Here is a 72,089-nt window from a genome sequence, read left to right as displayed (position 1 = left end):
ACATGCCAAGTTATCTCTCACTACAAAGTTTTTGCACCTGCATTCTGTCTGCTTGGAATGTTTTTATTTCCTCTTCCCATTTTAGCCAAGTACTCTCTTTCTCATCTTCATATCTCAATTTAAGCATCACTTTCTCAGGAGAGATTTACCTGGGCCCTTCCTCACTACCACCACCAGAGAAAGCTAGATTGCCTTGCTAACCATTCTCACAGAACTGTGTTCCTTTTCTTCAGAGCAAAATTTATCTTTGTGTGTTATTACACCTGTGAGGTTAATAAATATCTTTCTCCATCACTAGATCAAACCTCATGCTGGCAAGAGCTGTTTCTGCTCACTCTTGAATCTCCAGCAGCTACAGATTACCTGACCCAAATAGATACTAAAACAATCATTAAATTGGATGAATAAGTAAATTAATAGATAAGATGGATGAATAGACAGATAGGTAGATGGACGGGTAGTTGGATGCCTACATGGATATATGAAGTTTTCCAAATAGATAAAGGAAAAGAAGAGACATCCAGGCAGTGTATGAACAAAGGCATAAGAAAATAGCAGCCTGTGGCTTTGCTTTGAATGAGCATAGAGTAGATAGGATGTGAAACTGGAAAAGATGAGGATGGGGGAGTGGGTTGAAGCCAGACTGCAAATTTGTTGTTTGCCAAGTTAAGAAGCTTAGATTTTTCATCCTGTGGCATTTGACAGTCAGAGGAGGCTATTAGGAGGACAAACAGTATAATTATATTTGTTTTTTTATTAAGATAACCCGGGCAGGAGGCGGGGGGAGACAGTACTAAATATAGAGAGACTATTTACAGGGAAACTAGTTGCAAGGCAGCTCTGATTATGCAGAATTGACATTCAAGCAGGAGCAATGGAGGGAAGCAAAAGCATGGAATATACAGTACATGGGCTCCATACAGGAGGGAGCTCAGACGGGCTGACATGTGGGATGAGTGAAGATCCGAAGGATGGGATGCAACTGAAGGCTGGGGTGTGGTTGCGAAGGACTGGGAATAGCAGGTTAAGACATTCTGTGATTGTTCTTTATCCCTGCCTAATTTGATTATTGTTTACCAGCAGCATTAGAGATTCCAGTAACTAAATTATAGATATGGAAATATTTTTAAAGATGATCAATGAAATGGAAGTTGCAAGGTATTAGTTTTCAAAAAGATACAGAAATAACAAAAAGTTTCCGTGCACATATTTTAATAGGAGAATTAGTTTTAAGAATTAGTCATAGGGTTATATTTCAAAATTATTTGTACAGTTAAACATATTTTTAGAAATAAAAGAATAAATTTCTAGAAACAGTTTAACACTGAAGAAAATATGTCATATAATATATATCCAGTTCACTTATAGGAGGAAATAAAAAATACTCTGTCTACTGGGAAGAACACATATGAAAAAATTTATTTTATTTCTTATTTGGTTTGTCAGATGTTCTTTGTGGACATTACCTTTTCTTTGCAAGGTGGATCCCTTCCAGGAAATGGACCCTGGCAGACACAGGCTGAGCTGTCACTTGAAAGTTGGCATATCCTTGCAGGTAAACAATTGGTTAGTGTGCCTGCTTGTTTGTCGCCCTTGCCATCTGTCCCCATCCATTATTTTATGCCCTCTTTGCCCTGCTTTGAGATCTGAAATGCTGACCACTAAAGACTGTATCACCCAGGCTCCCTCGTTGGCTGGCTTCTAGTACGGTGCAGCTAACATGGAGCACAGGCATGAGATCAGAGGATGAAGACATAGAGAGGTCTTGGTACCATACCTCTGTCCCTGGTGTGGACCTTTCTTGATGTCTCTCCTCTTAGCTCTAAATATGCTCCAGTAACTATGTTCTTTGATCCACTTGCCCAGTCAGCCTCATGAATGCCAAGTGCCCACATTCTTGAGAATATCTGGGTCCCTCCCTATCTTTGTGGTTCCTCCAAATATGGCCACATATATATGTAGGTTTTCCCTTTATTAAAGTATCTTTCTGAGATGAATTCTGTTTCCTAATGGGATCAGCATGTTCCAAAGTCAGACAGACTTGGTTCCAATAGTTGCTTTACTCTTGTTACTGTGAAGCTAAAGCAAATTATGAATTCAAGTATCCTCACCTATAAAATGTACATAATAATAAGATGGACTTTACTGAGACCTTATGAAGACTAGATGAGCAAATGTATATAAAGTGCCTTGTACAGAGCTTAGTACTTATTAATCATTACAATAAATGCTGGGAAGAAAATTAAAATAAGAATAAGGTATATTTCCATGAAGTCTGCCAAGGAAAATTCTTACATTCTCTTTGGGAAGTCTTGAGGAAGTAGAGATCCAGCGGTCATACTATTCTCCACCTCTAAACTCATGCATTTCTTAATTGGAGAAATGAATGTTCGGCCAGGGTAGTTTAAGTCTCTAGCACTCCAGACAGGGTGTAGCCATCTCTTCCTATCACAGAAGGGCATACAGAATTCATTATTTCCACGAGGACTTTTGTAAATCAGGTTTTAAAAAATTACATTATTTAATACCTGTATTGGGTTATTTGCATATTTTAAATTACTATTTTAAGTAATAGCTTAAATTCTTAATTTTTACTGCCCTATTAGCATCTTGTATTTGAGAGGAATACTGTACATCCTTTCTTCTAAAATCACTAGGAACACACATTGGAAACATCACTAAACCTCAGTGCCTAGATTTTCCAGCAAGTTGTGAAAAGGAACAAGAATAACCAACTCCTAAGTTAATGGACAATTCATCTGAAATGAAATGGAGCAATACTACATGAGGACAAAGCTTACAGTGAAAAAAATGGTATAAAAATGGAGTATATTCCAGAGGCCAGAATCAAAGTTTGTAGATGACAACAAATTCCCCAAGAAAGATGACCTTATATAGTGGCCAGGAAAGCAAGAGAAAAAGAAAGAGCTGTAAGGAATGTATCCGTTCCTCTTGAGCCGTCCATCTACGTCGGATCAATAGCTCTTCCAACCATGGGACATGCAAGCTTTCAGCTTGAGAAATTGAAGTTCTCAAAATAAGTCAGGGTTGCAACACAAGTCCATCATGGTGTGTCACAGAAATGAAACGAGTTGTCTCCTGCTCGATTGATGACTGACATCAAACCAGGAGGAAAAAAGAAGGAAATAAACGAGTTGAGGGTTTTGAAAAGTTGTTGCAGAGACTTCTGTGGAAAAGTTTACACTAAGGCGACCGTTCTCTGCTCGAAGCACGTGCGTAACTCCCATCACAGTAATGAGAGTTCTGCAGCGTGCCCAAGAAGCAGTGAGGGGAGAATGCCCAGGAGAATCATTTACTGCGATGATATTTTTATACAAGCTCAAATAAGAAACTCAGAACTTCTCAGACTGGGGTGGGGAACAACCATGGAATGCCCAAGGATTGGTAGAAAATGAGAAAGGCAAGGTGGGGAACAGGGGATTTTTCAATACAAAGTGATGATATGGATCTTATATAATGACTGGAGCAACACATGCTGGCAATGGCCTATCCTGTAAAACAAACTTGTAAGAAAGAAATCAAAGGCTGTTCAGCATATGTCTGTGTTGCTCAGCTAAAAAGACCCCTGTAGAGCCTACAAACAGACCAGTGAAATCAATGTTTGGTGCAATTTCTAACTGAACTTCATGAAGATAAAAGGAAAAAAAAAGCAACTTTGTTATCCATGCTACAAGTCCTCCTGCTCCTCTATTATTTATCCAGGCTTTCAAAGTGATTGACCTGAAAATACTATCCATCAGTGTCTACAGATGCCCCAGACACGTTAGAGAACTGTGAACTGACTGCCTTACATGTATCAGCTCTTCTTTCCTTAGCCATTGCCTGGAGCAAAAAAAAAAAAAACAGCGTGGGAAGCAAGGGCATTCCTGGCACCAAAGGTGAAGAATGTTACGCTTAGTTGTGAGATGTTTGCATTGCCTCATGTAATCTCAGTCAACGGCTTCCAGTTAGCAGCCATTTGCTCTAGAAGACTCTGTACCTTCGCCACCTACTGGGAAGCCAGGGTTGAAGCTAGTTAAATCAATAGGCCATCATCTGTCCTCTCTTCCTCTTCATGCTCTTCATTTGATATTATCTGGAAAATGCTTTTCATTTATCATTACCTCAGTCAATTCATCTCTAAAATGGACCTTTCTCCTCCTCCACAAGACGATATGGGATTCTGAGCTTCTCCAATCAGTATGTGAAATGATAGGCAAGGAATTCAAGGATTTGACTTAAAAATATGAATGTATACAAATTCCCCTCCTTTGTATGCCTGCTGTGCAGAAATCGTGTGGCACCGTGGTGAATACAATGCAGTTATGCAACGTTTACTGAATCAGCAGTCACTCCATTATCAAATGTATAATTTTGTACAGAATTCCTGAAATATATACAGTATTTTCTTCAGTGTAGCAGGAGGAAGTTTGAAGTACAGCTCTAAATTAGTGTTCAGAAAATTGCAGTTAGAATATAATGGAACACACTTGGAAATATACACTAGTAATTCTATCCCCCATAATGTGTTCACAGATGTGATTACATACATGAAAACATGATTTTTTAAAAAGCATACAGTATAACAAACTCTTCTGGTATTTTGCTCGGTAGCGGAAATTACAGCCAGGTGCCTTCTGATATACCTTTGATTGACATAAATGAGTTGCTGTATTTTCATTATCAGTGACATTTCTCTCTATGTCTTGCTGTCTCTGTCTGTCTCTCTTCTTGTCTCTCCTCTCTCTCTCTTCCTCCTAAGAAACAGAAGCAGATTTTATTACCCCCACTTTTCTCCACAAATCAGTACGATGTTAACGTTATAGAGAAATTGAAGTAGTATTTCAGCTACTAAATTCATATCTATAAGTTTATAAATTTGAAAATTCTACTTAAAAAGTAATCTTTGCTGATATTTAAGCCTCTTCTATCTACACTCTTTTTATTGGTTTACACTATTTATTTACTTACATACTTCTGTGCAGTTGAAAATATTAGCTTATGATATACAAAATGTTTAAGGCTCTTAATCGCTTGATTGGTTGAAATACTGAACGTGAACTTTCCACCAAGGAAACAGTTCCAAATTGTCTTTCGGCTTTGGTTAATTGCAAAGTATATATTCTGTCTTTCAGGTCAGAAATGAAATTCAAGATTGTGTTCTAACCTAAATCATTCTCTTCATTTTTTCTCCATTTGAGCACTGCTGAGCAGTCCCTAGGACAGAGTACAATAAGAATAAATGAAGATGCTTTTCAGTCATGGAGTTGAGAGGGGGCAGCCAGTTTCAGGACTGAGCTCACCCGCTGTGAGTGTCAGATCAGACTTGTGCCCTATTGGCCAAGAAACAAGGGTAATTCCTAAAACTGAGGAGAGAAACCAGTTTTAGGCAAATGAGTAAATTCTTGCTATTTTAGTCGATTTCACCAAAGTAGTTACTCTCTTGTAAGTGTAGCCTATGATATATTAGAAGTTTGTCATCACACTCAGCAAATAACATATCTTTAACTGTCTGTACTGCCCGAAGAAAAAAATCTGCACCTTCTTGGATGTTATTTGGACTCAGAATCTGGGTTTGCAAAACTTAAGAGGATTCTTTGATCTTTTCTCCCAGTTCCTTTGGCAGATGTAATTATATACAGGGAACCCTCCAATACCCAATGATAATTGGTACCTGAAAAAAAAATCACTTAGAATGAATCCATCTAAAATGGGAAACAATGTTTCACAAGTAAAATTCACAATTATAATTTAGAATGGTCTGAAAAGTTGTATTTCTCAGAACGAATCTATTTAAACATTACTGATAAGAATATTTTGTTCTTTTGAGATGCAATGGAACTTTTACATTTCTAAAATTTTGAAGAAAACTACCTGAAAGTTGTCTCACTCAAGTTTATTTCTCCCTTTAATCATATAAATTATCATAATTTGATGCTAGATCTTAATCTTCCTTAAGACAGATAATCACCTCATTAACTTGTTATTATTAATTTTCTATAACTTCTACCCTGCCAGCATCCAATAGGACTTTCAATTTGTTATACTACTCCTTCATGGGCTCCCCCAAACCACCTTCAGTAACTGGTGTTTACTTTTGGTTGTATGAAGGCATACCAAACATTTACTATGTCCCTGAATGTGGCCTGTCCATGCATTATATGTGCTACTCCACTTCTGAATGCTGTCTATCCTTATCCCATCCTCCATCCTCTCTTCTCCCTTCTTAACCCTGCCAAATCCTACTTTTGCTTTTTATAACCTTTTCCAGAAAACCTGTTTTGATCTTTTCCCACCTACCATCTTGGATAAATTGGCAACTCACCTCCTTTCTGAGATCTTTCTTGTATCATTTACCATACTCTGTTTGTACTTTTTAATCACTTACCTCCCCTACATAAACTGTGAGCTCCTTGAGGAATGGAACTAAGTGGTTGAGGCTGATAAGCCATCATCTGCCAATGAACCTTGCTTGGAGTATTTGTTCAATAAATGTTTGCTAACTAAATAAATGAAGGCATTACCCACCCACCCCCACTCCTTCCACACTGAGATCTAGTCAGTTTTAATAAAGTGAACTAATCAGATTGAAAGAGATCTTTTGAAGACAGCAATTTTCTAAATAAACATATAAGAGCAGCCAAGCTCATAGTAAAGGCTCAGAAATATTTGCTGAATTCAAAACGGTGCTTGTGAATTAAGCTGATTTTCTACCCATGTATAGGTTTTCTAGATGTGATAATCACAACAATTGCTTAATAGTGCTTGCTATGCTCTTCAGACCTAGAAATGGTAATTAATGTGGTGATTGTATAGAATCATAAGTTAAATGAGGACGAATTAATTTGTCTTTCAAAATTGCTCATGCTAAAGTTGGAATTTTGAGTTTTGTATAGGTGTTTATTTGTTCAATAGATTCTTTTATACTGAAATGATGTGAAGTAGAAAGTGACAGAGAGATAGGATGGTTATGAGATAAAGGGTTAAAAAATTGGTCAGTGTGAATTACTTAATTTTTTTGCACTTGTCTTTTTTTCTGAAAGATCCTTGTCCAGTGGATCAATTTGTCATCAAGAAGGTAATCTATATTTACTTTGCGGCAGGTACTGTAGCTCTTAACTCTGCATTTAGCTGATTCAGCTCCTACCCAGACTACTCTGACCTCAGAAATATTCCCTGCTAAATGTCCTCCTGTTCACTCCAATTTGTACTGCCTAAATGCTTACTGGTGAGTGTCCCTCTGGCCATTTTGAAAGGTGTTTCATCAAACTACAATAAATGTGAAATACTGATGCACTCAAAATGGCACACACACACACACAAAAGGCAGCTGGATATCGACATGGGACTGGACAGGGGCATTTATTACACTTTACTCTTATACCTTTGTCTACCTTTGGCAAAGGAAGATTTTAAGTGTCCCTGGTGGTCTGTGTCAATCAATACTACATGGGAGTTAAATTAGACCTCAAGTCAAGCACACATCTATGTTGGCTGAGATACCTTCAACCTAAAATCCCTGGAAAATTTACATTTTTCCACTAAGTTAACCAGTAATAGAATGAAATGAGTGAGAAAAAAGCAGCTGTCTAGTTTGTACCTTGTACCCCTCCAAACAAACGTGGTCCAGTTTTTAGCCCCTGTATGTGTATTGCAGTAATTAGCTTAACAGTCTTGCAACCTTTCAGCTTAGAAACACTGTTGATTTCATGGCAAACCTTCACTAAGGCAGATAAAACATTATGACATAAAATCCTGAGAATGAGGGAAATTCTGGCTTTCCTATATAGCCTAGTTCAAAAATGTCTTCTAAATCCTGAAAGTGAATTGGGAAACAGATGTACTTTCTGAAGACAGAAATACGATCATATTAGTTAGTTCTTAACTGAGTTGCTGAGTCAAAGGTAAATTTAGGTGAAGCAGTCAATTCAGAACCCTCAAATTAGTATTTCTTCAATTATTTTGGTTCTTTGCAGGATTCATACAAAGAACCAAAATATTCACACAAATAACCAATCTGGAAAATATTTAATCCTGTCTACAGATAACACTATTTATCTTTCAATTTGTCCCACTTTTATTCTTTGTGATTTTTGATCAGAATATTTTTATGTTTCAAGGTATCACTTTTACCTCCTTTTAGTATTAGAATTATTTTCCGCAGAGGACAGAAGAATTCCAAACTATAGATCAAGACTCCATTTAAAATGAACATCACAAGAAGTATTTTGCCCTAACTTTAGATAATCAGAGACAGTTTCTGCTTCTGATCATCTGACTAGGAGTAAAACAGATAACTAATTGGGCCAAGTTTCTTAGAGTGGAAAAAAAATGTATTCAAATAATCCTGGTAGCTGATCTAAAGGGACCATTTATGAAGAATTCTTGAGAATACTGGCACATTTTTTAAGATCAAAACAACAAGTTGAACCTATTGAAAATTGTCTCAGTAGGTTGTTTTCATTGGTATTCTGGTAAGTGTTCAACAACCAATTCTTGGGGTATGGAGAGGCAGATTTGCAGTGTTTTCAATTTCTATGGTATAAGTATACCCACTCACAGCTGATTTCAATCTGCCGAAGTGACGTAGCTAATGGAGAATCAGGAAGAGATGCCCACAAATGGCTGTCATGAGCTGGTTCAAGCCAGCTCTAGCACAGTACTAGTTATCTTGCCAACGTAACTTCTCAATCCCAGCTTTAAGACTGAGAAAGGGGAAAAGAGCACTATGAAATGCATGGAAGCCATTAATTAAAAGTATTATGAAATGATAGCTTGCAGTACACGGGCCCCTCATTGCTGTGGCCTCTCCCATTGAGGAGCACAGGCTCTGGATGCGCAGGCTCAGCAGCCATGGCTCACGGGCCTAGCCGCTCCGCGGCATGTGGGATCTTCCCGAACCGGGGCACGAACCCGTGTCCCCTGCATCGGCAGGTGGACTCTCAACCACTGCGTCACCAGGGAAGCCCTTGCTTTCTCTTTTAACCCATACTACCTAACAAAACAACAGCAACAACATTTTATTTTGGTGTAAACTTCCAGTATTTTTACATTTACCTTAATTGCCTTTCTTTATATTAGAGGTTGGGGACCTTGGCTTTTCTCACTGAATCATGATCCAGAAGTATTTGGCTAAATTAAGGATAAGCATAATCTATACAATTTAGTGTTTGCTATAAATAAAGTATGTGTGTATTATTATGTATGCATTATTCCCCAGAAATCCACATGGCTATCATCTTCCTCTCATTGACCTCTCTGTTCATATATTACTTTCTGAAATAGGCTTACCCTAACTACCCCATTTTAAATTGTCACTAACTTATACTTCTTCTATTATTTTCCTTGGTACTTTTATCTTCTAGTATTACTGAAAATTTTACTTATTTTGCTAATTGAAGATTCTCTGTCTCTGAAAGTATGGTATATTTTGTCTGTTTTGTTCACTTATGCCTCTCCAGTTCCCAGAACAGTGCCTGGTATATAGTAGATGCTCAATGAATATTTGTAGAATGAAGGAGATGATCCCAATGTCAGATCAGAAATAAAATCTACAATGCTCAAGAAGAGTTCTTTGGTAGTGTTTGTTACTTAATTGATTAACAAGAAATTATGGGATGTCACTCAGCAATAGGTTTCAAAAATAGCCTAGATTCTCATTCTTCTGAAATCATTTAGATATAGTCCCATTTAAAGACTGAATATCACCCAGTCTAGTGATTTTTAGGATTCCTTAGAGACCCCTCAAAGACCTCACTGAGAGGAGAGGAGAAGGAGCCAAATGGATGGAGCTCAGGTCTCCACTCTGGCTCTATTCAAGGACCCTGCTTTTGTCAGCTCTGGTTATGTGTAGGGAGGGGACCTGGCCGGTGTGTGTATGGGGGGTGGGAGGCTGTGTTATAACAATTTATTGGAATGAAAATTTCTACTGCTGAAGTTTGGAATACTATTTTGGATTGCTTGCAGCTTAAGATCCTATATTTTCTTCTGTATATCTAATAATTTAAGGTCTTATAATTAGCTAATAAACAGAAACAAATCCATCTTTCCTTTAAAGTAAAATACAAAATGTCCTTTTATAAAATCTCACCTAACAGGCAGGGGACATAATCTTTCAGTAAACTCTTCCCTATTTTTCTAAAATGTAAAATGTGTCTAAAATATATTTATCCATAGCATTTGCAAAATGGTTTTGAAGAAAATCATATACAAGATTTAAGAGGATGGATTTGAAAAGAAACACAGTTTTTTAAAAAAGACTAAACAATCTATTACCAAAGGAGTATTGAAGAAAATTATTTTGAAATATGAATCAGGTAGAGCCAGATGCCTTCCCCTTGTAAGCAATTTGAATTCAATTTGTGGCAGAAAGTGCAGGCTCTCCTGGATCAATAGGGTGCATTCAGCACAACTGACATACTACACCTGATCCAGAGCCAACCTGGCTGGGGACCTATTTGTCATACTTGAGGGACTTTCCCTAGCTTTTATCTCGAGGTACATCTCCTAGGATTACAGGTACTTGAGGCTAATTAGTCTGCTCTATTACCTGCCAGGGAGCGCCTCTGTTTCTACAACATCCCGTTTACCTTACAATTTCAATGAGATAATCAGGATACCATGGTGCACTAAAGGTAAAACGATAGCCTTGCATACACCCCGACTGCCTTTATCTGTTAATGCCACGCGCCAGTTTGTGGGCACACACACTCCAAAGCTAAAGAGATAATAGCCAGACTGACCTGTTACAATTTTACCTTGTTTGCTTTGTTGCTTTTCCGCAGAAGTCAGTCCCTTTTCCAATCTAATTACGTAATTAGAGCTAAAGACTATAAACACATAGAGACTGTCCCCTCCCGCCAGCTCTGCAGTCAAGTCTTTTGGATGCTGAGCTTTTGGCAGGGCCACCTGTACCTGGCTGACCAAGGGAGGCTGACCCGAGGCTCTGAAAGCCTGTCTCACTCCCGACTCAGACTCACCTGTTCTCCCTCCTGGACTCCGTATACAAAGGGAGCACAGATAGGAGTAGTGTCCGGGCTTTCGTGTTGCATTTGTTCAAGTTTTAGAATACAATCAAAGTGGTTTTTTCCCCTTTAAATTAGCATTTTATTTCCTTCTATGGCATATTCATAGAATCATAACAAATTAAGACCATGAATCAAAGTAGATCCTTTGACCATATTTACCTCTTGTATAACTACCCATCATTGTTTGGACAACCTCCTGGCTTATTACATTTGTTCACTATGGAGGAATTATATTTGAATAGGTGGTCGGGTACCTAAGATACCTAAGAAGTATATTCTATCATGATTCAGTTCTGTGAGGTCGAACCCGACGTCACCCTGAAAGTTATTCTGCCAGCTCACACGGGAGACAAGAAGCAGCAGAGAACGTGTGGGCACAACGTACTGTTTGGGCAGAAATGCACTTGCAGCGATAACAAGAACAGTTAGCAATAGTATCGTGTGCTCTGGCTTTGCTAATCCTTTGTCACTAGAAAACATCAAAGATGTTTCTCTCTAGAGAAATTTCGAGGTCCCCTTTTGCGTGTTGAATTTTGCCTACTGTCTTGTGCTCCTTTGATTCTGTTCTGTCTCCAGCTTCAAACCCCACAGCGTTGCCTTTGAAGGGATCCATTCTGGGCTGCAGAAGTGACAGTGTAAGTCAGTGTAAGTCCCTCAAAATCCTACAAGGACCAGGCAGGTGACAAGGGTAGGTAAAGAGGGCATGTAATGGGCTAATTGTGTAACCCTCTACAGACTGTTTCTTTTTTTCACTTTTTTTAAAACAAATTTCTGAGATATTTGTTGATTCACATGCAGATGCATGAAATAATCTTGAGAGATCCCATGTATATATTATTCATTTTTCCCCAATGGTAATATCTTGCAAAACTATAGTATAATATCACAACCAGGAAACCGTCATTGAAACAATCTATTATTCATATTTCCCCAGTTTACATGTACTGTGTGTGTGTGTGTGTGTGTGTTGGTGTATTTATTTCTATGCAGTTTTATCACGTGTTTGTGTATCACCACCACAGTCAGGTCAAGAACCAAAACTGTCCCATCACCATAGAACCCCTAATGTTGCATTTTTATACCCACACCCACCTCAGTCCTGCACCCACCTTCCCCTTCTCATCCCTAACTCCAGGCAACCACGAGTCTGCTTTCTATCTCTATAATTTTGTGATTTCAAGACTGTTATACAGGGAATTCCCTGGCTGTCCAGTGGTTAGGACTCCATGCTTCCACTGCAGAGAACACGGGTTCGATCCCTGGTTAGGGAACTAAGATCCCACATGCCGTGTGGCGTGGCCAAAAAAAAAAAAAAAAAGACTGTTATACAAATGGAATCATGTAGTATATAACCTTGTGGTCGCCTGCATTGGCATTTTTTCAATTTGTATAAATCCTTTGAAATTCATACAAGTTGTATGCATCAAAAGTTCATTCCTGGGCTTCCCTGCTGGTGCAGTGGTTGAGAGTCCGCCTGCCAATGCAGGGGACACGGGTTCGTGCCCTGGTCCGGGAAGATCCCACATGCCGCGGAGCGGCTGGGCCCATGAACCATGGCCAATGAGCCTGCGCATCCGGAGCCTGTGCTCCGCAGTGGGAGAGGCCACAGCAGTGAGAGGCCCGCGTACAGCAAAAAAAAAAAAAAAAAAAAGTTCATTCCTGTTCATTGCTGAGCAGTATTCCATAGTGTGAGCATACCACAGTTTGTCTAACCACTCAATCATTGAAGAACATTTGTGTTGTTTTCACTTTAGGCTATTACAAATTAAGCTGCTATGGACATTTGTTTACAGATGTTTGTATGAAACTAAATTTTCATTTCTTCCTCTCTTTTGGCAGAGACATAGATATTTCGCTACTATAAGAAAAATGACCACATGCATGCCACAGAAACTAGCAAGTGTCACTCAGCCTCAGTATGTTGGAACAATACATAGTTGTAGGTACTATGCAGAACTGAAAAGCTTGTCCTGGGCTGAAGTAATTCCCAAGATCCAGCAAACAGTGCCAAGTGGGAATATGAGTCCCATGTCAAATCTGTCAATTTTGAAGAAAATCCTGAAACCTAGAAATGTATATGAAACATTCTGGTTTATATATTTTATATACAGGCCTTCATGTTTGGAGACAGTATGACAGCCAAATGAAATAAGATGGCAGACTAGATTTTTTAACCATAGGCAACCTTTTTTTTTTTTTTTTTTAACTTACAAAAGCAAAGAACTCTGATATTAAGCTCATGGAGCCCTATGTACTGCTACTTTTCCCCTTGTGTTTGTATTATTTTTGAATTCATGTTACTCATAAGATAAGGAGAAATGGAATGCACTTAATCAGTTCCTGAAACTATTCCCTCATTCAATAACTAGAACGGGCCTCCCATGGGTCATTTGATTTGCAATGTGGATACACAGTGAACTGGAGGTAAAGCCCCAGGCTCTCTGTTCTCGTAGAGTGTGTAGCCTTGTGGGATGTTTACAGACTGGTAGCTGAGAGTGAGTCTGGCCCTGATGGTATGATTTTTCTGACCACAGTCTCTATCAATAATTATTAATTAACTTCCTACATTTATATATAGGATGATATCTAAGTTTTTTAAAAAATACAGACTTCCAGCTTTTGTTGAAAAACTGGAAACTCAGATGACTGAGCTTACTTTCCAACATGGGCAGGTCAGTTGGAGATGAAGAATAGCCACCCCACTAGGCAGGACAGGCACCCTCCTCTCCCCCAGAATCCCCTCAGCCAGCCTCTCTCATTATGCGAACTGCATGGCCTCTATGAACATGTGAGTTTGTTACCTCTGGTTTCGTGAGAGAGAAAACACTAAGAAAACAGTAAATGTGCTAAATCCTAGCTTCTCCTAACAGCTCCTTGCTCCTTCCAGGGAAATTACTACTGAACGTGAGTTGTTACAACCATCATGGATAGATGCGTAGAAACCAAGGCTGTTAAGCATATTTTGTACGATTGGGTCATTGCATATACCTACTCCAATATTTAACTCCTCATTCTTCAGTAAAACATCAGTCTTAAGATCCACAATGAGTAAAATCTGAACATACGGAAAACAAACAGAAATGCATAATTTTAATTTTTATCTATTCATCTTATAATGTCAATGAAAAGTCCCAGACTGCTAGATTAGAACTTAGAGAAGGCTTCTTGGATAAAGATTGTAAGTCCAAGTTCTATATTCCAGACATGCACATGATCAAGAGACTGTGTAACAGCTATCTCTTTTTTATCAGGAACATACCCATTGTTATAGGTTAGTATTTGGGGACAAAGTGGCTGTGACTATAGAAGAGAATCATATAACTTCTTCCAAAGAGAGGAAATATTAAAACATCATTGGCTCTGTAAAGTGATGCATTTGGAAGAGGTGTCATAATGCCAATATTAGCACACTCTTATTTTTGAATTGGTGCACTGCCTTCTCAGACAATCATAAAAGAGCAACAAATGATCACGTCCCAGGGCATCATCAATGAACTTTGCTTCAGATTCTGTGGTGAATTTCTCATGTTTCATAACATTCTGAAGTTTATAAACCTCAAGAGAGTATACTAAGGGTCTTGATTTTTCTTTAAGATAAGATACCTAGAAACAAAAAATGGGTTTTTTTTTTCCAACAAAAAAGGTTGATTCACACATGAACTAATCTTGGAAGGAATATTTGTTCTTTTTTGTTCATAACCTGGCCTTATGACAAGGGTAAGGAAGAAGAAAAAGTTGCCTAAGGCATTTACAAGCCCTACAAAGACTTTATTAAAAAGAAAAATACCCACAAATTTACTACCAATCCATCTAGATCTTTCACCGTATTGTGTCAGCTCTCATGAGGGACCTGTAACTTGAGAGATTTAACAGCAAAAAGGCACAGAAGCAAACTTTACAACACAAACAGTAAACCATTTAAAGATATATTTTTTTCTCATACATACTTGAGAGAACAATCAGAGAACAATTTACGAAAAATTGAATTTGCATGTACCAAGGTCAATGAGTGCTTAGTCTAGCTGGTCCATTAAATGTTTACTAAAATCACAACTTGTGCTTTAATTATTATTATTATTTTACATATTATATTTATGATGTCAGCAAGGCTTCCAAACAAAGGGAAGGATTTGCCAATCCCACTCTAAGTCATTTTTGGTGACTTTAGATAGAGTGGACAAAGTGTCTCAAGATTGTTAAGCTCACTGGGTGCTGGGTCCTTTCACTCCCTCATTTAAAATGCTGCACTAAGTACATAAAACCAACCAAATTGGATTAAGAACCTGAGGCATTTATTGTTTCTTTTTTCCAAATTTACAGGTCTAAAATTACTTCACCATTGATTAGTGCAGTCAGGCTGATCTGCTGTCTTCCAAACACACCGTGTAAGTACCATCTCATGCCATGTTGTTGCTATTACTGCAGTGGGTAGAATGTTGAGATAGTTAGGAGAGTTTTGCCTCCTTGTGTATCCACCCTGTGCAATCTTGCCCCGTTGAATGTGGGTAGGATTTGTGAATATGATTGGATTTTACTCTGATACTAATCAGGTTGAGTAATCTGCTAAATTTGAGTTAATTTTAGAAAGGGAGATTAACCTGGATGGACCTGGTTTAGTTGGGTGAGCCTTTTAAAGAGAGACTAGTTTCTTCCTGAAGAGGAAAATTTTTTTTTTTTTTCGGTACGCAGGCCTCTCACTGTTGTGGCCTCTCCCGTTGTGGAGCTCAGGCTCCGGACGCGCAGGTTCAGCGGCCATGGCTCACGGGCCCAGCCGCTCCGCGGCATGTGGGATCCTCCCAGACTGGGGTACAAACCCCTGTCCCCTGCATCAGCAGGTGGACTCTCAACCACTGCGCCACCAGGGAAGCCCTGAAGAGGAAAATCTGAAGCAGCAGACATTCTCCTGATGGCCTTCAGGAAGGACTCTGCCTGTTGTGAGAGGGCCTCTGGACGGTCCACGTGGTGAGGACCTGTGCATGACCTCCAGGAGATGAGTGTGGCCCTTGGACAACAGCTGGCAAAAGAAAATTGGAACCTCAGTCCCATAGCTGCAGGGCACTGAATTCTGCCGACACACACAGGAGTTTGGAAGAGGACTCTGAGCTACAAATATCAAAGCCTCCTGGATAATACCTTATTTGCAGCCATAGAAGACAGGGAGCAGAGACCCCAGTCAAGCCTTGCTGGACACCTGACCTACAGAACTGGGATATAATAAATAGATGCTTTTAAGTGGTTAAGTTCGTGGTGATTTGTTACGCAGAGATAGAAAACTAAAACAATCGCTACACCCAAATGCCCTTGACTTTTCTTTTTTTTTTTTACTTAATTCCTATCCATGTTTCCAGTCCTACCTTCTTCATGAAGCTTTAAATGTAACCAATCTCTTTGCACAGTAATCTCTCATGTTTTACCAGCTTTAGCAAATATGCCAGGGACAGAGCATTTGATATAAACAGTTTTTTTTTCTAATCTTTTTATCATAACTTATATCCTCAGTTAAGAAGGAAGCGACTTCAGTACAGGGACCATCACCTATATGTCTCATCCCCCTCCCCAGACCCTAACACAGTCACTAGCTATAAGAGATACTCAATAAATATTTTTTATTTACTAATTACTAAAAGATTCACTTTCGTAATATGCCATTGCCACTATAGCACTATTCAAATTATTCCTATGCATTCTGAATTAAATAAAGAACAAGTGAAGCCTCTATAGACACAGAGTCAACAGGTAGCATGACATTTTGGATTTCAAAATATTGTATTAGCAAACCCCAATCTATATCAATTCATCAGGAAAAAACACAGCAAAACTTCTGAACCCAAAACCCATAGTATCTCATGTAAAATTTTCTGGGCATTATATTTTCAAATAGAGAATGAGATTTGTAGAGCCCAGCTTTCACATGTGCAGATTTAGAAGACAGTGCAGAAAGGCATAGGGCAGATCACATATGTGCCACTGATAGGCAGGCACATGCCACACCAACCACTGCCCAGGTGGCCGTGTCTCCTCTAAAGCTGTAATGGTGAGTGAAGTAACCTGCTTAAAACCCCAGGATCTCCTAACCACAGCCACCTGGCTTATAATTATAGACCTTATTATAAATAGATATAAGCTTTGAGTGATTAGTTATTGTGTACAAAGTATTCAACCGTGGACCACCTGATTTTCACTCACTGCTGTACCTTCTCCTTCCTTTGATACATCCTAACTATTAATAGAAAAACACCTGTTTCCTGATAGTCTTCCCAGCTATAAGACATCCATTTATATAGAAACAGCTGGGAGAAATGTCCTTGTGAAGGACAACCAAATCCAATTCTTACCATCACAAAGCCTTCTCCTGCAGCTGCTGATGGAAGCAGTTAAGCCTGCCTTGCATCACTCCTGCACAAGCTACAACAAACAAAGTGAAGCTAGAGATAGCCTTTAACTACTGTAGGAGAATTAAGAAAATCCTGCAGCAATAAGGCAAGGATTTCCATTTGATCCTAGAAACAAACAAACAAACAAACAAACAAAAAAATGTTTCTAATTCCACAGGTGAATGACATAAACTGAAAACCAGGAACTAAGTTGCAAGCATTCACTGCCTCTCAGGTCTCTTTCCAGCACCTGCACACACCTACAGCCTGCCCTTCCTGATACACAGATGGAGGTGGCATCCAACTCCAGTGATAAACTGGGAGCAGCTAAAGAAGGTGAATGGTGACAGGAAATGAAAGTGACAGTGACAGTTTGTGGTTGTTTGATTACTTCAATGCAATGAATGGTGGCCACAGAGTTTCCTGTCAACAAGTGTCTGTATAGAAAAATAAGAAAGCAATCAAAACAGTAACTGACATTTCAGGGCATTTCAGAGAAACCCAGGACTTCATGCTCAACAAAACCATCTGTTTAGTATTCTTGATGGGAACTACCACTCACCCTGAAAAGAATGATCAGGATAAAGGTGAGGTGGGTGGATTTTAACCTCCACAGGAAGGTGGGGCAGATGATGGAAAACTAGACTAAGTGACCTCAATGGTCACATTCAATGTAACAATTCTAGAAATGATACAGGATGTGGGGTTAGGACACTGGCCCTAATGCAAATCCCATTAGTAATTTAATTATGTGACCTTAAACCAGTTCATTTACTTCTCTATGCCTTAATTCCTCCTCATGTAAAAATGCTACTTTCCCTTTTTGCCCTTAAACCAGAACTCTGATAGATGTATGAGGTACAGCAAAATGATCCACAGTGTTAGAGGCGTCGGGATCAACATATCATCATATACAAGCATGTGTCTGGAAACAGAGAACACAATGCAATATTGAGCAGATTTTCTTGGCGAAATGAACATATTCACATTTCACCATAATTTCTTCTCATCTTTCTCCTGAGAATTCCCTCACTTTCAAGCCAGAGTTCTTGACATATTCTCCTTTGAATCTGGGTTTAGCCCTGCCTCTTGACTTGTCCCATTCTGAATTCCTGACTTCTACTTTCAGCTACTCTAGCTAAATGCCCAGCTCCCTCTTCTCTGGTAGGCAGCCCGGCCAATTCCTTCATCCCAATAAGTTCCTCTCCATTCAGAAAAACATGAACCTGGACTGCACGGTTTAGACTTTCTCCTTGAAATGCTTCTCTTCCTTTTTTTTCCCTTAAAAAAAAGAAAATGCTTTAGAGAAATATGACTGTAATTAACAACTGACAAAAATATCCAGGCTTGAGCTGAAGTGGGAAATCACAGAGGTTAGTTACTTATTTTCTCATGCATTTACGATTTGTTCTCTTAGGAAAGTTGAAAGACCTGAGGTTCAAACATAATAAGGCCCCATACTGTTTCTAAGAGTATTTACAACATGCAACGTATAAGGCAGTACATTGCTTATATTTAAATTTGTTTTCACTCATCTGAGCTATTACACAGTATGCCATCCCTAAACCTGTTATAAGGAACACACGTTTCTCAGCCACAAAAGGGAATAAAATGTTCAGCATTTGAGCTCTCTGGTACTGTGGAGGTGACAAAACACATATACGTATCCAATCCATTCTGCTGATCTGGCGCCAGCATTAGGAGGGACTGCCTGAGGCAGAGACCTTCTCCTATATACATGTTCCTGGGAATTAGCAGGTGAACCAAAGGGCCCATAGTGATGACAGCAACATCTTTCAGAAGACTCAACCTTACTAAATGGATTCCCCCAATACATTTTCTCTTTCCGAAAACAACAACAGTGATTTTAAAGTTTAACTGATAGTACAAATGCTTGTTGCCATGTAAAAAAAGAAAATTCCCAAGGACCCAAGGATTAAGTTGTAAACAGATCATTTTCACTTATATAAGAATGGATGCACAGTCCATTTTCTACTAGGTAGCTTCATATTTTTCACTGATCTTTTAAATCTCTAGCCCATGGCAAATGACTCTAGAAGAGTAATATCTTGCTGAGGTATCCATAGCCTGGAACTTAGTATTTATAAGATTAGTCCTTAAAGATACCAAATAAGCAGAAAATTATTCACTATCTGGGTCATTTTCGCTCCTTGAATTTGAAGTAAAGAGATCTCTGGGTTCTAGACTTAATCTTGTAAATAACTGTTGTGATATCTATAGAGTAAGTCACTTAATTTTTCTGGGCTTAATTATCCTTATTTATATGATGAAGAGATCATAAGGTAATACTTAAGGCCTTTTCACAAATTTATGATTACATTATTTAAAATACTTCCAGTGTATACATTGAAAAATATACATCTAGAGTTTAAAAGAAAGTGCTTTACTAAATTATGCTTGTAATACTCCTTGTATTTCTTGTATGCTTATAATACTATAACCGTCATTATCAGATAAGAATATCTTATTTACCATTAATAAAAATAGAAACAATACTTCACATTCAAATAATATATTTTGATTGTTTGAAAGTATTTTGCACCTGTTATTGCACAGAATAGCTTTCTGTGGTCAATGGGTCAGGAATAATTATTTCTATTTTAAGGGTCATTTGTGTCCAAGGACATATGAGATGTTAGCAGCAAAACCTAGAACCAGAGTTTTTAAACTTTGAGACCTAATTCTCAATGTAATGTGTATTGAAATGTACTTTTAGGTAGCAGCTCTAGCAAAGGAAATTTAAGGAGCATCATCTTGAGCAGTCCACTTACTTTCTGCCATTGTCTAGAGCTGGCCATGAGGTCTCTTGGTGCCATCTTCTGCCCACTGCATTCCTCGTGAGTCGTGAGTGGGTTTTTTCAAGTTTCCAAGGTGAACAGATGTGTATGTAGCCACTGGAAATTTCCTGGGGCAGAGTAGGACTTCTTTTAACACAGATATGCCTCTTACTTTCTACGGATTTAGAAACTGAAAAATAAGTGCTGAATTATTAAATTTTAATATAAGTGAGAGTACCGAAAAATGACAAAGACAACATTAAGCAATATCTTGCATATTGTCATTGCTCAGCCACCACTCTGCTCTTCCCTGTTGCCACCCACAGTACAGTGTTGTGATCTCCAGGACCAAGCAGCTGGATTAAGAACTATGTTAGGATCAAAGTGTTTTCCTTTTTGTCTATATTATACTCCATAAGAAAGTGCCTGGCACCATTCTATGGTCCCTTTGGGTAGATAGGAGGTATTCCTGGATGGGATATGAGCTTATAGGCCATTCAGAAGATGTGGGGTTATACTAGCATGCATACTACCTCTGCCTCACTGAGCATCTCTAGAGTCTTGGAGGTGGCCTGACATTATTCATCTTTGGTCTTAGTGACCCAATGAAATTGAGACAGATATAGAATTGGCCAGAGCGTTTGGTTTACTCTAAGAAGAGTTGAGAAACCGCATCCATTCTTTTATTCATTCCATGTACACTTATTGAATTCTTAATATGTTCAAGGTACTATTTCAGGTGCTGGCAATACACTGAAAACAAGACAGACATATTACCTCTTCCTGCAGAGTTTACAGTATGGTTGAATGGCATGAACAATCCCCAAGGAAGCATGAATAAACAAGACAATTTCAGAGTGGAAAGATGCCATAAAATGTGATATTATGATAAAGACTTTGTTGAGTTGGGGAGAGTGCTACATTACTTAGGAGGGTAAGAAATTATGGATACTTACCCATGCTGAGAAAGTTAAAAGTAAATAAAAATCCAAGATGTGTAGATAACCTAATTAACAAAAGAGAAAAGGTACTGAGTGAGAGAAGTGGTCTCAGGAATCTTCCCTGCCCCCACAATAGTATAACCACAGTCTAGTAAATACCTGACAATCCATTATTAATAAAGAATTGTTTTCTTGGGTTGTCAATCAAAATTCAAATGCTGTTGAGGGGAGAACCATATTATGTCTATCTTCTTAATTTTAGTCTAAATTGTCTTAACAGATATTTTTCTACCAACAGCCATTTTTATTTTTGGCAATCATATTTCTTCTCTTCCTGGAGGTATAATTTATATGTATAAAATGTTACAGATGTTTGTTGTATAATTGGCGGAGTTTTAACAAAAGTACACCCATGTTACTACTACGCAAACCAAAATATAGAACATTTGCATCACCTCAGAACATTCCCCCATGATTGTTTCCAAGTATTCTTCCCACATGTTCAGAGACAACCGCTATTCTGATTTAGATCATCTTGGGTTAGTTTTGCCTGTTCTTGAACTACAGATATAAATTGAATTATATAGTACATATATTTCTGTGTCTGTCTTCTTTAGCTCAGCATAACATTTTTGAGGCTTGTTAATATTGTTGCATGTATAGGTAGTTAATTTTTTTAATTTTTAGTTTATATTGGAGTATAGTTGATTAACAATGTTGTGTTAGTTTCAGGTATACAGCAGAGCGATTCAGTAATACATATACATGTATCTATTCTTTTTAGAATTATTTCTCCATTTAGGTTATTACAGAGTATTGAGCAGAGTTCCCTGTGCTATACAGTAGGTCCTTGTTGGTTGTCTATTTTAAATATAACACTGCGTACATGTCAATCCCAAACTCCCAGCCTATCCTTTCCCCCCACCATTCCCCCCCCCACCCCGGTAACCATAAGTTTGTTCTCTAAGTCTGTGAGTCTGTTTCTGTTTTGTAAATAAGTTCATCTGTATCATATTTTTCGATTCTGCATATAAGCCATATCATATGATATTTGTCTTTCTCTGTCTGGCTTACTTCACTTAGTATGATAATCTCCAGGTCCATCCATGTCGCTGCAGATGTTAAATAGTCAGATAGCATTCGATGTGGGAAGGGAAAACCCAGAGACTGGAGGAGAAATTTGAAAACACTGAGGTACATTGCTTCTGAAAATGGGCTCTCTGGACCAGTAGTATCAGCATCAGTATCCAAGGAAATTTGTTAGAAATATAAATTCTTTGGTCCCACCCCAGGGCTATTGAATTAGAAATTCTGGGGGTGATTTCCAGCAATCTGTTTTTTAACAAGCCCTCCAGGGTATTCTGGAGTATATTAAAGTTTGAGAAGCAATGTGTAGGAGAAGGCATGGACAGGGAGTAAAATTACTTAAAAAGATTTGGGAACCATGGAAGACAAAAATGTGTTTGCTTTGCTTGCCTGTTTTACCTTAAACTCCTGAGGTTCCAAGAAGGGGGAGCAGGGTTTATGGAAGTAACCTTTGCAAATCATTAGTATTAATCCATACCTTTGCCTCAAGTAGGTCAGTATCCAGTTCTGATTTAGACTCTGAATTACCCTTCCAAAATTCAGTCATACAAGACATATGAGCAACTTGTAGTAGTTAACAATAGCATACAGTAAAGGGTGTTAACCTAGTTCTCACACATGAAGGAAAACTCCAAACTGTGAAAATGAACAAACCAGCTCATCTAGACTTTGAAAATATTTTATACTTCTTACTAATTAATACAAATGAAAAAGAAATCCTATAAGGTAAGATTTTCAAAAAATAATTTAGGAATGTCTTCGTAGGAAATTCATTTTCCAAATCTGTGTCAAAAAATAAAAAAGAATTAACCATAAGGGAAAAACTTTGCAAGAATATCAATCATTGGTTTGAAATTAGAGCAGAAGATCAGCAATTTTCGTGAGGGTTTGAAAGAAAATATCACTCAGTTCAAATCAGAATCAAAACCAAGGGCAAAGACGTCCCAGGAGGACTTAGGTTTCTGTGACAAAGACTTCTCTATTCTAGGGGGACCTTCACTTAAGTTATCTGACACCTTAGTTGTTATTTAATTTAATTTAATTATATTGGGGTTAGTTTTATCTCCAGATAGTCCCAAGAATAAAGACATTGAAGTATTGACTGTGTAATGTTTAATCAGGAAAGACAAAAAGAAAAATATATATATATATATGATATACAGATGTCTACGAAAATCCCTCTTCTACATAAGAGGCATAGCTGTCTGAAACACAACTGTTTTACACTTGAGGGCACCCAAAGTGGAAAGACCAGACAAAAAAGCAGAACTAGAAGAGAACATGAGTGTGATAAATTACTTTCAAAACATATGTTTAATGCTCATCATCAAGGTTGAGCTACCAATTCATATACTGATTATAAAAGTCATTTTACCTTTAAATTGAAACATATAATAAACCCAATCTATGGACTAGTTTTACTCTGTATGTCACCCAAGAACACATCAGATACCCTAGAGGACGCTTCCTGAGTCCCTTAAAATCCATCCATCAAGCTAACTGAGGGTATGAAAAAGCAGATGATCAATTTGAGAATACTTGAAATCAACAGTGGGAGTTTGCATCAGGAAACTTTGTTAGGGAGTGAGAGTCCCAGGCATCTCCAGCAGCTGGAAGTAGTAATGGTCATCAAACCAAAGGATAGTTCCATGTTCATGTGGACTAAAAAAGATTTCCTTTCTCCCCCTTCTGCAGATATCAATTGCAGAATAATAACAATAACAACAGAGAGAATGGGGTAAGTGCATATGCTCTTATGTAAAGCACTAAATCTCCAAAGGGCCCGTTTTTCCAAAGACCTAAGATACATATGTGAAATGTGCTCCTAGGTGCTGAATGGGCTATACTTTTACCACTTTTTTTTTTTACTACCATACTTTTAGTGTGTTCCATGGACAATCATTATCACCTGGGAGCTTGCTTGAAAGGCAGAATATCAGGCCTTAGCTCAGAACTAATGAGTCAAAATCTGCATTTTAACAAGATGCCCATTGATTTTTTATACACAAAGTTTGAGACACATTAGGCTGTAGCACTACAAGCCCATTGGTTTCTCTTCAGTTATTATTTTCTCAGGTTTACCTGATTATTATATTCACCTGGGAACATGTTAAAGCTGTCAAGCCCCACTGAATGACTGAATCAGAATCTCCACATTTTTAAAAAGTGTCCCATGGGCTTCCCTGGTGGCGCAATGGTTGAGAGTCCGCCTGCCAATGCAGGGGACGCGGGTTCGTGCCCCGGTCCGGGAAGATCCCACATGCCACGGAGCGGCTGGGCCCGTGAGCCATGGCCGCTGAGCCTGCGCGTTCGGAGCCTGTGCTCCGCAATGGGAGACGCCACAGCAGTGAGAGGCCCGCGTATCGCAAAAAAAAAAAAAAAAGTGTCCCAGTTTATTATGACCCAAGTAAGTTTGGGATATGGTTGCTTTAGGCAGTCGTGAAAGGGCTATTGCACATTTGTACCCTATAAAAATTTAGTCGCACTACACTATATTTTTTTGTCTTCATTTATGTAAATTTTGAGTATATTTGGTTGTAACAAAATAAATAAATGCCAAATAGGAAGAAATAAGGAAATGGCAACATTGGTAAGATGGGCAATGAGAAGCATGACACCGACTGTGTGCGTGTATTTAGGTGCGTCCTTAAAGACTTGCTTACATAAAGACACCTGTTCAATTCGGTGAACCAAATCCACCTCCAGATGCCTGGGTACCTTCAAAGGTGTTTCAGATATTAAAGGTTAAGACAGATTTCTTACTTTCAATCAATTGTATTGCCCTAATAAACACACAAGATTTTTGTTTGTTTGTGTTTTAGTCTGAATGTCTGTATCAGGTTGGGCTCCCTAGGAAACAGATTTTGAGTCTGAGATTTATGTGCAGGGCGTTCACTGGGGATACACTCTGATTCACCTGTGTGGGGGAGAGAACATAGGATTAGGCACAGGGAAGAGGTGGATCCGATGCAGTCACAACAAAAGCCATTCCTGAAAAAGAACTCAGCTGAGAGCTGTCAGCCACCAGCACTTTGCAGTTGGAGAAATAAATGCCTCAGTTCTGAAGGAGAATCCAGGCAGCACCTCACAGCACCCATTACAATGGAAGCCACTACAGTGGTAACTAAATTTTCCATTTTTAAATCTTCAAGAGGCTGTCAGAATTGCCTTATGTCTGTTTTTATCTCAGAATCTTACTTAAAGAATAGTGCAATTTTGTTTGTATTCTCTAGTTTCTCCTGCTTGACAGCTTTTAAATAAATTCTTCCACATATTGATTGTTTGAGGAACTGCAAAGTACAGAACTTCTTTTTAAAAAAATCTACTTTATTAACAGATGAAGGTTTTGTTTTATATAGTCTGAAAAAAATCCTCAGAGGTGTCAAAAATTAACTAGGCTATTAACCAAAGTCCACATTATTTTCCTTAACTTAATTTTTTGTAAGATTATGATTCATGTCATAATTTTCTGAAGGTGCTCATGCTCCTGATTGGATTATTAATTTGTGTTTATTACAGAGACGATGGTATAATGTTTTATCTTATTTAGTATTTTTATGCTTATGATTTTAAATATGTATATAGCCAGTTTTTATGCTGTTTTCCTTTTTAACATAACTAAGGTTGTTTTCTAGATTAAAAGTAATTAAGATGCTTTATCAAAAATAAAGCAATTGGCAGTTGTGTGAATAGACATCTTCTCCACAGTAATAAAATGCAGACTGGGTAACCTCTGAGGTTATGATTCTGACGATGTTTCTTCTACAGGAAAAAAATAATAATAAGTTTTATGTATAGAATATATTGGCAAACAAGGAAACATCTATCTTTAATTCCTAGTGGTATCTTTCTTCCTTTTTTCTCAGGAGATAAAGTTGATTGACCTTCCATTCCACAGCATATCCAGAAAGTAGATCTGAATTATATAAGCAGATTGTAGAATGATGAATTTAATTGTTTTCATTTTAACTCACTGTTTTCACAATGAAATAAGCAGTTTTCAACTGTGCACACAACTAATATGTATTAACTACCCTCTTTTTGCTAGATAGTATGACAAGTGCCAGAGCTAATAAAAACAAAAACAAAAACAAAACAGAGTCCTGGTCCACCAGGGGTTCAAATTCTAGTGAATAAATTGTGTTGAGGTTCAGTGATTAGGAAAATCAACAGAATTGAACAAATGTTCCATTTTCCATTTATTTCAGTTGTCAAGAAGCAGCTACTGTAGCAACCGTAACCTAAGAGAAATTTTTTTCAAAGAACAGATGAACAGTTCATTTAGATATGAATCAAAATATTCACCCAAAAGATAAATGTTTAAATCCACATTTAATTGTTTGAATAACAAAGAAGACAACTTATTTAATGATTTCTTTAATACGGAAGAAAATTATTTTACTTCTGGCCCTAACTTTATATTCAAACTGTTAGGGATCTGAGAGACAGATTAAAGAAAGGGGCCCTGGTCCCACACTCTCATCAAAGTTTACCAATGCCTGGCTTCTAGTAGATGTGAGTAAAGGAGAGACACTCAAACTTTTCCAGAGTCCATTGAGCTTGGAAAGAGTCAGTTGAGTCTGGATGGATTGTCTAGATTTCTAGGGGTTGTCTGCTGACATCCAATGCTGATGTTCAGTGGGGTGTGTGTGTGTGTGTGTGTGAATTTGTACACTTGCACTCCATACAGGGGCTGACTGTGAGGCCCAGAGTGTGGTCATGGCTTTTGCTCTCTGAGGAATTGGCAACATCCTGTCCAGGGCAGGTCCAGCTGAGCACAGTTATCACTAACCATGAGCAACTCTTTACCCAGGGCAGAGGTAACCGGAGAAGGTGTGGTACAGGGATGTAGGCTTTCAGAACAAAAAATATAAACCACATGATTCTAACACCCATTTCAGCTCCAAAGGACAGTGAATGAGTTCATCTCTTACTGAAAACTGAACTAGGAGAATGTTAGACTCTCATCTGTAACTCGCATAGAATACTTGTTTATTCTACATGCCAGGTAAATCCTCTGCCCTCCCCAGGGTTCTGAAGTGTCCCCAGAAGAAGCTCACATTCCCCTTACCTCTTCTGCCTTTGTCACCTGTTCTGTCATCACTCCCACCAATAGATGCCTTAGGTTATTCCTATTATAAGATGGTTGATGACTTCTAGGAAGGGAGCTCTTCCCTATCCCAGCAATTCAAAAGGAGGTAAGTGTACCTTTTCAATTATGAGAAGATATTTGAGTGGTACACAGTCCTGTATATTTTAGGGGATCAATTTGTAGATATTCAAATGCCATATAAAATTTCTTCCAGAAAATTGATTTGCCTGAGAATGACCCTACCTTCAAAACAGTCCTTTTGGCCATTTTACAGAAGAAATACACATCTCTCAGTCATCCAAAATCTGAAGATGGTGCCTTGCCCTGAGGTGTAAAAATCTTCTAGTGCTAGTCAAAGGGAAAATCAAAACAATGGGTCGGGGGCAACTTCCTGTACAGATTAATCAAACTTCCTTTCTTTCACAGTCTTATTCATATTTCTGTTAAAAAGGAAAAGTGGCTGACATTAAAAACAAGTCATTTGGCCAGTATTGGAATGCCGCAACTTCAAATATAAGTTGTTTAGACTGATTACTTTAAATGTAACTGGAATGTTTTCCAAATCAATTAAAAATTCCCAAATAGCACTGAATAAAGTCAAAGATATTGAATATAAAAGTTTTACGTGATTTCTTTCAGATTTAATGTACTATATTTAGTAAGGTAATTAAAATCTATTTTATCAAGATGTAGAGGTTTTATTCCAGTCATAGTCAAACCTCATCATATTTTATTTTCTCAAGTCTACAATCTTTTAACTTCCTATTATTAAAAAATAATCTTATTTAAAGCTATAACTAAAGCTTTTACACATCAACGTAGGAATATACAAAGAGGAGCACATAAATTTAAAATTTATTTTATGATCTACCTAAGTACAAAAGTATGAAGATAGCAGTTTTTATTTGTCACAACTTTATTTCTTGGAGGCGTAGACCCAGGAGCTCCTGGGAGATTCCCAATAGTCCTTTTTTTGTTTGTCTTCCATCTAAATATCTGTGTTCTGTTAAATACAGGCAAGGCAGATGGTAGCCTTGTTATGTTCTGGATTTGGCCTTGGTATGTTTCTCTCAGCAGTGGTAATTAGTTTTCTACTATTCCTTGGTGTAGTGGTATCTAGATGGCATTACTTTGCGGGGTTCTTTTCTAAGCAATTTAAGTTTACCCTAAGGAAGGGATTCTGTATGTGAGTATAAAGTGTCATACTCCAGCCCCTTTTGTTTCCACTGGCAATAAAGAGAGGATAGGTGCAGGCCAGCAGACCACATGCATGCTGGCTCAATCTGACCATTCTCAACTCGCCTAAATGCCCATGTACTGAAGGAGAGAGGTAATTAACCATCAGAGTTGCACCCTCAATTCTGCTCATATATCTACACTCTAAGACACAGAATTTGTGATATCATACAGTCAGTCTTTGGGAGAAGGCTTTGACTCACTAAGTCTTTGTCACAAATAGGAAAAATTCATTTGCACTAGTTCTCCTCTCAAGATCATCCAGGAGGAATTTCTGAATACTAATTTTTGTACAGTAAGACACCACTAAATTTGGGTGTGCGTTAATGCAAAATTAATTATAAATAGACATGGACTGGACTGAAGCTTAACTTTTTTAAGCTTGTGTAAGAGCAAACACAGTATATGAGATTGCATTAGAACCCTTTTAAGAACATTTCTAGTATGGATTTTTCTGAGTATACAGTGGTAATAAGAAATTGGGGACTTCCCTGGTGGCACAGTGGTTAAGAATCCTCCTGCCAGTGCAGGGGACACGGGTTTGATCCCTGGTCTGGGAAGATCCCACATGCCACGGAGCAACTAAGCCCCTGCACCACAACTACTGAGCCTGTGCTCTAGAGCCCATGAGCCACAACTACTGAGCCCATGTGCCGCAACTACTGAAGCCCGTGTACCTAGAGCCCGTACTCCTCAACAAGAGAAGCCACGGCAATGAGAAGCCCACGCACTGCAAGGAAGAGTAGTGCCTGCTCGCCACAACTAGAAAAAGCCCACGCGCAGCAGCGAAGACCCAACACAGCCAAAAATAAATAAATAAATTAATTAATTTAAAAAATTGCATTGAGAAAAAGAGAAACAGTTTGTTTCTATATGTTTTTTAAAGACCCTGGAGAACCTTCCTTTGTAAGCATTTAGATTTTATCATATGCACTAAATGTAATTGTCTGTGGCCTCTTGGCCTTAGTTCCTAACAAAAATAAAATAAAATGGGGCTTCCTTGGTGGTGCAGTGGTTGAGAGCCCGCCTGCCGATGCAGGGACACGGGTTCGTGCCCCGGTCCGGGAGGATCCCACGTGCCGCGGAGTGGCTGGGCCCGTGAGCCGTGGCCGCTGAGGCTGCGCGTCCGGAGCCTGTGCTCCGCAACGGGAGAGGCCACAACAGTGAGAGGCCTGCATACTGCAAAATAAATAAATAAATAAATAAAAATAAAATAAAATGAACAAAATATTTTTAAATATTCTAAAATTAAATTTTTTATAACTTCCTCCTACTTACATATAAAATAAAATTGAAATATTAATGAGTAAAGACATTTGCAACCAATATTAAATAGCTTGCTTATTGCTTTTATGAGAAGCCAAATCACATAATGATTAAAAGTAAGGGCTTTGAAAATCATACCTCTTAGGTGCAAATCCTGGTCCTACTAATTATCAGCTGAAAATATATAAAGATAGGAATAAATTTTAGAAAAACATATTGATATATACCCCAAAATACACCTACTTTTTTTTTATATATACTCAGAAACTCTTTCTCTCCTTTGAGTACCCAAGTGTCTCTAGCAGGCTCATTTTGTGGTGTTTTAATAACAGACACATTTACCTGGAAACAGTCTTCTCCATTCCTCAGGCCCTGTTGCTTTCCTTCCCCAATTTAAGAATGGAGTTTTCGCCTAGTGATGCCATAATCCTTTTATATATTCATCTTGGTTTCCACAATTTCGTCAGAGATGCAGGTATATATCTGAGCCTCAAAAATTGAAAATGTTTTCATTGTTTTCTCAGGAGACTCCTTAACTCCCCCTTTAAACCAGTCAATGTCAATAGATTGAGAAAGAGGAAGAGCTGAAGGGCACGGGGTGTAAAAGGCTCACAACCATAATCCTAGTCTACCCACAGCAAAGGAACTGAACAAATATTCCAAAGAAAGAAAAGTAATTGTTTCTGTATTACAGGGATGAAGCATTTTTATATTTCTCAAGCTTTCTGAAACAGCTATATATTTTATAGTAATTTACTTTTTCTGAAAAAGTTATTAAAAATTGGTATTTCCATTCCATCCTCTAACTTATGGCTGTCTCTGGGTCCCTCTTCTCTGTTTTACTCCTCTTGATTATTTCTGGTAAGAAGTGAGCAGATCAAAACTGTATATGAAAACTAGTAACTCACTCGTTTGAAGGTTCAAAAAGTTGCTAGGCATTTGCAGACTCCAACTCCCTTGGTTTGGGTAAAAACTCAGGGCTTGTGAGCAGTAAAAATATTTTTTAGAAAAAAGTTGCCTAGATAAATAGGCATCACTCCCATCTGCTGTAGCCCGTGTGACACTATTTAAGCAGGCAGTGACCTGCTGAAGAGCAGGAAATAGGTTTTAACCTGGAGGTTCTGGTGCTTAGCTCAGCTTCTCGGATAAAATACTAAGTGGATATAGGAGAAAATGAGAAAGCTGCACGTTACAGTAGCAGAGGCATTTGAGAGCCTACTGTGTCCCAGGCACTGAGCCACACTCTACAAGGATTCATTTAATGCTCACCCAGCATAAGAGGCCACACTGTACAGCTTGTGGGATCTTAGTTCCCGGACCAGGGATCGAACCCGGGCCCTCGGCAGTGAGAGCGCCGATCCCTAACCATGGACTGCCAGGGAATTCCCTCAAATGACGGTACAGTCTTAAGCAAAGGTGATATCGTTTCTCTAGTGCTTCAATCAGCCTGGGAAGAGTCTGCTCATCATTGATATCCAAAATTTCGCAGGATGGCAGAGGCGGAAAACTCTGCAAAACCACTTCTGAAACCAGCGGTTCTGTACTGAGTTATTAAAAATAATAAAAAGTTACACAGGACAGAAAGAGTTATTCAAACAAGTTTAACATGGTGATAAGAGCCCCAGTCCAATTAACATTGTACCTTGTTGGACTGTCATAATACTTCCTTAAAAATGTGTTATAAAGAAGGAAAAATGAAAAAAAGTTATAGTATATAATAAATTCCACTTAAAAAAAACAACTGTATCTGAGATGACCAAATATATGTATGTAATCTATTTGAGTAGGCTATCAAAAGGCTCCATATTTAGAGCCTGGTAAACTTTATTTTGGCAAAAACTTTTTTCTAATTCAAGCAACTGGTAAAACAATTTTTTCCTAAGGCCACACATCTGATATTTTAAAAGAAAAAATGGTTTATGTTTAATTGGTCATGAACTGAGTGATGTGATGAGAATTAATAAGAATAAAACCCCAAAGATAATATTACAAAGGCTTTACACAGTCTTCAGACAAATGGAGAACAAGAGAAAAGGGGGACAAGCAAGGAGAAAAATGTTCCCTTTCCCAAAAGCTGTTTTTGAAAATTACTTGGAGACTTAGAGACCCTGTTGACTTTAATTAAGTGCTCATTAGAATGACAAGCTTTTTCAAGAAGTGATCCTGCTTGCCATGTGGGTTTTCATATGCTCTCCTGGCTTTCCTTCTAAATTACTTTAGAACCCTTTCAGAATAACTTGTTTATGCAAGGAAAATCACTCATAACCCTTTAAAGAATTCAGATAGATTTTTGTGTCCTGTGGTTACTGCTATATTATTTTTACACAGTTTTATAATTTTCACTGAAATCTCTTAACTCCTCCATGCAAAGTCAAAGTCTTCCTAAATAGGACTTAATTCCTCTGGTACCAGTGGGGAAATAACTTATAAGCTTTGAAATCTCAAGAGTCAGATGTCAACACAGACATAATTGAATAGGTAAAGTCCTGGAGGCTTGGCGATACCCAAATAAACAACCAAACAATCTTTCCAACCATTAATTTCAACAGGAACAAAATAAAAAGAGTTAACCTGGTTATATGTTACTGTGTGGGCATATTCATACCACCTTCTGACTGAATACTTTTGAAATAGTGGCGAGAGATTTGTTTTAGGCTCAGTATACCAAGGTTCTAGAAAGCCTAACATTAAAGAAAGTGTTGATGGATTAATCAGCTCTAGGACATAATTCCTGGTCTGTCACAAAAATGACTACTTGAAGATAATATTACCTTAAAAATATTAATATTAGTTAACTATCATAGTTATTGTCTGTTTCCTGGATCTTCTTATCTTGTTTTATGTTTCTCTTTATTCCTTATACTATTAAAAAATGGTGGAATCAATCAAACAGAGTATTACTTAAAAGCATAGAATTTAGAAACCAGAAGGTATATCGACAATTACCTATTTCATACTCATTTCTTTCAGATCTTTTGACTAAGATCAATGTCAACATGTTATTGATGAAGTGTTTCAACAGACAGAAAGTCATACCAGATTTCTTATTGCTTTATCATATCACTAGCGGCATAATGGTTTTACCTGGATATATGGTAACAATTGTTTTCAGTCTCGATAATTTGTCATCAAAATTCAGAATTATGAGACTCCTAGTAGAGATATGAAGCATTAAGTTGAAGTTAAAAAGTGCTTAGGGGAATAAATATTCTAATAATTCTTAAAATACACCTAAAATGTTCTCTTCCATATCTGCTACTTATATTAATCTGATCAAAATTTCTCTAGCACATATGAAGCTATCTTTAGCACTTCAGCAAAATGATGCTAATAAAAATCGAATTAGATACCATTTCACACCAGCTAGAATGACTAAAACATAAAACACTGATAACACCAAAGGTTGGTAAGAATGTAGGACAAATAAAGCTTTCATATGTTATTGACAGGAGTGTGAAATGGTACAACCACTGAGGAAGTGTATGTAATTTCTCATACATGTATCTGCTCTATGAACCAGCAGTTCCATCTCTAGGTACTCTCGAAGAGAAATGAAAGTAAAGTTCTCAAACAAATTTGTACAAGAGTGGTTTATAGCAGCTTTACTCATAATAGGTCCAAACTGGAACCAACAACAATTTCCATCAAGAGTGAAACAGATACACAAATTGGGGTGATTTCATGCAATTGAACACTACTTGGCAATAAAAAAAATGGATTCCTTATATGAACAATAACATGAATGTATTTCAAGGATGTTATATCACGTGAAGAGAGCCAAAGACAATATTACATTCTATACGATTCCATTTATATGAAATTCAAGAATAAATACAGCTAATTTAGGGTGCTAAAATCAGAATCATTGTCACTTAGCAGGCTAAGAGTTGACTGGAAGGGGCATCAGGAAATACCCTGAGGTGTTGGAAATGTTCTCTATTTTGACTGGAGTGGTGGCTATACACATTTATCCAGTAACCCACTGAACTGAATATACTTATGATCTGTAAAATTATTAGAATATGCATTCTACCTACATTTTTTAAATATTTAAAAAATAAAATAATTATTATATCAAATTTGGCTTCTCATTTATTAGAAATAAAACAAAAACTCTCCACATTCACTCTGCTGAGATATGCTTTTTAAAAGCAATCTCAAATAGATATTCTTATTTTTTACTAATAAAATATGTATAAATAGGCAGTTTTAAAGGAGAAATATGTAAGAATTCTAAACATCAGTACATGGAACCTTTTTTAAAATGATTGTATAATGCAGAGTTAAATTTCGGTCTACATTTTACTACTCAGTTCCAAAACCAAACAAGACACAATATGTCTTTTTTTTTTTTTTTTTTGCGGTACGCGGGCCTCTCACTGTTGTGGCCTCTCCCGTTGCGGAGCACAGGCTCCGGACGCACAGGCTCAGCGGCCATGGCTCACGGGCCCAGCCGTTCCGTGGCATGTGGGATCCTCCCGGACCGAGGCACGAACCCGTGTCCCCTGCATCGGCAGGCGGACTCTCAACCACTGCGCCACAAGGAAAGTCCCAATATGTCATTTTAATATGGGTTTCAGCAATCATGCATCTTGTTATATAATTTAAAATTAATTTAATTGTGCGTGGCACAAATTAATTTGTGAAATGATTTAAAATATCTTTACATATTATAATCATAATTGGCCTTTAAATTATATGTAAAACACTTCTTAAACTGATGTAAAATAAAATTATAAATGAAAAATTAGTCACTATATCCTACCCCAAATTAAGCCCATGACTTAAAAAGTTTAATTGTTTGGATATATATTCATATGAGACTAAACAATTTGGATAACTGTAGTTTAGTAGATACAATCAATTTCTTTTTTGATTTTGTTCATTTTCTCTGCTCAGTCCCCAAGACCTTGGATTTCCATCCCCTGAAAGGACCTTGGTGATTTAGTGAGCAATAATTCTGATAGTCTACAACTATGGTCAGAAAACTCAGCACTAGTTACCTAACTTTTCAGACTCCCAATTCCTCATTCAAAATATTGAAATTTGATTGTCCTGAACTCATGACTCTGAGGCAGATCTTCCAACCATAGGAAGTTAATAGCAAAGAATGGCTTTGTGTGATACCCCTCCCAATATTATTTGCACCTTGACAAAGGCTATCGTTGCCTTGGCCCTGGGCATGAAAATTTTTGAAAGGTTTTTGAAGGTATTTTTCTTGGTAGAAATTTTCAAAACATGACATATATAGCAGTCTTCTACCTATTTCACAATATAAGAAATACCACTTATTACTTTAAATAAACATCAGCAATCAGATTTTCCTGTGATTCTCCAATGTCCCTGGTAGTGGTCACCACCAAGATAATCTTTCCAAAGCCCAGCAATCACCCACCCATGTTTCTGCTTGCTTAGTTTATTGTCGCCAACTCAAGTGAGGGCTTCTCAGCTTCCCAATTGACTTAGATGCTTAATGTTTAAGTCCTGAAGCTTGAACTGAGTCTGCACATGTGTGCATTTAGGTATTCTCATGCAAAACTATAAGAATATCAGAATCTGAAAAAAATAAAATATCCAAACAAATATAAAACATCCAAATAAAATATCAAAATGTGAAACCATCAATAATGTGCTTTTCTACAATGAACTCACATTAGTTAAAGGCAATGCATTCATATTTAATTCACAGTCAGTTTTTGCTCAAAATTTGCTACCAAATAACTGACTTGGCTTTTTGTTTATCTGAATTAGAATGTAGTTATTATTGAGTTATTAGATTTTACTGTTCAGTGCCTCTAGTCAGTTAGTGAGATGGCCAAAATAGCCAGGTCAACCATTATATGACCCACTATGTTCAACACATAGCCATGGTCTGAAGGAAATGCCAAGCTTTTGTGTGTGCACATGTGTGCGTCCTTGTCTTAGGTACAAACTGTTAAGAAAGTTTGGGTGAGATTTCCACACTGACAGCTGCCACTGTATGGAATGGGAGAGAAGGTGGGTAATAGCTTCCACTAACATGCCTGGTAGACAAAAAAGGACCCGTTTTCCATAATTCGCTCAAACTCTGAACAGCAACTTAATTTTCTTTCAGTTTTCAGTTTGAGATGCACGGCAGGGATCTCCTCCCCAAGCAAAAGGCAATCTGAGGTGAGAAGAAGAGCATGCTGCCAGCACAGGTATAGGCCTGCATAGCAGAGCTGTGGTACGCAGAAAGAGGCTTTTCATTTTAACAACTGTGAGAGCGAGGATGGAAGCATAATGAAGATGGCATAATTGAGGTGGGAGAGGGAAACATTAACCATGCATCCAAAGGAAGACTGGGGGACTTATTTAATTATTTAATTTGGACTGCCTTGTTTGCTCGAGCATTAAAACTGGCTGAGGAGGTCAAGAAACTCCAAGAGGTTAGCACCTAAACCCTGACAAACCCCTAGATTCTGGAAAGTTGGTCTGCTGGGGGTTTTTTTGTTTTTTTAATTATATGAAGCCAAGTTATTCTGTACTCTTCTGTTTTCTCATTTTCATATGCATGTTAACTCTAGGATACAGACACCCCTGACAAGCATTTCAGTTATACATGGGTCTGATGATGCCCAAACATATCTGTTTTCTGATGTCTCTGTCTCTTTGCCACCAAAGTATTTCATGTCCCACACAGAAAAACACAAGCATGAAAACTTTGAAAATATAAAACAAAAGGAAACTGAGGACATGAGAGAGGATGAAAGATAAAATGTACCAAGATCCAAAGGAAGCAAGACAAGCAGATGATAGGCACGTGGTTCCAAAGGAGATTAAATTCAAAGAGACTATAAAATATTACTAAGAGATTTACAAATGATACATGAAGTGAAAATCACAGAAAGTTATATTTAACTGCTGAGGCCAAATAATTTTTCATTCAGACAGAAGTCATGTGATCATGAATACTCCCATGATTGAAATTTTACTCATAAAACAAAATGAGATTTTAACAGTATTGGTTAAATTCTTAGTAAAAAGAAATGCACATTAAAATATTTTTTCTGGGCTTCCCTGGTGGCGCAGTGATTGGGAGTCCGCCTGCTGATGCAGGGGACACGGGTTCGTGCCCCAGTCCGGGAGGATCCCACGTGCCACGAGGCGGCTGAGCCCGTGGGCCGTGGCCGCTGGGCCTGCGTGTCCGGAGCCTGTGCTCCGCAACAGGAGGGGCCACGGCAGTGAGAGGCCTGCATAACTGCAAAAAAAAAAAAAAAAAAAAAAATTTCTATCAGAATTATAGCTAATTATTTAGATTTTTAACCAATAGTTTTTATTAACCTGCCAAACCTCCAACAATTCATTAAAAAGAAAAAAATTCAAATGTACTGTGGACTTCATTTATGTTAGGGAACTCCTGAGACATGAATAGGAATAAACAAAATAACTCTAAAGGAAAATCATGTTTGTGTTCTCACCTACAGGAAGCTCAGGAAGAACTCACTGAGGTTAGGAAAGTCACTGTTTATTTTAGTTAGATTCTGACGTCTTTGACTACTGATCAATATTACCCCTTATAGGTTACTGTGAGATTGAGGCTTTGCTTGATTCAGTAAATCCCAGGTTTCTTAACCTTCCCATTTAAAAAAAAAAAAAATGTGAGCAAAATGCTTTAAAAGAAGGCTTTATTATTATTTTTTTAATGTCTTGAGAGATTCTTCAACCAACACTTTAAAGGTATGTGGGCACTTTTGAAATGCATCTTATTCTGGTCTAGCCATAGGCTAGAAAGAATTTAAAATCATTTGTTTAGTCCTAAAAATCAATGTAGAAAAAAATATGGCACTCCTGTACATAGTAATAAACAAACACTATTTTATGCTACAAATTAGAAATTAATATTTAGAAATTAATATTTTAAATAAAAAACAGTACATGCATAATAACTGAAATCCTGCCCACCTAAAAATTTACTGATATTCCAATCTGCATGCATTCATTTATTTAATTCATTCAATCATCTTTTGAGCATGTATTACAGCAGCCCCTGCACTAAGCACCAGAAATATGTGTTTTTCATATTAGATCAAGTCCTAACATTCTTGGTATTTTATGATTCTCATAACTTTTATGATAAGCCTCATGAGCTTTAATACCTGAGGATTGAGGATGAGATGATTTTATTTAACACTTAAAGTAATGAACATGTAATTTTTATTTTAAATTACATAAATTAATCAAACTGTTAATTATAGTGTTAAGTATTTTTATTGTATTCTAGTCCTGGGAATTTGGTAACTCATATCAGTTACATAGAATAACAGGCATATAATTCAGAGTATTATCTTCTAAATTATTATGTATTAAAACTGAATAACATAGTTGCTACAATTTGTGGAGTACTTTATGTGCCAAAAATGCAGTTTTTTATATATATTTTATACATATTTTATATGTATATTTTATATACATTTGTATAACATTTCACATTGGCATCTTTAGGCCAGTAGAGAAATCATGCTTAATATTCTGAGCATTCATAGTTGTTTTTATTGTTGTTGTTATAGTCTGTTTATTTCATAGTCTGTAGATTGTATCATTCATTGACTCTAGAGAACACTTATCTGGAGAGTAAGATGGCTCTCAATCATCAAAATTGATGGAAATGTCATTATATCACAGTTGGACATTTTACTTATATAAGCCTGAATTGAGTTTTTAATATTCAGAATTGGTTCATACATAAGGAAGCCCTGATCAGACGCCCCCTCTCCCACATACCAACCCATCAGTACAAATTGTCTCAATTGATATCCAATGGGTGGTACTTTCTGTTCAAACTCTCAATAATTTTTAAGTAATTGGGATGTTTCATGTATTTCTGTTGCAAGCAATCACACTCTGCCGTGTGTTGTATCTGATACCACAGATTGGTATAATTAAGATGATTAGTTTTCTGAAAATAAATCACACGGTGAAAATGACACAACTTATACTCTTAAAGAGAAAAGTATGAAATTATCTTAAATACATAAATCACAAGACATATTTCTGGACCCAGTATGAACCATTGCCGTGTTTCTGTCCCTAAGTCTCATAGTACTTTCCCAAGAGCTCTTCAGCTGTCTTCTCAAAGCATTTGTCACTTTTTGTGTTTGTTTTGTTTGTTTCATTACTGAGACCATAATCCCTCAAAGTCATCTTTGATTTTTTTGTTCTCCTTTTCTATCCTCTTGCCATGTTGCCAAATTTTTATTCTTGTCAGACATACCGCAGCCCTCATATTTCCTAATATCTCTTCCCCTATATTCCATTAGTGTACACACTGCTATTTGAACACTACTCCTAAAGCTGCATTTAACTTCCCTGCAAGTTTAAAAGCCTTAGATAGGTGGTGAAGACCCTCTGCTTTATCCCTTTCTACTTTTCTAATCTAAAATTTTACACAAACTATTCATTTATTCATGTCTGCATCCAGCAAATACTGAGCATGTCTTATGCCAGGAGCTGTTTAAGGCGTGGGTGACTGTAGCAAAATGCTCCGCCCTCATAGGCATCTCAGTCTGGTGGAGACAGTTGGCGCTGCGGAGTTTTGCCAAGATGTCCTGCTCATATCAAACACACTCACCTCGGCCCCAGTCACTGAGACTCTTAGCTCACTGGCTTTTCCTACCTCTTCTCCAACTGGCAACTGTGTTCTACTGCAGGGAACTAACTCTCTTGGGCAAGGTTCTACCCCATTTTAGGAAGGTGCTTACAGCCAGTAGCCATCGGATGAGAAATACAAAGGGCTGCCCCAGCCACAACTTGGGACAACCCTGAAGGACCTGCCAGGCACCGGAGTTCCCTCTCGAATGGATTGGGGCTTTGTTGAAACCATATTCAATGTGAGCATCTCACTCACCAATCCTGCCATCCTCACTTCCATACAGGTCTATTTCCAAAGAGCATTTCCTTTTTGGACACACTCTCCGTCTTAGAATATGGATCCAGGGAACCTTGTCTAAGATATGAAGTGAGACCAACTGATGATAAGCAAGCACATAACGTACATAAGGTACATAATGTGGTGGATGATATTACTGGTTGCCGAATACTCCAATGGCCTTCCCTGTGGTGCACAAGAATTATATTTCATTACCAGGTAGATATCAGGTTCATCTGGGTTTCTTGCTTTGAACCCTATGAAATGTATGTAGAAGGAAGAGAGATGTGTCACTTTGAGGGAAAAGCTTTAACAGTAAGCTTGTGGTTTACCAATTTTTTCACTTCCCTCTGCCAAAACAACCATCAGTGCTCCACATAGACGTTACTCATTACCCTGAGTCCCAGGGACAAGATTACATAGAGCTGTGCCACAGCTGATCTCTATGGACTTGTTGTAAAAGACTGAGTGATGAGAGGCTCTAGTTGCCACAGCAGGGCTGGTCTCACCTATTTGAAACAGCTGGTAATAGGTGTATCAAGTAGAGTAAAACAGGGAAGAGGAATAAGGGAGTAATGGAGTTTGGATGGGGGCCAGAGCCATTGATTTAAACAGGGTTGTCAGGGATGACCTAACTGGCAAGGTCAAATTTGGGCAGAGTCCTAAACTAGGTAAGAGAGCAAGTCATGGAGAAGCCTGGATGAAGAATGTCCTGAACAGGGGGACTGCAATGTAAAGGTCCAGAGGCCACAGCCTGGTTGACGGGAAGAGGACCGTGTGGCTAGAATTCCAAGAGAAGTAGAGATTTGATAAAGATGAACTGGAGCAAGAACAGATTCCATATCATGCAGAGCCTTATTGGTCATTAAGAAGTCTTTAGCTTTTTCTCTGAGTGAGAAAGGAAGACTTTGGGGTTGGAAGCCAGTAGAGAGACTGAGGAAAATTTGGATTCTGGGTATGTTTTGAAGTTAGAATGGACAGGTTGGATGTGGGTTATATGAGAAAGAAAGTCAAGTTGACTCCTTTTTTTTTTTTGACCTGAGCAACTGGAAGGAAAGACTGGCCATTTCCTGAGAGAGCAACGTTGCTGAAGAGAATTTTACAAACCCTGTGCACCTGTCACATTTCTTGGCTTGTTTTGCCTATATTTCCTACATACTTTCTGAACTTCATCACTTTACTCTTACCGTTCACCAATTTCCATTATGTCTAAATTCTGCCTACTCTTCCAAGTTCAGCTCAGATACGACATCCTCCATGAAGTTTTCTATGAATGTCTTTTTCTATCACAATAATCCTTTATTGATGCCTCCTTAACCACATAAATAACTTTCCCTCTTGTTTTATATCATTTTTATAATTTCAGGGATTCAGTCAAATAAAAATGAAATTGTCATCTATATTACTAATTAAAGCTGATTTTTGAGAACTATTCTGGTGAGAACATTATTTGATCTCTGTATTAAATGCACCCTGTCACATTCACAGTGCACCCCTCTCCCCCAACACACATACACCTTCTTGTAGTAGGTGATTGCCCCTGTGAAATCCCAGAATTTCAAAGTAAATAGACAGTTGGACCTAGGGTATGTTTGTAGCTTCTTTCCAATTTCCAAGTCATGGTTTAGATAAATCAGCCTTCGTCACATAGGGAGGAATCTTAGTCTGTTTAGGCTGCTGTAGCAAAATACTGTAGACTGGCTAGCTTAAATAACATATTTATTTCTCACTGTTCTGAAGGCTGGGAAGTTCAAGGTCAAGCTGCTAACAGATTTGATGTCTGGTGAAAGCTCACTTCCTGATTCACAGACAGCTGTCTTTTCTCTGTGTCCTCACATGGCAGAAGGGGCAAGGGAGCTCTCTTGGATCTCCTTTATAAGACCACTAATCTCATTTATGAGGGCTCCACCCTCATAATCTAGTAACTTCCTAAATGCTCCACCTTCAAATACCATCACACTGGGAATTAGATTTCAACATGTGAATATTGATGGGACATTAACATTCAGCCTAAGGCAGGAGGAGTGAGTGAGGACATAAGTCAAGAGGCCAACTTTTTATTCTATTGAAGGATAAATATCTGCCCTCCACACATACAACACTTGCCCTGTCTGTCTCACTCTGGTCTTGAAGAGAATATACATATGTTTAAATTGATTATCTTCATAGCTACCAGTATAATACTTCATGCACATGAGGTATGAATGCATCTCTCGACATCTTCAAAATGCAGACATAGAGAATGGACATGTGGACATGTCAGGGAAGGAGAGGGTGGGATGAATTGGGAGATTAGGTTGACATAAATACACTAACCATGTGTAAAATAGATAGCTAGTGGGACCTGCGGTATAGCAGAGGGAGCTCAGCTCGATGCTCTGTGATGACCTGGATGGGTGGGATGGGGGTGGGGTGGGAGGGAGGTCCAAGAAGGGGGGATATATGTATACATATAGCTGATTTACTTTGTTGTATAGCAGAAACTAACACAACATTGTAAAGCAATTATACCCCAATACAAAAATAATAAAAAAAATAAATAAAAACTGTAAAATAAATAAATAAATGGAATAAAAGCAATGATCATGAGATCACGAAATTATTTGAAATCAGAATTTTCTAACTTTAAATATAAACAATTTCAGCTCCTTTTTTACTATTAGATATTTATATTTTAACAGAAACCTTAAATATCATTTGCCTACTTATGCACATTACCTTGTGCTAATTATAAATTTCCTACTAAAAAACCACCATGCACATTTTATTAGTTTTTAAAGTCACAAGATGTTTATGTAATATGTTATTTTAAAACCATGATTGCGTTTCCAACCATTTTTATCAGACTTTTGCCTTTGAACTGGAGAAATAAACTATGCCTTTGATATTTTTAGATGTGAATGAAGAGATATTATTGGTCATACATCTTCCATCTGTAGGTAAGTCTCTACACTATCTTTGTTTTTGCATTTTTGTATGGCTTTATTTATAGTTGACATAGACTAAACTGTACACTTTAAGTGTACAATTTGATGAGTTTTGACATATGTATGCATTCATTAAGCTATCACTGCAATAAAGATAATGAAGTTATCACTCTAAAAATTTCCTTATGACCCTTTGCAATCCAAACTTCCCTCCCTCACTTCCCATCTACAAGTAAACACCAATCTGCTTTCTGTCACTGTAGACTGGTTTGTATTTTCTAGAATTTTATATAAATGGAATTATATAATGTGTGATATCATTGGTATGATTTAATGATTTCCTTCTGCTATCAGTAGTTTTTTCTTTTTTATTGCTGAGTAGTATTCCTTTACATGGATGTACTGCAATTTGCTTTCCTTTTTTAGTTACTTGTTGATGGACATTTGGATTATTTCCAGTTTTTAGCTATTAAAAATAAAGCTGGTATAGCACTCATGTAGAATGAGCCACTGTCCAGTTTTGACAATTACTTATGTAGGTAGTAAGTGGAAGAAGAAGCCAAAGGTGCCAGCTCCCCATGGCCCTTGCCCACATAGCACAAAAAATGATATGAAGACAAAAGGGGCCAGATGACTGCTACATGAAATATGGGAAAGCCTGCTGCTGAGGAGCCAATTCTAGACTACAGCAAGAGGTTTTATATTCTGCAATTCTGTTCTGATGAGGTGGAGCATCCCAGGGGAGATTGCCTTGAACTTCTAACAAGCCTCCCATTCGCTCCTGTTCTGGAAGGATGCTGAGGCATTATGCCAAGACCCAGATAGGCTGTGGTTCCAGCCTTTGCCTGTGGGGTTGCTAGGGTGCGAGGATAAAGTTGTTTCCCTATGCTTATTTACCATTCATGTTATCTTCTTTGATGAAGGGTCTGTTCAAATCTTCTGCCCACTTTTAAAATGGGGCTGTTTGACTTATTGATTTATAAAAGTCCTTTATATAATCTGTATATAAACCTTCTGTTGATATTATGTTTTTCAAATAATTTTGAAAATTCTGAAAATTTCAAATTCAATCAGTGGCTTATCCTTACATTCCTAATGGTGTCTTGTGGAAAATTAAAGTTTAAAATTTTTATGAGGTCTAGTTTATCAAAATTTTCTTATTGTTAGTGTTCTTGGTGACAGCATATCTAAGAAATCTTTGCCTAGTAAAGGTCACAAAGATTTCCTCCTCTGTTTTCTTGTAGAATCTAGAAGTTTTATAGTTTTAGATCTTATGTATAGGTTTATGATACATTTTGAGTTAATTGTTGTGTGTAACATGAGATAAGAGTGAAGGTTTATTTTTTCCCACACAGATATCCAACCAGTTGTGTCAGCACTGTTACTGACCCTTTCGAGTTGGGCTCCAGCAAGGGTCCCTCTGCTTGGGGTTGTAAGGAGACCAAGTGTGGTTCAGAAGCAAAGGAAAGCTTAATTGTTTCATCAAAGAATGGAGAGGTGCAAGCTCGTGCTGTAGAGTCCGTGCTTTTCCTGAAAGGCTATGGGTGGGGCTGCTTTATAGGGTTCTTGTCAGCGGGAGGGGGGCATAGTTCTCACGAGGCAGGCGGAGTTCTCGCAAGTTCAGCTCAGTCAAGCTGTGCTGCTCACGCTCCAGATGGCAGTGCCCTGCGCAGTGTTTCTGTACACGGCCTGCAGCTGCCATCTTGAATTGAGTGTAGTGCAAAGATTATGCACACGGTCCCAAGCTGGGACGTTGGCGCAGTTGTTTTGTACCAGGAACTCTCTTCTGAGGTGTCAGGTGTGAGGCCTCTGCCCGTGGCCCCTTATGGGCAAGTGAAACTAGACTAAGGACAAAAGAAGAGGTGAGACCTTAGTAGATTCCATCATATTTTTCCCCCAGGACCCCAGTGGGCTTTGCCAGTGACAGGACCACTTGCTGAAAAGATTCTCCTTTCCCGTTGAATTACCCTGGAAACTGCTGAAAACCAATTGGCCATATATATGTGGAACTAATTCTATACTCTCTTATATTCCATGGATCTGTATGCTTATCTTTATGCCAGTACCACACTGTCTGGATCACTGTAGCTTTATACTAAATCTTGAAATCAGGTAGGATAAGTTCTTCAATTTTAGTTTATTTAAAAAACAATTTTGGTCATTCTAGATTCTCTGCCATTAGTGTTATGCTTCCTTCAGAAATTTTTTTTGATAGCTTTCCTTTTTTTTCCCCCTAAGTTCTGGAGATATTAATTTTCCCCTACAGTTTGTATAGAATTACTTTGTGAAAGCATCTGGACCCAGTGCATTTTTGGAGGGTAGTTGTTGCTCTCAGACAGTTTCCTGGAAACATATCTGTTTCAGCCACATTTTTACACTATCATTTGACTTTAGCTAGCCTGCTTTGTGAACATATATATAGAGAAGAGGGGAAAGGCAGTGGAGAAATAATAATATGAATGAGAATAAAGAGCGGACAAGAGAAAGCGTTTCAGAATTAACTGAAATAAGGGAGGACTAGGTAATTCACAACAAAGAACCCATTGGTAGTTCTAGGAACCTGGCTTATAGACTAAATACAAAGACTTTATGCTTCATTTTAAAAGATATCTCTTTTCCCCCTATTTTCAAATTTTGCCTAATACAAACTTTCAAATTAATCAGCTTCAAGATAACCAGACATTCCATGAGTGTCAAAAAATTAATAACAAAAATCGACAAAAGGAAGTGATTTCTCACATAAAGAACACTTAGTTAAAATTATGTATTATGCCAATAAGTCAAGATCAGCAGTTAGAAGTCTATTTTTTAGCTTGTTTACATGCAATGAATAGGAAAAACACTTGTCCAGTATTCCAGAGCCTTTCCTCTCTCTGCTAGCATCCTGTGAATTTGGAGAAATTCCTTGGTCTCCCTGAGTCTCAATGTCCCCGAATAAACAAGAGTTGCACTGAGTGATCTACTTCAGTTTCTCGATGGTCATTAAGTGAGATTTCTTGATTTCAGTTCTGTAGAGTCTAGTGTGTTACATTTTATCATTACATGTGTAATGTTTATCAATGTGTTTATCACTGATATATTTTAATGAAACTTTTATGAAATTATTTGAGATTAGAAGAATGTGCCTCCTGCCAATTAGAGATATCTTGCTGAATCTGCCTGGTGCCCGTAACAGTTCTATCCCCGTGTAAGGACAATACAGACATTACCAGCTGAGGCTTCCTTCCTCTGCAAATCATCTTCTGCTCTTGCACTTGAATCCCCTTATTCTAACTTGCCTGACTTAGGAACAAGTGTGACTCTCATTTTTTGTATTCAGTTATTTCTTTCCATTTGTACATCTTAGACTGAAAGATTTAGCATCCCTTTGTTTCCTCAGTCTACTTTATATGTGCGCCATTTAAAATGAACTGACGTCACCTCTAGTGTGTGCTTTTACTTATGCCCCCTTGTTCCATATGGCACAGTTATTCCCCCAGTCACTCCATGTCCCTGTCTCCAAGTGCTATATTCAAAGAGAATTTGCCATCATCCAACTTACCTTATGCCAGACCGTTTATTAGAAAAAAAATAAGTTTGTCCTGATAAAACTACTTTGTATATTGCATACAGCATAAAATTTTATGCAATTTTTTTTCCATAAAAGAGAATACTTCATAAAGTTGTAAAACAAGCTATGAGGTTATGGCTTCAGTTTTAAAGAGAAATAATTTCTTAAATCAAAGAAGCAAGAGTCTTACGATTGGTTAGAGCAGAAAAAAGTCAACAGATTTATTGGAAAATATCTCTAATCCTAGATTTCAAAATGTAGCCAGATGGGAATCTGAGCATCATTGGAATCTGTGATGACTCATGTAGGGCACTTGTGCATGATTCAGTCTTGACATGGTGCCAAAACAACTGGTCATATCAATCAAAAAAAATTAGTTGAGAAGTTCTCTCATGCCATGTAGACAAAGGCCCAGTTGGTTGTATTTTTCATTGTTCTACTAAATACATTGGTAGCATGTTCACATGGTGGTAATTTGGCTGTGTTTCTGATGAATGTGTTGCTGTGTGTGTGATATCTATGACCTAAGGCTCAATTCTTTGATGAAGCCTTTCCGCAGAAGTTCTGAGGACTCCTAGGTATTCACACTTTGTTACCCTTGGAACTCTAAGATTGTTGTATATTCCTCTAGAAAGCTATGGTTCAACAAATCATGAGATCACATAGCACAAAGAAGCCCCTGAGAGAGATTTTGGTCCAGCAGTTGATTGTGTATATTTATTTCCCAGAGTCACTTCTGTTTATATCTGTATATTTATATTTATACTATTGTCCCATTTTATCAGAAGGTTTTTAAGGACTCGCCCTGTTTCTTTCTTTCCTTCTTTCTTTCTTTCAACTCCCCACAGTCCAATAGAGTATTCTAAAATAGTGTTGGAGTACTTTCTCAGAGCAGTCTGTGAAAAATTCCTATCATGCCAGATAACTAGGAAGAATTTACAAGGGTAGAAACAACCTGGTCCTCTCCTCTCCAATAAATATATATCCAAAGTACAGGTCACTTCACAAGCCACGAGACATGTTTTTAAATGTCTCAAGATGTTCTAATTTTGCTTTCAACACAGGTTTCACAATTATTACTGGCTAATTCAGCTAGTTACAAAAAATGTGCTTGTTCAAATAGTAATAGTTAGAGGCATGATTGGGAGCTCATGGCTTGACTATTTTAGGACAACAATTAAAGCTAAATCTTAAGTGGCAGAAGGGCTGGCACCAGATCTGTCTTGCTGAATACCATATCCCCAACACCTGACACATGGAAAATATTCAGGTAATATTGATTAAATAATTATAAAAATGAAAGAGAAAACGAAAATAAATTTACTATTATTTCTTCTGCTAGAGTTAATTACTCCATTTATTTTAAAAAATAGGAATATTGGCCTACTTTAAAAAATAGAAGCCACTGATTTTTTTCTTAACTTTTAGATGTGTTTTATAATTGACTTTCAAGGTTTCTTTAAATTCCTATTTTATTTCAAAAATAATCTTAAATAATTATCATTGCTCCTAAGAAAAGGTTTTATTTATTACACAGTAAGACACTGAATTACTGACTATTCTTCCCCTCACTGAATGTTGTTTACTTTTCATGGATTAAATAATCTATAATAATAGAGTTGCTCTAATTTCATAATGATATAAACAATATTGTATATGTGTTTTAAAAGATTCATTTTAATTTATTTAGAGTTTGCCAAAATATCAAAAATCCACCAAAAAAGAAAAAGAAAATAATGCTAGTCAAAGCTGTTCAAGATGCCAGCCAAATTAAATACTTAATTTAAAAGTAACATATTCTTTTTTAATATAGTATGCTCCTCTGATTAACTCAAAATAATGTTCAAATCAGCATTTCAGATAAAGAAATATGCCTGATAAAGACTAAAGATGCTGTCTTAATATTTTTCAGAAGCATTTTTTTCCCCTCTGGTCAATGTCTTCTTAAGGATAAAGAAAAATTCTAACTTATAAAGGATTTTTTTATGATTGTCTAGAAATCACCAGCTTGTTGAATTCACCTTTACTGGACAGATGGCAGGTGCCAAACTGATCTCAGCCAATATAATCTGTCAAAACAATCTGCCATGAGCAGGTGTCAGATAATTATCTAAATGAACAGATATGTAAAGTAATAAACAAGCTAGAAATTGTTACTGAACAGGGTACTTAAGCACCTAAACTTCCAACCTAACCTTAAGTTATACATATGATAAAAAATTAGCTAGCGCTTAGAACAAAGTATAAGTATGAATAGCAGTTTCCATTTTCTTTACTAATTTTTGCTTTGTGAAAAAAAGTTTTAAGATTTTCATTCACACGGAACTCTGCTTTCATCACTGTGACATGTCAATAAAATAGAAAACTTTTCTGTTTGCCAAGTATTTTTAATGCCGTATCTTAAGTCAAATCAACAAAAAGATGTTTGTTATATTCAAAGTTATTATTGTAAAACATATATATATATAAACATGTAAAACATTAAATACATATAACTATACAATCAAATAATCAAAATATATAACCAGATACACAAAAATCTTTAATTTCTTAAGTGAAGATTTCTACAAATTATGAGTGATATTCATATATCTTGAATTATATTTGCAAAAATAAAATAAGCTGGTTTACTTTAGTTAAAAGCTAACAATTGTTCAATATGTATTTGGGAAATTACTATTTGCCTACATAGTTAGAGACTAAGATTACTAGTCTTTTAATAGAGGATTTTTTTCCTGACCCGATCAGTCATCTTGATTTTGGTTAAGTTTACCTTAATAACTTATCTTGCCATCAGCAAGTCTGATGAGTAGCAGGGGAGCTGGTTAGGTGGCTCTTCATGGAGAGAAGCCACTGTTTAAAAATTTTCTCTATTTAGGACATGCTATTTTTTTGTCTCTGCAGAAACACTCGCTGTGACATCTTGCTTATGTAAATATAAGCAATGTTAGGCAGCCAATCCGAGGTGGGAAAGATGTGTTATAAAAGAAAGATGTGTTATAAAAGTGACTACATCCTAATACCTCTCACAGAGCTGGTCCTTTAGGAGAAGTGGCTACATTTACATAGTAGCAAAAGCCCTGAGAGAAAGTGTTTCATGGAGCTCTGACCCCCATCTTCCTGATTATTTGCAATGACTGAGCTCTGAATGAGCACTGCCAAGAGGCAGTGGTTCTCAAACATTTGGCCTCAGGATCCATTTACACTCTTAAGAATATCAACACGCCCTAAGGAGCTTTTGATTAGATGAATGATATCTCTCAACATTTATCGTATTTGTTATACAACTGGAGACATTTTAAAAAGTATTTATTTACTAATCAATTTAAAATAATAATGTGATACTGGTTAACCTAAATTGCATATTTTATTAAAATCTATATTTTTCAAAATAAAGAAAATTGAGGTGGGTGACATCCTTTACATTTTGCAAATATCTTTAATATCTGACAACACACAGATGAATTCTCACCTCTGCTTCTGCATTCAATCTGTTAAGATGTGTTATTTCAGTTGAAGTATATGGAGAAAACTAAGACTTTCACAAATAGGTAGCTGGAAAATAGGAGTAATTTAAAAGTTTGTTAACATAATTTTTGATATATTTGGATAAACCAAAACTCAACAAGTGGTGCTTTCTTAAAAATGAATTGCAATATCGAATCTAAAACAGCATCAATAAATTTATTGTACTCTCTTACATTAATAACAGTTCTATCATGCATTTTGAGTGAATATTTTTACCTATGATTTAGTAACATCCTGCATTGGTCATTTGGAAAATATTGATTCACTGAGTCAGGTAGATCCCCCAGATGTACACTGGAAAGTTCTGCTATAATTTTGTGAGAATGAAAGTTAAAAAGTGAAGTAATATCTTAGTATTATTACAAAAAGTAGTTTTGGACTCACAGACACCCCTGAAAGGATCTCAGGGTACCCAGACACTACCCCAGACCAGGCTTTTAGAAACACTGCCATGAAGGAAAGTACAGTATGACTTAGAGACCCACCCTTAATATTGGGGATCAGATCAATAACAAGTACATGGATAATAACAACCACTGAAGGAAGTGAGTATGCAGAACCCCAGTGAGAAGGCAAGTAAGTCTTCTGATCCTCAGGAATGTGGATCAAATGTTGTCTGATCTGGTTTTTAAAGTTCAACCAGAAAACTGGAGTTTTATAAGAAATATCCTGATTTTTAAATGTTGTCCACTGTGTGGGCTAACAGTCAATGAGCCAAGCAGAATCCCCCTATGGACTTGAACCATAAGTTAGTCAGGGACACATAGTGGAAAGCACTGTCTTTGCTTGTACATGGCTGAAGCCAGAAGTTATCTATGGGAACCATGACTGGGCAGGAGAAGACAGCTAAGACATAAAATTCCATAAACTTGGTACCCCAAATCTGGGTTTCTTAGATGTTCTTGACTGCAGGAATCATGAGGAAGTGGAATCAATCTGCCTGGGTTTGAAAAGCCATCACTACAACAACGAACAAGGGTACTAAAAATTGTGTTGGCCCAGTTTTCAATAGGGATGTGTATGTGGTAGTCAAAATAAGCGTAGCAGAGAATTAGCCTTCATGGGCAGACAGATCAGTTTCAGTACAAATGCAAGACACGGACTGGTTCTAAAATCAGCATTTTCTTCTTCTAAACTTAGATGATAAGTCCTCTAGAGGAAACCCCCAACTCTATAAATTGGTCCCCAATACATTCATTGATCTTGATCTTAGCTGACCTCTCAGCAATTTCAAGACTCTTTACTTATTCTTAGTCTTGGTCAACTTCTTCTATTTTCCTGAGGAGATATTCCAGATCTTCCTATCTTTCCTCAGCCCTTTAGTCAACACTCTCTCCATAGCTCTCAGAGTGATGCATTTGATAAATTTGAGGCTATCATATGTGAACTACCTGAAATTTATGCACCCCACCACTTACAAACGTGTTTGTATTTCTGTATTGTTGGAGGTTGCTCCTGAAATGGTTCCTAATAATGCCTGCCTCATGGCATTCAAGTCCTTGCGAACCCCCCCCCACCCTAGTGTGTGGGGTGGACTTAATGATTTGCCTCTAAGGAAAGGAATATGGCAAAAGTGATGAAATGTCACTTCTTAGATTATAGAAAGCTGAGAATTCACTCTCTCTCTTCTCTCTCCCTCTGTCCCTCCTTCCCCACACCTTTCCCTCTTTATTTGGTTTGCTCACTCTGATGAAGAAAATTGCCATGTTGTAATCTGTCACATAGAGAAGCCCATGAGGCAAGGAACTAGGAAGTAAGGGGAACCTCTGGCCAGCCAGCAAGATATTGAAGTCCTTAGTCCAAGAGCTCACAAGGAACTAAATCCTGACAACAGTCATGTGACTGAGCTTGAAAGCTCCCCTTTCCCCAGCAGAGCCCTGATGGCTGTATCCCCAGCCCACACCTTGACTGTAGTCAGGAGGAGAACCTGAAGCAGAGGACCCAGCTGAGACACACGTGGATTCTACTATACAAAAACTGAGAAATAATCAATATTATTATTTCAAGCCATTACATTTGGGGACAATTTGTTATGGAGCAAATGATTACTAATACATAAATCATTCTTTTCTCTAGGCTGAAAGGATCAAGTGCTCATGATCAACCTCTCTACCTAATCCCTTGATTTTATGCCTTCCAGACTTTGGTCTATCAGTTTTCCTTTTTTCCTTCTTTACCCCACATTTCTCCATCCTCTCTCTTACTAAAATGAATTTTGTGTTCTCACTGACAGATGCCTCACTGTTCTACTTTTTCATCTTAGCTAAACTTTGTAAAAATTTATTCTACTTTTGCTGAGTCTAATTTCTCTCTCAAGTATTCCAACAACCATTATAAACTGACTTCCACCCACATCTGAATTTTCACTGGCAAATCCCATCACAGACATTCATATTGTCACATCTAATGAGTGATTTTCAGTATCCCAGATTATAACATTTCTGCCCTTAAAAATCTATAGAGTAAATAAATATTCTCTCTATTTTGGAAGTACTGAACCCTTCAATTTTCTCGAAGCACTTAAATACTGGTTTGCTTTCTACCATGCTGAAGGTCCTTTCTTAGTTGATTTCATAGTTTCTCTTCCATTTCAGTGTTTCTAAACTGGAGGGGATTTGTCCTGCAGGAGACATCTGACAAGGTGTGGAGGCACTTTGGTCCCAACCAGAGGAGGCAGGGAGTGCTACTGGAGTCAGTGGGTAGAGGCCAGGGATGCTGACAAACATGCTGCCTTGCATAGGACAGCCTCACCATAAAAACATTATTCAGCACAAGATGTCAGTTGTGCTAAGGTTGAGGAACTCGCCTCTGATATCTAAAACTGTTTCTTTGCCCAACATTTTGTCCTTCATCTACTTCTTTTACCTGGGAAATCTCATCTGCTCTTATGGTTTCAATTACTGTTTTTATTCTGAAGATTTTAAAATTCACTGTTCTGATACTGGCTTCTGATATTTTGCATCAAACTGTGAACTAGATACATTTAATTGGGTGTTTAATGGCGGGGCAGGAATAAATATGCAGATGTAGAGAACAGACTTAAGGACACAGTGGGGGAAGGGGAAGCTGGGACGAAGTGAGAGAGTGGCATGAACATATATACACTACCAAATATAAAATAGATAGCTAGTGGGAAGCAGCCGCATAGCACAGGGAGATCAGCTCCACCTAAAGGGGTGGGATAGGGAGGGTGGGAGGGAGGCTGAAGAGGGAGGGGATATGGGGATATATGTATACATATAGCTGATTCACTTTGTTGTACAGAAGAAACTATCACTTTGTTGTACAGCAGAAACTAACACACCATTGTAAAGCAATTATACTCCAATAAAGCAGTTTAAAAAAATAAAATAAAAATAATTGGGTGTTTCATAAGCTGAACTAAATTAACATGTCCAAAACAGTGGATAGATTTATCTTCCCCATCAGAAATCTTCTCCAGTAACCCTACCTCTATCATCATCATCACCATATGACTGCCAACCCCAAGTCTGAGACTCTCTACCTCCCACATCTGATCCCCAAGTCCTGGACATTGACCTCATATGACTTTTTATGTTCCAAAATTCCTTGCTCACCTCACTAATGCCTATTCTATTTGTCCTTTAAGTCTCAGATGAGGTGTCATCTCCTCAAGGGACCCTTCCCTGGCCTGAGGCAGTGCCCCCCCACCCCCCCGTGTGAATCCTCTAAACTCCCCTAGATCCAGGATCTGCTCTAGTACAACACTGACCATACTGTGTGTTGAAAGGATTTATTTATGTTTTTGTGTCTGTCATCTGCTAGAATTTAAATTCCTCTAAGTAGAAGGCCATATCTTACTTTTTTGTGTGTATCTCCAGATATCTAGTATAAGGCATGAGAATGAAGATAATAATATTAGCAGCCAGTATTATTTGAGAAGCTATTATATGTCAAGCACCGTACCAATTTTTTGCTTAATTCTTCTAACAAAGCTTTAAGATAGGTACTATTATTATATCCACTTTAAAATAAGTTAAACAAAGCAATGGAGAAGTTAAATAACTTGCCTAAGTCACATTACAAGCAAATAAAAGATTGGGATTTAAAAATCGTATTTCTAGCTCCAGAACTCACCTTCTTAACCACAATACTACCCTGATTCCCCTAGGATTATACCTGCTGTTCTCCTACTCTAGTCATGATCTAAATTACTTTACTATTAATAAAATTAATGAAATGTTATTAGAATTAATAAAGTTATGTGTTATTTTAATATCTCAAATAAATATATCCTTATATATTAATATATAACAATATATTGTTATTAATATAAATAAAATATATCCACTTTAAAACTTTTGGAAACACAAAAAATACAAGACTAAAATATTTTTAGAAAGCAATGTAAAAGATGCTCAAATCAGTGTATCAAATGTTCCCTTCGTCTAAGTTTGTGGAACTGAGGTGGAAGGGTTTACGAATTCAGACAAATTAGTGATAGTTCAGTGAAAACTGCAGAAGGATTTGCAGATTTAGACTTTAGATTTTGCTAGTAGAAGTACAGAACGTAAGTGCTCTAAGAGCACCCTAGCTCTTGCTGAAGTCGGTGGGGGAGGGTGGGGCATGGGAGGCAGAACCAAGACCAGCAGCAGCGTTCAGGGATGGGGATAAGAGGCATACAAATGTCCTGGCTGTGTCTCAAAGGAAATGATCAAAACCACTGTGTTAGGTCTCAGGAAGACCTGTGTTGGATCCATTTCAACTTTTGTAATGCCACTTTTCAAGGGTGACTTTTTACCACCTTAGAATAAATAATAAATGCTGATTCACTGATTAAGTGGCATTCAAAAAATCAGTTCCCTATTGTTTGGTGAAAAGCGTTTGGAGACAGGAGGAAGAATCGGTTCAGGTTATTTGAGCTACTGCTGCACACCTGTTTCCTTATAATCTGGAGCAGAAGTGCTGGCCCATTAAAGAAACATTTTCCATGACCTCTTTAACCTCTTTTTAAATAATTAGGACAAACTGTAAGGATTTGTTTCCTCCCTTACAATTTGCTCCTGTTTGTTTACTGGTTCTCTAGTGTGTGGGAAGTTTAATAAGTAACTGATGCTCACAGAACATACTGGGCACTTACACCTGGGGACATTCATAGCCAAAAACAGACTTGAAATAACTCAATTAATGCCTGCTTCCCACTCACGGACTGGACAGAGGACCTTTAGGCTTAGAAATCTGGATAGACTGTCCCCGGAAGCTGTAGAGACCAAGCCCCTGGTTGCAAATCCATAACGAGCAATAGTGTAGGATGGTTTATCATTTTTCTTACTTCTCCTTGGTTATTAAGTAAAATCCCTGAATAAAGGTAATATAAAAAGGAAAGAAATATTGGCTACAGTCCTAGACAGATTGGGTTCTTCCCTCTATGATTTTGAACATCTCAATTGCTGACTCTGTTAAATCAGGGACAATAATATCCATTTTACAAAAGAGTTATGAATATTAAATATAATGTATGCACAGTGACCATCACATGTTGTGTCCTCTTTAAATGAAAACTATTTAATTCCTCGACACAACAGTATTTTCAGATAAAGTTGAAAAATCTCAAAGTGAAAATGTGTCCTTAACTGTAGAAGAGAACTTTTATTATCAGTATGTATAGTTAAGATATTCTTACAAAGGTATATTAATAGGGTGCTAGATATATCATAAATGCTTTATAATGGCTTATGACCGACAAATATATAAAAAATGAAGAAGAATCTGGACCCTGCATTTTGCCTTGGAGTCCCTTTTGCATTATTTAGGGGTCAGAAGAGAGGCTACCAGGACACAAGATGCTCTGGGCCTTCTCTGATCTGGGTTTTCTCAAGACTAAAATTTTTGTGGCATGGAAAACACATTCTTTCTGGACTCATAGTCCTTTTTTATTTTTTTAAAAAATTACTGTAGTCCTTTTGATGATTATAAAAATAATGCATTTGTTGCAGAAAATTTGGATATATAGAGGGTATGACGAATAAAATAAACATCACCTTCGATCCCAACCAACTGGAGAAAAATATTGTAAAATCTGCCTTTTTTAATATTTTCTTACTTCATGTGGATATGTATATATTTGTATCTATATGCTATCCATCTCTCTACCTATTTATTGTTTATCTATCCATCCACACATATGTGTAATTACATTACATTTACATATTAACTGCATATATGTATACATTTTAAAGAATTTGATAATTTTACACTTAAAAATAAGCCACGAGAATTCCCTATACATAATATTAAATACATCTTTAAACTATCACTGAATATTTTTATAGTATTTCATAGTCTAGATTTTCTAGCTTATTCCTGACTGTTTAATTTGGATATGTTCTACTTTTTAATGCTATAATTTATGCTGTGATTAATATCTATATGAAAACATCTCTATGCATATCTCCAAAATAAGTATAATTACTGGGTCAGAAGATAGAATCTTTTAAGAATCACTTTGTTGATAGAGATGTGATGCTTAACAAACATACCACAGCTTATTATTTACCCTTTATTTTAATATAAAAAAGCATTACATGTATGTTGTCAAATATATCAGTTTTTTCCTTTAGAGTTCTGCTTCTGTTTTACAATTAAAATAATCCCCCCTATTCTGAGTTTATACTTATTTTATAGTTTTATAATTTGATTTACTTTATAGGATTGAATTTTCCACAAAATTTCTCAATATACCTGGCAATGACTTTGGTATTGCTGGGAGACAGTAATGCAATTTTTCTTGCATCAAAGACCTAAACAATTTCCCCAACACCAATGATGGATGAGATTCTTCTTTCCTCATTAAGCATTCACCTTTATCATTTACTAACTTCTTATTATATTAGAACCTCTTTCTTCTCATTGCATTTTTTTTTCTATTAATCTACTGTACTATGGAGCTATCTTTTCCATTATTAATTTTTTGTTCACTTCTACCCACCTTGCTGCACAGAGTGATCTGATGACCAGCAGCATCACCATCTTGGGAGCTTGTTAGAAATGCAGAATCAGGAGGAGCTTCAAGATGGCGGAAGAGTAAGACGCGGAGATCACCTTCCTCCCCACAGATACACCAGAAATACATCTACACGTGGAACAACTCCTACAGAACACCTACTGAACGCTGGCAGAAGAGCTCAGACCTCCCAAAAGGCAAGAAACTCCCCACGTACCTGGGTAGGGCAAAAGAAAAAGGAATAAACAGAGACAAAAGGATAGGGACGGGACCTGCACCAGTGGGAGGGAGCTGTGAAGGAGGAAACGTTTCCACACACTAGGAGCCCCTTCACGGGCGGAGACTGCGGGTGGTGGTGGTGGTGGGGTGGGGGAAGCTTCGTTATGAAGGAGAGCGCAGCCACAGGGGTGCGGAGGGCAAAGCGGAGAGATTCCCGCACAGAGGATCGGTGCTGACCGGCACTCACCAGCCCGAGAGGCTTGTCTGCTCACCAGCGGGGGCGGGCGGGGGCTGGGAGCTGAGGCTCGGGCTTCAGTTGAAGCGCTGGGAGAGGACTGGGGTTGGCGGCGTGAACACAGCCTGAAGGGGCTAGTGCACCACGCCTAGCCAGGAGCGAGTCCCGGAAAAGGTCTGGAGCTGCCAAAGAGACAGGAGACTTTTTCTTCCCTCTTTGTTTCCTGGTGCGCGAGGAGAGGGGATTAAGAGCGCTGCTTAAAGGAGCTCCAGAGACGGGCGCGAACCGCGGCTATAAGCGCGGACCCCAGAGATGGGCGTGGGACGCTAGGGCTGCTGCTGTGGCCACCAAGAAGGCTGTATGCGAGCACAGGTCACTATCCACACTGCCCCTCCTGGGAGCCTGTGCAGCCAGCCACTGCCAGGGTCCCGGGACCCAGGGACAACTTCCCCGGGAGAACGCACGCGCGCCTCAGGCTGGTGCAACGTATTGCCGGCCTCTGCAGCCGCAGGCTCGCCCGCATTCCGTGCCCCTCCCTCCCCCCGGGCTCAGTGAGCCAGAGCGCCCGAATCAGCTGCTCCTTTAACCCCGTCCTGTCTGAGGGAAGAACAGACACTCTCAGGAGACCTACACACAGAGGCGGGGCTGAATCAAAAGCTGAACCCCGGGAGCTGTGAGAACAAAGAAGAGAAAGGGAAATCTTTCCCAGCAGCCTCAGGAGCAGCGGATTAAATCTCCACAATCAACTTGATGTACCCTGCATCTGAGGAATACCTGAATAGACAACGAATCATCCCAAATTTAGGAGGTGGACTTTGGGAGCAATGATATATATACTTTTTTCTCTTTTTGTGAGTGTGTATATGTATGCTTTTGTGTGTGATTTTCCCTGTATAGCTTTGCCTTTACCATTTGTCCTAGGGTTCTGTCTGTCAGGGTTTTTTTCTTTTTATTACTTAAAATTTTTTTTTTCTTAATTATTTTTTACTTTTTATTTTAATAACTTTATTTTACTTTATTATATTTTATCTTCTTCTTTTTTTTTTTTTTTTTTTTGTGGTACGCAGGCCTCTCACTGTTGTGGCCTCTCCCGTTGTGGAGCACAGGCTCCGGACGTGCAGGGTCAGTGGCCATGGCTCACGGGCCCAGCCTCTCCGCAGCATGTGGTATTTTCCCGGACCGGGGCACGAACCCGTGTCCCCTGCATCGGCAGGCGGACTCTCAACCACTGCACCACCAGAGAAGCCCTATCTTCTTCTTTCTTTCTTTCTTTTTTTCCTCCCTTTTATTCTGAGCTGTGTGGAGGACAGTCTCTTGGTGCTCCAGCCAGGCGTCAGAGCTGTGCCACTGAGGTAGCAGAGCCAACTTCAGGACACTGGTCCACAAGAGACCTCCCAGCTCCACGTAATATCAAATGGTGAAAATCTCCCAGAGATCTCCATCTCAATGCCAAGACACAGCTCCACTCGACGATCAGCAAGCTACAGTGCTGGACACACTATGCCAAACAACTAGCAAGACAGGAACACAAACCCATCCATTAGAACAGAGGTTGCCTAAAATCATAATAAGGCCACAGGCACCCCAAAACACACCACCAGACGAGGACCTGCCCACCGGAAAGACAAGATCCAGCCTCATCCACAAGAACACAGGCACTAGTCCCCTCAACCAGGAAGCCTACACAACCCACTGAACCAAACTTAGCCACTGGGGACAGACACCAAAAAACAACAGGAACTATGAAACTGCAGCCTGCGAAAAGGACACCCCAAACACAGTAAGTTAAGCAAAATGAGAAGACAGAGAAATACACAACAGATGAAGGAGCAAGGCAGAAACCCACCAGACCTAACAAATGAAGAGGGAATAGGCAGTCTACCTGAAAAAGAATTCAGAGTAATGAGAGTAAAGATGATCCAAAATCTTGGAAATAGAATGGAGAAAATACAGGAAACGTTTAACAAGGACCTAGAAGAACTAAAGAGCAAACAAACAATGATGAACAACACAATAAATGAAATTACAAATTCTCTAGAAGGGATCAATAGCAGAATAACTGAGGCAGAAGAATGGATAAGTGACCCGGAAGGTAAAATAGTGGAAATAACTACTGCAGAGCAGAATAAAGAAAAAAGAATGAAAAGAATTGAGGACAGTCTCAGAGACCTCTGGGACAACATTAAACACACCAACATTCGAATTATAGGGGTCCCAGAAGAAGAAGAGAAAAAGAAAGGGACTGAGAAGATATTTGAAGAGATTATAGTTGAAAACTTCCCTAATATGGGAAAGGAAATAGTTAATCAAGTCCAGGAAGCACAGAGAGTCCCATACAGGATAAATCCAAGGAGAAACACACCAAGACACATATTAATCAAACTGACAAAAATTAAATGTAAAGAACAAATATTAAAAGCAGCAAGGGAAAGACAACAAATAACACATAAGGGAATCCCCATAAGGTTAACAGCTGATCTTTCAGCAGAAACTCTGCAAGCCAGAAGGGAGTGGCAGGACATATTAAAAGTGATGAAGGATAAAAACCTGCAACCAAGATTACTCTAACCAGAAAGGATCTCATTCAGATTAGACAGAGAAATTAAAATCTTTACAGACAAGCAAAAGCTAAGAGAATTCAGCACCACCAAACCAGCTTTACAACAAATGCTAAAGGAACTTCTCTAGGCACGAAACACAAGAGAAGGAAAACACCTACAATAATAAACCCAAAACAATTAAGAAAATGGGAATAGGAACATATATATTGATAATTACCTAAAATGTAAATGGATTAAATGCTCCAACCAAAAGACATACATTGGCTGAATGGACACAAAAACAAGACCCATATATATGTTGTCTACAAGAGACCCACTTCAGACCTAGGGACACATACAGACTGAAAATGAGGGGATGGAAAAAGATATTCCATGCAAATGGAAACCAAAAGAAAGCTGGAGTAACAATTCTCATATCAACAAAATAGACTTTAAAACAAAGACTATTCCAAGAGACAAAGAAGGACACTACAGAATGATCAAGGGATCAATCCACGAAGAAGATATAACCATTGTAAATATTTATGTGCCCAACAGAGGAGCACCTCAATACATAAGGCAAATACTAACAGCCATAAAAGGGGAGGTCGACAGTAACACAATCATAATAGGGGACTTTAACACCCCACTTTCACCAATCGGCAGATAATGCAAAATGAAAATAAATAAGGAAACACAAGCTTTAAATGATACATTAAACAAGGTGGACGTAATTGATATTTATAGGACATTCCATCCAAAAACAACAGAATACACATTCTTCTCAAGTGCTCATGGAACATTCTCCAGGATAGATCATATCTTGGGTCACAAATCAAGCCTTAGTAAATTTAAGAAAATTGAAAACACATCAAGTATTTTTTCCAAACACAATGCTATCAGACTAGATATCAGTTACAGGAAAAAATCTGTAATAAATACAGACACATGGAAGCTAAACAGCACACTACTTAATAACCAAGAGATCACTGAAGAAGTCAAAGAGGAAATCAAAAAATACCTAGAAACAAATGGCAATGAAAACACGACAACACAAAACCTGTGGGATGCAGCAAAAGCAGTTCTAAGAGGGAAGTTTATAGCAATACAATCCTACCTTAAGAAACAAGAAACATCTCAAATAAACAACCTAACCTTACACCTAAAGCAGTTAGAGAAAGAAGAACAAAAATCCCAAAAGACAGCAGAAGGAAAGAAATCATAAAGATCAGACCAGAAATAAATGAAAAAGAAATGAAGGAAACGATAGCAAAGATCAATAAAACTAAAAGCTTCTTTGAGAAGATAAACAAAATTGATAAACCATTAGCCAGACTTATCAAGAAAAAAAGGAAGACTCAAATCAATAGAATTAGAAATGAAAAAGGAGAAGTAACAACTGACACTGCAGAAATACAAAGGATCATCAGAGATTACTACAAGCAACTCTATGGCAATAAAATGGACAACCTGGAAGAAATGGACACATTCTTAGAAATACACAACCTTCTGAGACTGAACCAGGAAGAATAGAAAATATGAACAGACCAATCACAAGCACTGAAACCGAAACTGTGATTAAAAATCTTCCAACAAACAAAAGCTCAGGACCAGATGGCTTCACAGGCGAATTCTATCAAACATTTAGAGAAGAGCTAACACCTATCCTTCTCAAACTCTTCCAAAATACAGCAGAGGGAGGAACACTCCCAAACTCATTCTACGAGGCCCCCATCACTCTGATACCAAAACCAGACAAAGATGTCACAAAGAAAGAGAACTATAGGCCAATATCACTGATGAACATAGATGTAAAAATCCTCAACAAAATACTAGCAAACAGAATCCAACGGCACGTTAAAAGGATCATACACTATAATCAAGTGGGGTTTATCCCAGGAATGCAAGCCTTCTTCAATATACACAAATCAATCAACGTGATACACCATATTAACAAACTGAAGGAGAAAAACCATATGATCATCTCAATAGATGCAGAGAAAGCTTTTGACAAAATTCAACACCCATTTATGATAAAAACCCTGCAGAAAATAGGCATAGAGGGAACTTTCCTCAACATACTAAAGGCCATATATGAAAAACCCAACATCGTCCTCAATGGTGAAAAATTGAAACCATTTCCACTAAGATCAGGAACAAGACAAGGTTGCCCATTCTCACCACTCTTATTCAACATAGCTTTGGAAGTTTTAGCCACAGCAATCAGAGAAGAAAAAGAAATATAAGGAATCCAAACTGGAAAAGAAGAAGTAAAACTGTCACTGTTTGCAGATGACCTGATACTATACATAGAGAATCCTAAAGATGCTACCAGAAAACTACTAGAGCTAATCAATGAATTTGGTAAAGTAGCAGGATACAAAATTAATGCACAGAAATCTCTGGCATTCCTATACACTCATGATGAAAAATCTGAAAGTGAAATCAAGAAAACACTCCCATTTACCATTGCAACAAAAAGAATAAAATATCTAGGAATAAACCTACCTAAGGAGACAAAAGACCTGTATGCAGAAAATTATAAGAGACTGATGAAAGAAATTAAAGATGATACAAATAGATGGAGAGATATACCATGTTCTTGGATTGGAAAAATCAACATTGTGAAAATGACTCTACTACCCAAAGCAATCTGCAGATTCAGTGCAATTCCTATCAAACTACCAGTGGCATTTTTCACAGAACTAGAACAAAAAATTTCACAATTTGTATGGAAACACAAAAGACCCCGAATAGCCAAAGAAATCTTGAGAAAGAAAAACAGAGCTGGAGGAATCAGGCTCCCTGACTTCAGATACTACTACAAAGCTACATTAATCAAGACAGTATGGTACTGGCACAGAAACAGAAATTTAGATCAATGGAACAGGATAGAAAGCCCGGAGGTAAACCCATGCACATGTGATCAGCTTATCTTTGATAAACGAGGCAAGAATATACAGTGGAGCAAAGATAGCCTCTTCAATAAGTGGTGCTGGAAAACTGGACAGCTACATGTACAAGAATGAAATTAGAACTCTCCCTAACACCATACACAAAAATAAACTCAAAATGGATTAAAGACCTAAATGTAAGGCAAGACACCATCAAACTCTTAGAGGAAAACATAGGCAGAACACTCTATGACATAAATCAGAGCAAGATCCTTTTTCACCCACCTCCTAGAGAAATGGAAATAAAAACAAAAATAAATACATGGGACCTAATGAAACTGAAAAGCTTTTGCACAGCAAATGAAACCATAAACAAGACTAAAAGACACCCCTCAGAATGGGAGAAAATATTTGCAAATGAAGCAACTGACAAAGGATTAATCTCTAAAATTTATAAGCAGCTCATGAAGCTCAATATTAAAAAAACAAACATGCTAATCCAAAAATGGGCAGAAGACCTAAATAGACATTTCTCCCTAGAAGATATACAGATTTCCAACAGACACATGAAAGAATGCTCAACATCATTAATCATTAGAGAAATGCAAATCAAAACTACAATGAGGTATCATCTCACACCAGTCAGAATGGCCATCATCAAAAAATCTACACACAATAAATGCTGGAGAGGGTGTGGAGAAAAGGGTACCCTCTTGCACTGTTGGTGGGAATGTAAATTGATACAGCCACTATGGAGAACAGTATGGAGGTTCCTTAAAAAACTACAAATAGAACTACCATATGACCCAGCAACCCCACTACTGGGCATATACCGTGAGAAAACCATAATTCAAAAAGAGTCATGTACCACAATGTTCATTGCAGCTCTATTTACAATAGACAGGACTTGGAAGCAATCGAAGTGTCCATCAACAGATGAATGGGTAAAGAAGATGTAGCACATATATACAATGGAATATTACTCAGCCATAAAAAGAAACGAAGCTGAGTTATTTGTAGGGAGGTGGATGGACCTAGGGTCTGTCATACAGAGTGAGGTAAGTCATAAAGAGAAAAACAAATACCGTATGCTAACACATATATATGGAATCTAAAAAAAAGAAAAATGGTCATGAAGAACCTAGGGGCAAGATGGGAATAAATCCACAGACCTACTAGAGAATGGACTTGAGGACACAGGAAGGGGGAGGGGTAAGCTGGGACAAAGTGAGAGAGTGGCATGGACATATATACACTAACAAATGTAAAACTGATAGCTAGTGGGAAGCAGCCGCATAGCATGGGGAGATCAGCTCGGTGCTTTGTGACCACCTAGAATGGTGGGATAGGGAGGGTGGGAGTGAGGGAGATGCAAGAGGGAAGAGATATGGAGACATATGTATATGTATAACTGATTCACTTTGTTATAAAGCAGAAACTAACACACCATTGTAAAGTAATTATACTCCAATAAAGATGTTAAAAAAAAAAAAGGGAAATCACATCTGAGTGAAACCCCCTTAATATAAATAGTTATTTTCTTTTTCTTTCATGGTATTGAATTTACAAATTATCTTATATGTACATTATAGTTTTATATGCACAAAATATTTCATTACAAAATAATGGTGCACAATTTATCCTTATTTCTTAGTGGTTAGGCTTTGAGTGTATCTCCTTTCCATTTGATGTGATTATTTTCAGATAGATGTCATAATTAAAATATCTTAGAGTAACTTTTATATTTCTATATTTTTATCAGAATAAGAGTTGAAACTTAATCAAATAATTTTTAGTGATCAATTGGAATAATTATTTTTGATCTATTATGTGATTTAGATTCCAAGTTAATACATCATATTTGCAATACTTTTTGGGGTACATTAGTCTCTTGATGCACTGTTGGACTTATTTACTAGCATTTTATTTTGAATACTCACAAATCTCTTGGATTCATAGTTTCCTTTTGTGTGCCATCTTTGTGATATTTTGAAATCAGTTGTATACTTGCTTCATGAAGTGAATTAAATGGCTTTACATCTTTAAAAAAAAAAAGAAATGCAGAATCACAGACCTACTTAGTCAGAATCTCTCCATTAGTCATATGCACATTTAAGTTTGAGGGGAATTGGTCTATAACAGTTTCTTTTGGCCACTGAGAAAATTCTTGTTTTGCTGGCTGAATGAGTGGAGAGTATGCTGAGGTCAGGAGGATCTGCTTAGCTAAATTTCCTCATTGGTTTACTGCATTTTGAAAAAGGCACTTAAAAAATGCCTCTGCACACCTCTGCTGTCATTCCAGAAAATCCTCTTGTACCATAAGACTGCTTTTTACAATAAAACTTTGACCTCTATGAGGCTTCTCTTCTGTTTCCTTCACTAAGTCAACTCAAACAAAAAAGAATAGAAGAAAACCGTAATTCAAGAAATCAGAAGTGTTCCAACCCAGGTACTTAATTTTATAAAATGTCAGCTTTGATAAAATAAAATAAAATAAAAAGAAAATTTCAATCCAGTTTATGAACTCAAAGTTGCTTAGACTCTGCAGAATTTAATAGTTTCTCAGTGAACCATTTTGTTTGTTACTATTGAAATGTAAGCCTTAAAGCAATGTAACACTAACTAAACCTTTACAAAAAAAGAAAGAAAAAAGGCTCCCTTCTTGTCTTACCAACACTGCTATTATCACATAGTGTGTTTCACATGATAAGCTATTCATTAAAGCATCACCTACTGTTTTTTTCCTCCTCAGAACCAGCTAGAACATGATCTGTCTCTGCATGAAGACATTGGACCTCTGACCTTTTCTGTAGCTATTCCAGGCAAGTATAATAAACAGAGTTCACTAGGTTTCTGTAAATCTCTGATTATGCTTACTGTGGAATCCAAGTGTTCATCTCAGGCAGAAAAATTAAGGTTGATTTTCAAATATTATGTACAAACTCTAGCTACTAAGCATTCCATAATGAGCACTTTGACAATTTAAAGCAAATTTTGGTTCCCACTAGGCAAGGATGACATGCTCTGCAGTCAAAGAAAGATGGTATGTTGTTAATGGAGAATATTCATCAAGAATTTAAGATAAATCCAGAGAGCTCTCCTCATTGTAATTTGGGGGAGAAAACCCGACTGCACTTCGTTACTGGGACTTTATGTCAGTTTTAAACTCTCCTTTTCTGGTTTTCAAATCGTACCTTATTGAAGAAGGCTAGTGAATCACCACCCAGTATCAAGAGGTGGTTGTCCAGGGACATGACAATTGTGGGAAAATGGTTACCTTCCACAGGAACATCACTGACAGAACAGTTCAACACACCCAACTATTGCCACAGATTAATGCAAGGTTTGATAAAAATGAGGAATGAACTTTTATTTTCACCCAAGCCCAAAATCGAATCAGAATTGCACTGATCACATATGTCAAAGAAGCAAGATGTTACCAACTCATGATAAGCAATTTATTCACTTTGTTTTTTTAATTATGAAGCAATACACTTATTCTAGAAAAGTTGAGATATAGAGAAGATAAAGAAGACATAAAAATCATCATTATTCCTACCACACAGAGATAACCATGATGAATTATGGCCTGTATTATTTGAGAATATATACACACACATACACAGATAAATAAATATATATGACATGAAAATGTATGATACATAAAAGACTATATACAGTTATAGTATGTCTGTATACATATATGCATGTATATATTAATTTATTTGTCCATGTGAGGTTTAAGCATGTCTTATGTGTGGATGTATGTATGGGTGTATACAAGCACATATATGTGTATTTATGTGTATATATATTCTCTGTATGACTGTGTGTATATATAATTTTTGTAAGTTATTTTTTAAAGTTATATACCACAAATACACACACACACACACACACACTTTTCCATGTCAAAAGATCAATATCACTTCCAGTGATATTCCATTCTATGAATTTTACTATCATTGGTTTCACTATTGTTGGACATTTAGGTTGTTTCTAAGTTTTTTATTATCATAGATAACATTGTAATGAAAATCATTTGTATAACTGTCTGATTACTTCCTTAAAAATAATGGAATTATTGGGTCAAGGAATATGTTCTTTTATGCCTTATGAAATATATTACTACATTATCCTCCTGAAAGTTTGTATTAATTTACCTTACTCCTGGCAATGTATTAGAGTAAATGTTTTATCTTAAACCAAAATAGATGTTATCATTAAAAATTGTTAATTTGATAATCCAAAAACCAATATATTCTTAACAAAGAAATTTGAGCTTCTTTTCATATGCTTTCTTCTACTCTTCTATTATTGTATTTATTTTGTCATTATTTGGTTATGTCTTCTTTATACATTAAAGAAATTACTCACGATACATTACACATGTAATAAATACTTCTCCATTTTGTCATTTGTCTTTCATTTTGTGTTAGGACTTCTGTGTTGTGTTTTGCAAATCTGAAAAACAATTAAACTTTATATGGTCAAATATATCAATCTATTAATTTGTGCATCCCTTTTTTATTCTGGAACTAGTTTTTCACTCTGATAACTTTTGTTACCTTTTAGTATATTCCAATAGTTTGTAGTGAGATTCCCCCACTCATTTTCTTTCATTTTCAGAATTTCATAGCTTTTATTACCTGATTATTTTTCAAATAATATTTAGAACATTTTCCCAAATGGACACAAAGTGTTTCTAATTTGAATTGAATTACATTAAATTAGGATGGTTTGATAACATGGTCTTCCTATGCAAAACCATAGACTTCTCTTCCATTTATTTAATTTTCAATCTCTCAATAAAAGTACATAGTTTTCTTCATATGGGCCTTGCATCTTTTTTTAAAATTAATTTATTTTTGGCTGTGTTGGGTCTTTGTTGCCACGTGGGCTTTCTCTAGTTTCTGTGAGTAGGGGCTACTCTTCGTTGCGGTGCATGGGCTTCTCATTGCGGTGGCTTCTCTTGTTGTGGAGCATGGGCTCTAGGCATGTGGGCTTCAGTAGTTGTGGCACACGGGCTCAGTAGTTGTGGCACATGGGCTCAGTAGTTGTGCTCCCCGGCATGTGGGATCTTCCCGGACCAGGGCACGAACCTGGGCCCCCTGCACTGGCAGGCAGATTCTTAACCCCTGCGCCACCAGGGAAGTCTGGGCCATGCACACTCGATCAGTTTTTATCCCTAAGTATATTATATACTTATGTTAACTAATATTAATTGGTTTCTTTTTTTTATTTGAAATACAGGACGACTATTTTTGGAAATAAATTTTTTAATATGTCACATACAAAACTCTCATTTTCAGGTATTATTGTTTAATGCTTGATTTACCTAGATTTTCTAGTGACACTATAAGTGTAATTTTCAAGGGATTTATAATTAGACCTGCCAAAAATATAATTCTTAAGATCCCATGCAACCTAATGAAAGAGTATTTAACCTAATTAGTTTCTGATAAATTCAAACATGTCAGTGCTTTCTCTTCATCTAGGCTTAAACTCACCCAACTCATGTTTTGCCCCTTCCTTCACTATACTGTTGAGAGAGTCCCATATGACATCAAGTAAAGGGGCAGCCCCTGTTCTAAGACAGCTGTAGAGGGGCAGCCCCTATTCTGAGACATCTATTCTCTGCTGACACCTTCTGAAACACCCATTCCCCATTCACTGGTGTTCTGGTTATTGCTTAAATGTTCCATGTTCCCTTTGTCCTTAATCATATGGTGTATGCTGCAAATCTGTGTGTACATTCCAACATGATAAATTTGGGATGCCTTTGGTCTCTCTGTCTCTCTCTCTCTTGTTCTTTCCCTCCCGCCCCACTTAACCTCACCCCACCCTTCCCTCAATTTCTGTACCTGCACAGGGACATGGACAAGGATGCCCTATTCTCTGTGGCTGACTGTCTTCAGACACTTTTATCTCCGGTACCCCACCCAGCCATCCACACTGATACCCTGATACTTTTGTCTCATGGGGCAAATCTGTAAGGCCAGTGCCATCATGTACAATTGGACAAGTTTTATTTCATAATCAATGTCTATAAATTTGTATTTAGTGAGCATTAATTTAATTGCATGAAATGATTTATGATCCTGAAAATGACTATAAAATAAATTTTCAAATAAAATGTGATTTAAAAAAAAGTTTCTTATTATGGAGAACTAACTTTTTTTTTTTTTTTTTTTTTTTTGCGGTACGCGGGCCTCTCACTGTTGTGGCCTCTCCCGTTGCGGAGCACAGGCTCCGGATGCGCAGGCTCAGCGGCCATGGCTCACGGGCCCAGCCGCTCCGCGGCATATGGGATCCTCCCAGACCGGGGCACGAACCCGTATCCCCTGCATCGGCAGGCGGACTCTCAACCACTGCGCCACCAGGGAGGCCCGAGAACTAACTTTTAAAGGAGTGTGTTCTGAAAGACTGGTAGTTAATTTTTGTTCAAATACTCAAAAATGTGATTACTGATATTTTATTTAGACTCACTAACAACATATAAACATTTATTTTACTTTTGGCTGTAAAGGCAAGATCTTATAGATCAGAAGGGTATTAACATCCCCCTCCAACTTTTTTGTAAAAGTGAATAATCTTTTCATTTGTAAATCACCATGTTAGGTGCTAATCAATTACTATGAGTATTAATAATCATGAGAACACCGTTAATAAACTGTAATAGTAAAAACAGCTGACCCCCTATTTTTGGGCACTTAGATGGATATACACTGCTACATGCTTTCTATAGTTGACTTAATATTTGTTGCAAACTTATGGATTTGCTTGTATTATATGCAGTGAACAAACTCTGACATAGAAAAGTTAAGGAGTTTGCCAAAGGCACACACTTTGAGAAAGGCAGAACGTGGATTTATCATCATAATAAGTCATTGTCTCTGCCCTGAGATTTTTCAGCTAATCAAGCACAGCCTCTGTATTAAGACTGGTTAGGTTCAAATCCCAACTCTGCTACTTCCTAATTGTGTGATCTCTAAGAAGTTACTTAACCTCTCTCTGCCTCAGTTTTACCTTCTTTAAAATGCAAGTAATAGTTTCAACTCCCAGGTTTGATTGAGGATTAAATTAGTTAACACATATGAAGTACTTACTGGTACATAGTTAGCATTCAGTAAATGTTAGCTATTGAAAATCCAATTATATAACTGAATGTATAACTATATAATAATTACATAAATTACTATTATTAGCATATAATTACATTTATTGATATAGCTGCTAGTTCAACAATTTCATTATACTAGTTTCAGTCGTTTTCCCCATGTGATGAAATATTTACTGATAGTTTCTCTTACAATTCATTTTAATTCTGTAAGATAAATGTTAATCATGGCACACATAGAAGTCACAACAGGGTCCGGCTATATGCTAGGAACTTGAAGAATTTCTAAATAGAGCTTTACAGTTTACGACGCACTTTCACATCATTGCAGCCATTTACCTATATATTCCCACAAGAAAATGTTGCAGTAAAATGCTTCATGAATGTGTTCATTTAAAGCAAAAATGTGCTTGAGACTTTGGGGCTTGAGAATTGCCTTTTATTTATCGGTCCAATAAAAAATATCATATTATCTACTTCATCTACTTTATCTGCAAGGTACAATATTGTTATGAATATATTCTGCATACATTTATGGATTTTATCTTTATCAAATTCAATTTAAATAGCAATTTAATCCAAGAAATCTGGTTCAAATAGGAAAAAATAACGTGATCTTTTTTATATTTCTAAAAATCTGCTTTATTTTATTTAGAAATGGTATTGTGGCAATTTTTAAATCTATGCTATTTCTTTGAGACAATTCTGTCTAGGTTTTGGTACAGGTACTTTAAAGAATTTATTTTACTAAAATGTTTTCTTTGTTTACATCTCACTATTTCTAATAGCTTCTTATTTCTTATGTCTAAATGATACATCTTTCTTACTGTCAAGTGCTGGTCCAGTTTCAACTTTGATGTTGTTTTAGTCGATGCAAATAGTCTTAACATTAAACAATCTGGATTAAGCTCCTCATTTCTGCTTAAGGAATAACTCTTAATATGATTAAAATACTAAGTCACTCTTTTGGTGGGGTGCTAATTACAGTTGATACATAAAATTTTGTTCTTATCTCTGCAGCTGCACTGAGCCCTCATTATATGATAGGAGTTTTTTTTTTTTTAGAATATGCTAGAATTTTCTCTTTCTTTTAGGGTGTTTAATTTTTTTTTTTAAGATGTTGGGGATAGGAGTTTATTAATTAATTTGTTTATTTTTGCTGTGTTGCATCTTCGTTTCTGTGTGAGGGCTTTCTCTAGTTGTGGCAAGCAGGGGCCACTCTTCATCGTGGTGCATGGGCCTCTCACTATGGCGGCCTCTCCCGCTGTGGAGCACAGGCTCCAGATGTGCAGGCTCAGTAGTTGTGGCTCACGGGCCCAGCCGCTCCGCGGCATGTGGGATCCTCCCAGACCAGGGCTCGAACCCGTGTCCCCTGCATTAGCAGGCAGATTCTCAACCACTGCGCCACCAGGGAAGCCCTATGATAGGAGTTTTAATGTGACAACATGAGATTCAGTCAAGTTTTGTCAAGGGTGGTCAGGACCTCATTAAGGGTGGAGTTTCCGATTCAGATGCCAACAGGTGCTAGTCAGCAAACTTAAATTTGAGTGAAGTCTGTTTGTTACAAGACCAATAGGGGGTGAGGAAGATCTCAGGTATCAGGAGAATAAATACTAAATTGGAAGGACAGCTGCTATGAAGCCCACCTACTTGCTGCCAAGTAACAATGTGTGTTCACTGTTACTGGCTCTTAAGAATTTTTTTTTCCTAGAAATTTAGATTTTTTAAAATGTGCAATCTCTCAATTTTTAAATGTTTGTAATCAATTCAATATTTTTTGAGTTACTGTGGTTTACAAATGTGCCCATATCTGGCACAGAGGCATCTAGTAAGTAAATTTTGTTTGGAGGCAATCTCATTTGTAAGGTAGAGTTACAGCATAGGGCCTAGCAAAAGTTCCATGTGTTTATAACTGAAAACCTCCTCTGCTTACAGGTTCTCCTCCCCTTAAATCAAATAACACCAAATTCTCTGAAGATTTCATACAGGAAAATAAATGTATTTTTAAAACTGTGTGTTTATGATTTCAAACTTATTTTCTTTTATGACTCCCTCTAAACACAATTTCCTAATGAGAACCAGCACCCTTAAAGATTTTTCTTGCTATGTGTGTGTCTTCTTATCCATATTAAACATTTTATTTCGTTCAGAAAATAAGGCATCAATCCTTTTTACCGGCTTTACCTCTTACTGTTTTCAGATGTATACCCAGATCAAAGACAAATTAAAAGACTTTAGGTTGAAAATGCAGCATGCCAGCCACATAATCAAGGACTTCACTCAGACATATGTCAGCCATAGTGAGAAGTCCGCAAACAACTAGACCACAGATTCAAAACTAGAGTTGTTCACAGCTCTTTCAACTAGTACACAGAAGTTTAGCTTCCAATTACCATACATAACATC

The sequence above is a fragment of the Hyperoodon ampullatus genome (genome assembly GCF_949752795.1).
Source record: "Hyperoodon ampullatus genome assembly, chromosome: 8".
In the NCBI taxonomy this organism is placed as follows: Eukaryota; Metazoa; Chordata; class Mammalia; order Artiodactyla; family Ziphiidae; genus Hyperoodon; species Hyperoodon ampullatus.
Note: the sequence above shows the minus strand (reverse complement) of the source record.